The sequence below is a fragment of the Xyrauchen texanus genome, chromosome 10 (genome assembly GCF_025860055.1).
Source record: "Xyrauchen texanus isolate HMW12.3.18 chromosome 10, RBS_HiC_50CHRs, whole genome shotgun sequence".
Lineage (NCBI taxonomy): Eukaryota > Metazoa > Chordata > Actinopteri > Cypriniformes > Catostomidae > Xyrauchen > Xyrauchen texanus.
Window position 1 is genome coordinate 14300197 of NC_068285.1, and position 72089 is coordinate 14372285.

The 72089-nt window shown below is 37.3% G+C and overlaps 1 protein-coding gene across 2 annotated transcripts; it reads right to left on the reverse strand.

The window, feature by feature from the left end:
* Window positions 1–9564: 9564 nt before the first annotated feature.
* On the reverse strand, window positions 9565–34231 carry LOC127650994 (class I histocompatibility antigen, F10 alpha chain-like). 2 transcript variants are annotated; one of them, XM_052136687.1, is made up of 8 exons: window positions 34088–34231; window positions 33494–33754; window positions 12725–13003; window positions 11693–11974; window positions 11340–11439; window positions 11179–11198; window positions 10437–10478; window positions 9565–10354 (listed from the first exon to the last, which is right to left on the reverse strand). In XM_052136687.1, exons 1-7 carry the CDS (start codon window positions 34134–34136, stop codon window positions 10441–10443), a joined length of 1029 nt encoding a protein of 342 aa, XP_051992647.1. In that variant the 5' UTR covers window positions 34137–34231; the 3' UTR covers window positions 9565–10354; window positions 10437–10440. The 2 variants fall into 2 exon arrangements, with proteins under 2 accessions (XP_051992647.1, XP_051992646.1); XM_052136686.1 differs by having other exon boundaries at window positions 9566–10354; window positions 11179–11196; window positions 11335–11439.
* Between the last annotated feature and the right edge of the window lie 37858 nt (window positions 34232–72089).

Here is a 72089-nt window from a genome sequence, read left to right on the forward strand (position 1 = left end):
CTTAGTGCCTCTAGCTCTGAGTTTGGACGCGTAGCTCTCACTTCCCAATCCGTCACGCTGGCTGGCCAGGACCATTCGACTCGGTTACGCAATTAAATTTTACAAGGTCCTCGGCATGTCCCTGTCCCCTCGCGTCTTTACGAAGGTCGCAGAGGCAGCCCTTGCCCCGCTTCGGGAAGCCGGCATCCGCATACTCAACTACCTCGATGACTGGCTCATCCTGGCCCACTCCCAAGAGTTACTATGCGCCCACAGGGACCAGGTACTCAGGCACCTCAGCCGTTTAGGGCTTCAGGTCAACTGGGAAAAGAGCAAGCTTGCCCCGGTTCAGAGCATCTCTTTTTTCGCCATGGAGTTAGACTCAGTCTCAATGTCAGCGCGCCTCACCAACGAGCACATGCAGTCAGTGCTGAAATGCCTTGCAGCCTCTGGGCATATGGCGTCCTCCGTGGTGGTCACGCTGTTGGGGTTGATGCATATGAGACCGCTTCAGAATTGGCTCCAGACTCGAGTCCCGAGATGATCATCACCCCCGCCTGCCACCAAACAATCAAACCCTGGACAGACCTCTGCTTTCTGCGGACAGGAGTCCCCTTGCAGCAGGTGTCCCGACACGTCCTGGTCACTACCGACGCCTCCAAATTGGGTTGTGGTGCCGTGTGCAACATGGGGCGGCTGTGGCTCAGATGGTAGAGCGGGTCGGCTACCAATCGCAGGGTTGGTGGTTCGAATCCCGGCCCACACAGCTCCACATGCCGAAGTGTCCTTGGGCAAGACACTGAACCCCGAGTTGCTCCCAATGGCAGGCTAGCGCCTTGCATGGCAGCTCTGTCGCCATTGGTGTGTGTATGTGAGTGTGGATGGGTGATTGGGACACAGTGTAAAGCGCTTTGGTAACCTCTAAGGTTAATAAAAGCGCTATATAAGTGCAGACCAACAGGCACGCAGCTGCAGGCTGTTGGAAAGGGGCCCTGCTGCGCTGGCACATCAACTGCCTAGAGTTTGTGTTGGCTGTATTTGTTGCCCTGCGGAGGTTTCTCCCGATAGTTCAGGGCAAACACGTCTTGATTCAATCAGACAGCACCACCACGGTAGCATACTTAAATCGCCAAGGCGGCATACGCTCCCGTCACATGTCACAACTCGCCTGTCGTCTCCTCCTTTGGAGCCTCAAGTCACTCCGTGCCACTCACATCCCGGGCAACCTCAATGTGGCAGGTCTGTGATAGCAGAGGTGCTATCACGACAACGCTTGCCCAGTGGAGAGTTGAGGCTTCACGTCCAGCTGATTTGGGAACGGTTCGGCAAGGCTCAGGTAGACCTGTTCGCCTCCCGAAAGAACTCCCACTGCCCGCTCTGGTATGCCCGAACGGAGGCTCCCCTCGGGGCATCAGTCATGAGCAGGAAGAGGGAAAGGGGTACTCAGAATTACAGCTGACCAAGGCAGTGTCTAATTTATTCAGCATTCTAAAAGGAGGACACAAATTTTATCGTTTTTTAAGGAAAATATCATTTAAAGTTTACTTTGTGTATTGTGTTATATCTTACAGATCCCCACCTTTCATTTGATATTTATATTTATTAATTTGTTCCATTTTAAACCTTTTGTTTGGCAGTTAAACATTGTGACCTCTTGTTGTGGACAGGTTAAGTTACATGTGCTTCCAAGAGCACATAATTATAATGAAATTGTTTAAAAATATAAGTAATAAATGCCCTGAGTATACACATTTCTTTAGATTTAACTTTTCCTGTATTTTTATTATTATGAATTTCTTGATTTTTAACATAAATATGACTGTTGAATGGAAGACATGTTTTGCCCCTTATCTCACGAATAAGTTTAACATTATATTTTGTAAAACATATTCATTGTACGGAGATGATAGTAAGGTATTGACTGTTGGAGTAGTAAAATCACGTGTTTATATCTCATATATGTTTTCATCTCACCCTGCATTGTCTCAGCTCATAACATTAGAGTTTGGCATGAACAGTAACATTTCCCTTTAGGGATCATCCTGTTATCTAGCATATACTGTAGACAAAGTTTTAAATGCTTTTCAGATAACATAATGACCAATTTTTTAACTTCTGCCAACTTCAGGCGCAGACGAACATGCCTAGCAACAAGAGCATTTCCAGTAAGTCACATGGTTTCACTTTACCAAACTGCACCGTCACAAATCTGAGGTGGTATCTTCATAAGTTGTTTAACTGTTTGTGTAATGGTTGTTTGGTTGGAGTGGAGAAGGGGGAAGCCAAGCGTGAAACAAGCTATTACTGGTGTGTCAAATTTAGTGATATGTGGCGAAATAATATACAGTGATTTAGTGATATGTGTCGAAATAATATACAGACACACAAAGTGACATCAGGCTTGATACAGGCTGTGTCTTCTCTCCAGCCAAATGTACACAACCAGGTAACAATGACGTGGGGAAAAAAAGAAAGACAGGAGCCTTGGAGGACCCCACAGATGTTTAACTTGTGTATATTTTTTATGCAATCATCAGTTGTCACAATGAAAATGCAAAAAGTCATTCTGAGTTGGTGGCACTGGCTCTAACATAAAAGGGCAGCCAGATCTTTGCTTTTTCTTTTTCTGCTGGTGTCTTTTTCACTGTAGTTGGTGGTTAAGTACATTCTGGTACATTTCCATTAATCTGGGAACACTGGGAAGCCCAGTGTTAGTTTTTCATTTTCACTCATTAATATTTCTCAAATACATATATTATATTAAATATAAGTCAGTTTCTATATAGGCACACCTTTAGGTCTTGGTTTCAAAAAAAGCTATTGAACATTCCCAACATTAGTGCCAGGGATAAAGATTTGGCAACAAGGGCATTTCCAGTAAGTCACATGGTTTCACATGACCAAACAGCATGATCACAAAACTGAACAGGCTTTTTCCCTGTTACTAAACAATACAGATTATGGATATGTATTGGTCACAAATGGTATCCACTAGAAATGCCACCAGTGGATATTACCAGTAGAGGCCCATAGTTTCCATTTAAACCAATATAATTCCCATAATAACCATTAAAACCATTCAAATTTCTGAGATGTTTTTTTTTTCTTCAGCAGGGTTGTGCAGGGCATCTTCCATACACAGGATTGGGGAGTAACGGAATACATGGAGCGGGATTACGTATTTAAAATACAAAAATATGTAACTGTATTCCACTACAGTTACAATTTAAATAATTGGTAATTATAATACAGTTACATTCAAAAAGTATTTTGATTAATGAAGAGATTACTTTGCATTTTATTGTCATTTGTTTCATTTAAACATTTAGTCCATTCAGATGGAAAACATGTATACATATAAATGATGTGATCCAAAGTGTATTTGACCTGGAGTGAAACACTTTCTTATGATGTGTTACATTCATACGAGGAAGTTGAGTAAAACAAGTAAGTTTTAAGTAAATTCAAGCACAAGACATATAAATAAACTTTGTGTACATTGTCAGCTTTATGCTAAGCTAAAATGTTATTTCTAGCCATTTTACATGAACACGTTAACAGGCACAATCATATATTTTTATCAAGAAAATTCATGTTAGATCATAATTTCTTTTTTTCAAGTAAAACCTTTGATATTAGGGCAAAAATCATATTCTTGATAATAATGTTTTTATTTCCCCGTCTGTCACTCACTTCGACATTGTGTCGAAGAAGCGACACTAGGGGTCTCTCTTGAGCACCTCTTGATGCCTCTTATGCATGAAAAAAGGCCAATGAGAAGTTGCCAGACAGTTTTTGCATACCCCGCCACGGATACACCGCCCTCCTCCTCAGTCACGAACCCACCCTCTGCCGGGTGTGTGGAGCAAGGTAAGTGCTTTTAGTCTTTTCTCAGCACCAGAGCCTCCCGACGCCGTGATATCTGCTCCGCCCCGCTGCGAAGCCCCACCGGGTATGTCAAAAATAATTGTCCTCTTAGTGCCCCTAGCACGGAGCTTGGATGCGTGGCTCTCACTTCCCAATTCGTCACGCTGGCTGGCCCGGACCATCCGACTCGGTTACGCAATTCAGTTTACCAGGCCTCCACCCCTTCACGGGCGTCCGCTTTACCACAGTGCACGGTGAGCATGCCAAATCCCTGCGTGCGGAAATCGCTACCCTTTTACTCAAAGACACGATAGAGCCTGTCCCTCCAAACGAGATGAAGAAGGGTTTCTACAGCCCTTACTTCATCGTACCCAAGAAAGGCGGCGGCTTACGACCGATCTTGGACTTGCGAGTTTTCAACCAGGCTTTGCACAAACTCCTGTTAAAAATGCTCACGCAAAAACACATCCTAACTTGCATCCAGAATCTAGATTGGTTCGCAGCGGTAGACCTGAAGGGCGCGTACTTCCACATCTCAATATTGCCTGGACTCCGACCCTTCCTTCAGTTTGCGTTCGAAAGCCAGGCGTATCAGTACAAAGTCCTCCCCTTCGGCATGTGTCTGTCCCCTCGCGTCTTCACCAAGATCGCAGAGGCAGCCCTTTCCCCACTCCGAGAAGCCGGCATTCGCATACTCAACTACCTCGATGACTAGCTCTTCCTGGCCCGCTCCCGAGAGTTACTATGTGCCCACAGGGACCAGGTGCTCAGGCACCTCAGCCGTTTGGGGCTTCAGGTCAACTGGGAAAAGAGCAAGCTCACCCCGGTTCAGAGCATCTCTTTTCTCGGCATGGAGTTAGACTCGGTCTCAATGTCAGCACGACTCACCAACAAGCGTGCTCAGTCAGCGTTGAAATGCCTCGCCTCCTTCAGGCCGGGCACAGCGGTTCCTTTAAAACTTTTCTAGAGGCTCCTGGGGCATATGGCATCTTCCGCGGCGGTTGCACCGCTGGGGTTGATGCATATGAGACCGCTTCAGCACTGGCTTCAGACTCGAGTCACGAGACGAGCATGGCGCCACGGCACGCACCGTGAGAGGGTCACCCCCTCCTTCCGCCGAACTTTCAAACCCTGGACAGACCTCTGCTTTCTGCGGGCAGGAGTACCCTTGCAGCAGGTGTCCCGACGCGTCCTGGTCACGACCGATGCCTCCAGATTGGGTGTGCAATGGGCATGCAGCCGCGGGCCATTGGAAAGGGGTCCCGCTGCCCTGGCACATCCATTGCCTAGAGTTGTTGACTATTTTCTTTGCCATGTGGAAGTTTCTCCCGTTAGTTCGAGTCAAACATGTCTTAATCAGGTCAGACAGCACCACCGTGGTAGTGTACATAAACATGTACGCTCCCGCCACATATCACGACTCGCCCGTCATCTCCTCCTTTGGAGCCAGCAGCACTCAAGTCGCTGCGCGCCACTCACATCCCCGGCAACATCAATGTGGTAGCGGACGCGCTGTCACGACAACGCTTGCCTGGTGGAGAGTGGAAGCTTCACCCCCAGGCGATCCAGCTTATTTGGGATCGATTCAGGGAGGACGAGGAACAAGTCACTCTATTGGCCTACCCGGGCCTGGTTCTCGGACCTCGTACTCCTTGTGACAGCCCCTCCCTGGCGAATTCCCCTGAGGAAGGACCTTCTTTCTCAGGGACGGGGCACGCTCTGGAATATCTAGCTGGTCTACCACCTACCATTGTAGACACGATCAACCAAGCCAGGGCCCCCTCTACCAGGCAACTTTACGCCCTGAAATGGTGCTTGTTTGCAAATTGGTGTTGTTCCCGGGCTAAAGACCCATAGAGGTGCGCAGTTAGGTCAGTGCTCTTATTTCTGCAGGAGAAGCTGGAAGGGAGGCTGTCCCCTTCCACCTTGAAGGTGTATGTTGCCGCTATCGTGGCCCACCACTACGCAGTAGACGGCAAGTCTTTGGGTAAGCACAACTTAATCATCAGGTTTTTCCCTCCCGGCCAAGCCTGTTCCCCTCCTGGGGTCTCTCGGTGGCCTCGCCGGCCTTCAGAGATCCCCCTTCGAGCTGCTAGAATCAGCCGAACTCAGGGCCCTCTCTCTAAAGACGGCCCTGCTGATCGTGCTCGCCTCCATCAAGAGGGTCGGGGACCTGCAAGCGTTCTCTGTGACACTTGCCTGGATTTCGGTCCGGCAGACACACATGTGATCCTAAGACCGCGACCGGGCTACAGCCCCTTCGTTGCTGTGCCCGGTACGTGCCTTATGCATCGTGCGCTTTTTCCCTCCCAGGAGATCCCACTCTCTCGGCTCCCTGGATGACTCCTCCCTAGCCCTGTGGGTCCGCAATTCAGCAGAGGAATTTGCCGACCCAATCCACTGTGGGTACTCAAATCTACCCTGCACTGGGAAAGGTGCTCCATAGGTCAGGCCTCCTACACAGACACCTCCTGTGTGTATTTTCCACGGCACAGTCCTCTTATGAGTGGACCCGCGTCTCCCTTAGGCAGTTCCAGCTGACCTCCAGTCGCCATGTTATAGCAACTCCCCCCTCTTTGAGGCTGGATCTACCACCACGCCATTTTTTCACACATGTGACCGAAGAGGCCCATGTGTTGTATTTCACCAATTTTACCTCCCCCTTCCTGGGCAGGTGTGGTCTCTGCAGGGTCTTTTCCCCCTGAAAGAATAGGAAACTGGGTAAGACCTCCTTCCCACGATGCGTGTAAGGGCCCCAGCCATTTGGGTCTATGTGAGAAACATAGAGAGAAAAGAGGCCCGGCTAGGCTCGGCCCATTCCCAGGTTGGCAAGCATCGCCTTGTTCCCCTGCTTAGGGTAACAAGAAGGATCCTGACGACTTTTTGGAGGCATTGGGGAAGGGTACGTGCAGTCTGACACAGCTGGTCGTCTTCGCACGTGAAAAAACCTGCCCGCTCCTGTGTCAGCAGTACATGTACACGGGTCAGTGCATGTCGTGATTTGAATTGGACCCCTAGTGTCGCTTCTTCGACACAACGTCGAAGTGAGCGACAGACGGGGAACGTCTAGGTTACGTATGTAACCTCCATTTCCTGATGGAGGGAACGAGACGTTGTGTCCTCCCGGCCACGTCGCTGAGGCGAGCCACTGTGGTGGTCGGACCATTTCCAGCTCCTCAGAAAAATCCTGAATGAACTCAAAGTATTTCTCCACTTTTATGCCCATATGTCTGGGGCGGGGTATGCAAATACTGTCTGCCAACTTCTCATTGGCCTTTTTTCATGCATCAGAGGCATATTCGGCGCTCAAGAGAGACCCCTAGTGTCGCTTCTTCGACACAACGTCTTGTTCCCTCCATCAGGGAACGGAGGTTACATACGTAACCTAGACATATTTTCCTGTAAAAATATCTAAACATCCTTAAATCAAGATCAATTTGATTAATCTTGTTTTAGAAACAACACTGCAAAAGATGTTTGTGTTTTTCAGAGAATGTATTTTTAACATGTGTATTTTGCCTTACTGTACTGGCAGAGTTTTTATAATCAAAACAAGTGAAAAAATCTACCAGTGCTGAAGAAGTAATCCAAAGTATTTAGAATACATTACTGACCTTGAGTAACTTAATGGAATGTTACAAATTACATTTTACAGCATGTATTTTGTAATCAGTAGTGGAATACATTTCAAAAGTAACCTGAGAGTAACATTTCTGGGGAGAATCACCCTAGCCCTCACCCTCCGATACAACAGGTCCCAGATGTGCTCAATGGGAGTGAGAACACGGACATTCCTGTCTTGCAGGAAATCATGCACAGAATGAGCAGTATGGCTGGTGGCATTGTCATGCTGGAGGGTCATGTCAGGATGAGCCTGCAGGAAGGGTACCACATGAGGGAGGAGGATGTCTTCCCTGTAACGCACAGCGTTGAGATTGCCTGCAATGACAACAAGCTCAGTCCGATAACACCCCTGGTGAGACAAAACCAGGACTCGTCAGTGAAGAGCACTTTTTGCCAGTCCTGTCTTGTCCAGCGAAGGTGGGTTTGTGCCCATAGGCGATGTTGTTGCCATTGATGTCTGGTCAGGACCTGCCTTACAACAGGCCTACAAGCCCTCAGTCCAGCCTCACTCAGCCTGAGTCTGAGCACTGATGGAGTGATTGTGCGTTCCTGGTGTAACTCAGGCAGTTGTTGATGCCATCCTGTACCTGTCCCGCAGGTGTGATATTCGGATGTACCAATCCTGTGCAGGTGTTGTTACACGTGCTCTGCCACTGCGAGGATGATCAGCTGCACTTCATGTTTCCCTGTAGGACTGTCTTAGTCATCTCACAGTACATACATTGCAATTTATTGCCCTGGCCACAGCAGTCCTCATGCCTATGAGTAATTTAAATAATTTAGGGGTCACAATTCTTCCATGTGTTTTACATTTAGGCTACAAGTGTGGTATCATCTTCTCTCCCTAAACACACTCACACATGATATGCTTTTGAGAAGATCACAACCAGAAAGGAAGAAGCAAGTAATGATACAAATTAATGATGGGTCTATGTATTGGAACACAATATGTCAATAGAAAAGTAGTAAATTACTGATTTTAGTTTTCAACCATCCAGATATCTGTAGGAGTGTCATAATGAGTTATATGTGTAACCCAAACATCTTTGTTCTGCATGTTTAATATAAAGTGTGTGTGTATTCGGTAAATAGCAGTTTGAATTTTGAAAAAATTTTGAAAATTAAATTTATCATGTTTTTAATCACATTTGTTTTCAATATATGCTTTGATGAATCATCATAAAAACATGAAGCAAACTACTGATCCACTGTTTCACACACAGTGATAGCCACACAACAACTTTCTATTTCAGTAAATTTTTAACTATGAAGCAGTTTATATTCCACACTCAAGCATTTGTGTTCAGTTTTACTGTACGTGGATTAATAAACATGGATGTAAGCATGATTCCTCTTCTTCATGTTGAAATTTAACAAAAATCAAGTTTGTAATAGCTCTTAATGAACAACTCAGAAAGTACCTTGAAACATTTGTGAAATACTGAAATGCTCTCCTTGTAAAAGCTCTTTGTTACGATGTGCGTCTGCTTTTGCAATTTACCACTTATGTGTTTGGTGTGAACATTACCACTTGCACATGTACATACTCCATTCTATGTTATATGTCCTATTATTTGTATGTCTATTTATACTTTTACCTCGTTTTATATTCTGTGTCTCATTGTAATGTTCTGTGTGCACTTGTTTCTTTCACACAAACAATAAAAATTCCTTTTGTTTGCGAGAACACTTGGCAATAAGCTCATTCTGATTCTGATTATTTGAGTCTAAAACAATATTCTTGTAGAGAATGAATCTGAAACAACCTCAATCCCTGTATCATCTATAGATTTCTATTTGGAAATTTGCAATGACAAAATATCAAGTTCATGTCAGTGATTCTAACATTTTATGAACACTTTTAAGTAATCGAGTCGAAGAGAAGCATTTTAAAGTTACAAAAAATGCATTGATTAGATTTATTGTATAAAATGAAAATCTGTTGTAAAGTGAAAATGTATTTTGCACAATATAAAGTTAAAATATGCAATTCAAATATTTATGTTATGTGTCATATTTTCATAGTAGATTATAAAACCGGTTTCATGAACTCTAGATTTGTGTTTGGAAATAAAAAATACTTTATTACAGAAAGACATTCAACAATTTCTCCTTTCTGAGGTCGTTTATTTTCAAAGAATCAAAATTACATTTAAACTTTCAGACGATCAATAAAACATTCATGTTCACTGAATTTAGATTTTGTAACCTCAAATAAAGGAAAATATTTGTTGTTCTGTTATTAATAGGAACAGATATTCATGTTTAACAGAGTAACATTGTTAAAATTAAAATGATCAATTATTATTCTGCAGAACAGTTTATCAACTAACTCATTTAAAACAAAAAGAAGGAAATTTACAGACAGAAAAATACGATGAACCCCATAAAACATGAAGATTACATGATGGCACATAATCCATAAATCCAGATTAACTTGTATTAAATAAACAATTAAATCTTCTTAGATTAAAAAACAGAATATTTTATTGGGGTGTTTCTAATTTAATAAACTAATCAGATTTCTAATGATTTATTTTTTCAGGGTCAGAACTGACCTGACACCTAATCAAACCTGCAGATTAATCATTTGTATTGTTTTTAATGTGAATAAAGACAAATATTTACATTTCCCATTTAAGTCTTAAGATCAATGTGCCATATTTATACATCTCAAATGTTCATAAAATAAATGCCAGATGAATAAAACATTTAATGAAGTATTTACGTAATGAAGAATCATAAACAGATCAATCCCACCACAAACTAATAAAAACATTTAATTGTATTTAATTTATCCATAAATCTGATCCTGTGCGTGAGACATTTTATAGATAAGACTGACAGCAGGTTAACTTCATCCCTCTCACGCATCTGGTGTCTCCTAAAATGACAGTAAAATATCAATTAAATTCAGTTCATTTCACATGACTGAGACATTTGCACTTATGAATGATTACACTTACATCTTTATGCAGGAGCTGAACTGTTTGAACCATCATCAGATCCTAGAACAGAAAATAAACAAGAGATCGTTTAGATGATCACATCACATATTTATACATGCATAATAATATATTCAAGTCATCAGATGAATATGAGCAACCTGGAAAGTGTTTGACACATTATAAAAAGTATCAGTTTGGTTCATGAATATTAAGTAGGTGATGTAATATCCTCTGTCATGTAAATATATATTGTCTTATTGAGTTCAATTTGCTCTTTGTGTCATATGTGTGAATGTCTGTTAAATGTTGTCCTGTAATTTCCTGAAGGAACTTTTGGTTTTTGTTCTTTGTTGTTCTGTGAAAATTACAATAAAACTTTGATTTGTTCATTCAGGGGGTCTTTGGTGAAAGCAGCGGGCACTGCCATATAGCGGCCGGTTATTAGAGGCTGCTGAGGCCTAAAGTCATTGTATTATGCAGCCGACTACAATATTATACAAAATAAACAACACAATATAAAGTATATTTTACTAAAAAAGTGTGTGTCTGTGTGAGTGTGTGCGGTGAATGTAGTCGGGTTGATTTAGTGATATTAAATGTTTTAGACTGGAAACAAACCAGTAAATCTACAAATATTACCACATTAATATTTAGTTAAAATGTTTCAGTGTAGATATATGAACATATTAATATCCTGTAAATCACATCAGTGCCATCTTTATATATTTACATCTAATAGAGGTTATGATGAGAAACTTACCGCTGACAGGTTTGAAGTCTGAAAACAAACAGAGGAGCTCATTAATTTCACACATCAACAAAATATGAACTATCAAAACTAAAACTGCCATCAGAACAACAAATATGTGAAACATACTGAAGTCAGTGAAATACAATCATACGTGTCTGTCCTCACCTTTCTTCTTCTTCTGATAGATCTTATAACCAATGCCAGCCATGCCAACCAACAGAACGACAGCAGCAACAACGCCAACAATGATGCCAATGGGAAGAGAATTTCCTGTTTGTTCAGAAGAAAACATCAAATTATTCAAAGATCTTGACATTGTTTGTAACTCTATGGAAAGATCATTTCAACAGACACAAAAACAAGTTTGTGATTGTGATGTTTGTGTGCGGTGTGTTCAGAAAGTGTATTTTATATGTGCAACCTCAATTATAATATATCTAAACATATACAGATTGTATGAGCAAAACACATAATGTTTTTAATAATTCATAGTTTTATAGTCCACACATGTAATAACTCTTACCATAGTTTGTCCTGATCTCGCTCTCTTCTTTGTTGATGCCCTTGTGCTCCACCAAACAGCTGAACTTGTTGTTCTTCCACTCATCAGGTGAAACTGTGAGCGTGCTCGTCTTCTGGAAGGTTCCGTCCTCATTGGGAAGAAGTTCACCCAGTTCAACATCCTCATGATGCTCCTCTCCGTTTTTCATCCAGGTGATTGTTACTCCACTGGGGTAAAAACCTGTAGCATGACACGTGACTGAAGAAGAGGAATCCTTCTGCAACAGAGACACCCGAGGAGAGACTGAAGAGAGAGAGAGAGAGAGAGAGAGAGAGAGAGAGAGAGATGGGGAAAGAGGATTCATTTGAAAATTGCCCAAATAGGAGCTCTGAAAATCATAATTGCATTGATAGTCGTCCTTCCTGAAGCTAGAAATGAGAGAAAGACAATGAGAGAGAGAGAGAGAGAGAGAGAGAGATGAAGAATAATACAGAGAGGAAGGAAAGAGACATACATTTATATAGACTGATATACAGAGAAAAAGAAAGCAAAGATTACATAGATTCTGTTTTCCAATAAAGAAAACAATAACGTCAAGATAAATTCTCTTAATAACTATGAAGTACACTTCAGTACAGAATTGAGTGTTAATAATTTAAACACTTTTATTTGTTAAGCCGCTGCTGCTCAATTCAAGTCACACTTCAATTTCGTGCTCTTTAAGAGTCACCGGCGCTTTAATTTTACAGAAACAATCAGGAGGTTTAATTCTATTAATCTGTATTTTCTGATTCAGTCTCAATCTGTAGTAAATCCAATGAGGAGTAATTATTACTTACATAAAACACATCTAATATAATGTACATTTCTCCATAAACACACAAAACTGCAGAATTTCTAGGGCAAATTAAGAAAAATCTGATTGAACTGTGTTCTGGATAAAAGAGTGATTTATTCTAGATACTGATATAAAATATTCGACAAGGTCATTTTAAAATGTTTAGTTTTTAAGGAAATATGTACATGATCAATGCTGGATAAGAAATTATGCACCTGTTTTCTCCAGGCTGCTCTTCCCAAACTGCAGGTATTTCTTCAGCCACTCGATGCACTCAGTGTTGAAGTAATGTTTCTGATTCTCAATCTTGGCTTTGTCATTGTTCCACTTCACTGTGGTGATGACTCCTTGCTGCACTGGTGAAATATATCTCAGATCCTTAAAATCCAGATTCAGAAAGTCTTCTCCATCATATCCAAACTGACTAAACCCATTTGTTGTTCCAGTCTCATCATCCCATTCACAGCCGTACATTTTCTGGAATGTGTGCACACCTGTGGAGAGTCACATAGAGAGATTAATGTACTGTGTCTGTATCAGTAATCAATTCATTATATTTATCAAATATGATTTTGAACAAATGTTCATTTGAATCTTAATCTCTATCATTAAATTTACTCTCATCTGTGTCAGCACAGGTCACAGATCTTATATCAAACACACGATGAGCCAGAAAATGAAACATACAGAATCTGATGTGCATGAACTTATACAGAGTCTATACGTCCAGTTATCTACTGATGTATGAATGTATACGTCCAGTTATCTACTGATTTATGAACGTATACGTCCAGTTATCTACTGATGTATGAATGTATACGTCCAGTTATCTACTGATGTATGAATGTACACGTCCAGTTATCTACTGATTTATGAATGTACACGTCCAGTTATCTACTGATTTATGAATGTACACGTCCAGTTATCTACTGATTTATGAATGTATACGTCCAGTTATCTACTGATTTATGAATGTATACGTCCAGTTATCTACTGATTTATGAATGTATACGTCCAGTTATCTACTGATTTATGAATGTATACGTCCAGTTATCTACTGATTTATGAATGTATACGTCCAGTTATCTACTGATTTATGAATGTATACGTCCAGTTATCTACTGATTTATGAATGTATACGTCCAGTTATCTACTGATTTATGAATGTATACGTCCAGTTATCTACTGATGTATGAATGTATACGTCCAGTTATCTACTGATTTATGAATGTATACGTCCAGTTATCTACTGATTTATGAATGTATACGTCCAGTTATCTACTGATTTATAAATGTATACGTCCAGTTATCTACTGATTTATGAATGTATACGTCCAGTTATCTACTGATTTATGAATGTATACGTCCAGTTATCTACTGATTTATGAATGTATACGTCCAGTTATCTACTGATTTATAAATGTATACGTCCAGTTATCTACTGATTTATGAATGTATACGTCCAGTTATCTACTGATGTATGAATGTATACGTCCAGTTATCTACTGATGTATGAATGTATACGTCCAGTTATCTACTGATTTATGAATGTATACGTCCAGTTATCTACTGATTTATGAATGTATACGTCCAGTTATCTACTGATTTATAAATGTATACGTCCAGTTATCTACTGATTTATGAATGTATACGTCCAGTTATCTACTGATTTATGAATGTATACGTCCAGTTATCTACTGATGTATGAATGTATACGTCCAGTTATCTACTGATTTATGAATGTATACGTCCAGTTATCTACTGATGTATGAATGTATACGTCCAGTTATCTACTGATGTATGAATGTATACGTCCAGTTATCTACTGATGTATGAATGTATACGTCCAGTTATCTACTGATGTATGAATGTATACGTCCAGTTATCTACTGATTTATGAATGTATACGTCCAGTTATCTACTGATTTATGAATGTATACGTCCAGTTATCTACTGATTTATAAATGTATACGTCCAGTTATCTACTGATTTATGAATGTATACGTCCAGTTATCTACTGATTTATGAATGTATACGTCCAGTTATCTACTGATGTATGAATGTATACGTCCAGTTATCTACTGATTTATGAATGTATACGTCCAGTTATCTACTGATGTATGAATGTATACGTCCAGTTATCTACTGATTTATGAATGTATACGTCCAGTTATCTACTGATGTATGAATGTATACGTCCAGTTATCTACTGATTTATAAATGTATACGTCCAGTTATCTACTGATTTATAAATGTATACGTCCAGTTATCTACTGATGTATGAATGTATACGTCCAGTTATCTACTGATTTATAAATGTATACGTCCAGTTATCTACTGATTTATGAATGTATACGTCCAGTTATCTACTGATTTATGAATGTACACGTCCAGTTATCTACTGATTTATGAATGTATACGTCCAGTTATCTACTGATTTATGAATGTATACGTCCAGTTATCTACTGATTTATGAATGTATACGTCCAGTTATCTACTGATGTATGAATGTACACGTCCAGTTATCTACTGATGTATGAATGTACACGTCCAGTTATCTACTGATGTATGAATGTACACGTCCAGTTATCTACTGATTTATGAATGTACACGTCCAGTTATCTACTGATGTATGAATGTACACGTCCAGTTATCTACTGATTTATGAATGTATACGTCCAGTTATCTACTGATTTATGAATGTACACGTCCAGTTATCTACTGATTTATGAATGTATACGTCCAGTTATCTACTGATTTATGAATGTATACGTCCAGTTATTTACTGATGTATGAATGTACACGTCCAGTTATCTACTGATGTATGAATGTACACGTCCAGTTATCTACTGATTTATGAATGTATACGTCCAGTTATCTACTGATGTATGAATGTACACGTCCAGTTATCTACTGATGTATGAATGTACACGTCCAGTTATCTACTGATGTATGAATGTATACGTCCAGTTATCTACTGATGTATGAATGTATACGTCCAGTTATCTACTGATTTATAAATGTATACGTCCAGTTATCTACTGATTTATAAATGTATACGTCCAGTTATCTACTGATTTATGAATGTACACGTCCAGTTATCTACTGATTTATGAATGTACACGTCCAGTTATCTACTGATTTATGAATGTACACGTCCAGTTATCTACTGATTTATAAATGTATACGTCCAGTTATCTACTGATTTATGAATGTATACGTCCAGTTATCTACTGATGTATGAATGTATACGTCCAGTTATCTACTGATGTATGAATGTATACGTCCAGTTATCTACTGATTTATGAATGTATACGTCCAGTTATCTACTGATTTATGAATGTATACGTCCAGTTATCTACTGATTTATGAATGTACACGTCCAGTTATCTACTGATTTATGAATGTACACGTCCAGTTATCTACTGATGTATGAATGTACACGTCCAGTTATCTACTGATTTATGAATGTATACGTCCAGTTATCTACTGATGTATGAATGTATACGTCCAGTTATCTACTGATTTATGAATGTACACGTCCAGTTATCTACTGATGTATGAATGTACACGTCCAGTTATCTACTGATTTATGAATGTATACGTCCAGTTATCTACTGATTTATGAATGTATACGTCCAGTTATCTACTGATTTATGAATGTATACGTCCAGTTATCTACTGATTGATGAATGTATACGTCCAGTTATCTACTGATTTATGAATGTATACGTCCAGTTATCTACTGATTTATGAATGTATACGTCCAGTTATCTACTGATTTATGAATGTATACGTCCAGTTATCTACTGATTTATGAATGTATACGTCCAGTTATCTACTGATTTATGAATGTACACGTCCAGTTATCTACTGATGTATGAATGTATACGTCCAGTTATCTACTGATTTATGAATGTATACGTCCAGTTATCTACTGATGTATGAATGTATACGTCCAGTTATCTACTGATGTATGAATGTATACGTCCAGTTACCTACTGATTTATGAATGTATACGTCCAGTTATCTACTGATGTATGAATGTATAAAGCTCAAGCGCTTAAGAAAAAGGAAGAATGCAACTGACTTACTAATGTTAAACATTTTGTTGAACTTTGAGTTTGTTTTTATTATTGCAGTAATAAACCCACTTGAGAATGTTTCACCTCCTTTCAGTTATCCAGATATTTCATGTTAAGCGAGACTAATTTAATGTAAAGAATGTATAGGTGCATAAATGTTGATAAACAACATTCAGCAAAATGTTAAAACTGGATTTAGTATCAAAGTTAGTTGTATGAGCATGTGTTTATTTACTCTGGGACAGTGCTTGAAGTGTTGGGAACACCCTTGATGAAGGGAGTAATGAAAGACAAACGTCACTTCCACTTTATCTTCACCTGAAACGTTACCATGACGACGCAGCAGCTGTTCTAACAATAACAATCTCTTATTTATCGCTGTTAATTTGTTGTTGTAAATAAATATACTTCTTATTTTCAAACACTGACATTTGTGTCTTATTTAAAATCGCTTACTGTTGCTGTTTTAATAACAACAACAGTAATAGTTTATCTATACATAAATGTATATAAAATACACAAATGAATGTTTACCGCTGAAAGTAACTAGTGACGGCTTAATAATAAATAAATAGTAATAAACCAAAGGGTTTAGAATAGCCTATAGGATAAAAAGGGACCCTGTTTTTAGAGTTTCTCGCGGTTTACAGCTGTCTGTTATCGTTTGCATGAGGACAAATGTAAACTGTGGAGGAGGAGAAAGGAGAAGTATCTGTTATAAAAGGTCTATAAGCGCTTGCCGGAGAGTTTGAACATGTAATATGTTCTTGATTGACAATCTGTATCGCGAGGACACGCCTCCCGCAGTCACGTGACCATCAATGATTAAATTACTGGCTGGAAGTGACCATCAGATAATGGCCTTGTGGAAGGGCCCTTCGGAGGGCTCGAGTTGCCCACTTTCACCTGGAACACCCCTTCCCGCAGTGCCCTTCAAGGGCGCAAAAACGCAGTTTGGAAATCGCACACTTTTATCTGACCTTTCAATGAGTTTGATAAAATCGCTGTAAACATCTGAGCGCTCTCTGCGCAAAACTCAGCGGTGAATTTAACAACACTCGACGTGCAGCAGCATTAGCGCTCTCAAGATATCCGTGGTCCAGTTCCGGACTGTTTTGATATCTTGAGAGCACTAATGCTGCTGCACGTCGAGTGTTGTTAAACTCACTGCTGAGTTTTGCGCAGAGAGCGCTCATTTGTTTACAGCCCAGTTCCGGACTGTTGCGCGCGTTTAAGTGTCTGTGCATAGTTCAGTTTCACTCTTCTCCAAAACATGAACCAACAGCTGTTATGTGTTTAAAATATACGTTTTAATGCTTGTTATTTGTTGTATGAAACCACATTCTAATAAGTTAAGCAGTCTTTGGTCGTCTTATATAAATGACAAGTCAAAGCACATCATTTAAATCGTTTTTATTAGTAGCTATTAATAGAAGTTTTGTTCAGTGTATTGAGAAACAAAGTAAAAAGAAATTGCTTACATTTCATATTTTACAGCAGTTATGGACGAAGCAATTTTACAGTTATATGTATTAATAAATGAAAATATGTGTAAAGTGTTCAGTTATTTATTATATTAAGTAGGCTATAACAGTCACTGCTGTTAAACAATCGGTCTTCTGCTGAAAAGACAAAAACAGCTGTCGCGACCAGCACCAACATCTCCAAGTCGACAAGTGTCCCAACAGCAAAGGAGCAAAGAAAAGACTTTTGCACATTATAAAAAAAATGTGTACACTGAAATAAGGTCTATGGGGAGATTGTGCAAAGATTCAGTTCGTATTTCCTACATGATTCATTTATATTTCTCATCTAAACTTATTTTAGTCGTGCATCGTTAATTTATTGTTGAAGGACGTCCGATCTTTTAGAATAAGTCATGTTGAAATGTAAGAAAGTATTCATGTTTTCTCCCTAAACTCCGCCCCATGGGAATACACATACGTAAAACTGGGAATCCATTTAAAAAAGAATCGATTCTTTTCGGCTTCGGGGGGAAAACGTTGATATTTTCGGACTGTTTGTTTCCTCAATCACTGAACTACTACACATTATAGAAAGCGTTAACAGCACTAATACAATTTACAAAATGATTATAAAATTACTGCATCTTAACGAGCATCAATGTGACTCAGAGTCAAATCCGCATCTGTATCAAATCTGTATGAATGAATCCCACAAAGCCGTTCAACACATCTGCTTTTCAAGAGTCGATTCCAGAAATGTGGGAATCGATTCCGAGTCCTGGTTTTGGAATCGTTAGAATCGATTCCAAGAGTCGAATCCAATTTGAATCCAATTGCCCATTAATCGATTCTTTTTTCCGATTTCGAAAAAAACGGGAGGCAAAGTTAAATCTCATAAACAGCTCACTACAAAGCGTTCTTTGCACTGTTTATAACATCATGAATGACATTTACTATTAATAGGTCCATTCTAAGATTAAATCAGGGCCTGTATGCGCACACAAAAGCGGGATGCTGCAGTCCAATGAGATACACATGAGGGAAGTTTGAGTAGATGCGCCTGTATTCCCAAGAAATACCGAGAATAATCTTAAAAGCACCATTGAAATAGTCTGTTATCACTCATGAGTCCTGGTTTAGAAAGAGGTTTATATTATAATGTACAGTAATTGTACCTTATGTACACAGAATAAAATGTCCAAACAATACATTTTAGTTTTATTTAAAACCCATTGTTGTACTGGTTTATACAATATAACATATATAGAGAGAGAAGCGTTAGATTCTCGCTTTAATAAGTGCAGCACATTTATTTTAGGATTACTTCATACAGATGAACAAACGGAGCGGATTTGACTCTGAGTCAGATTGATGCTCGTTAAGATGCAGTAATTTAATAATCATTTTGTAAATTGTATTAGTGCTGTAAGGCTTCTCAAATGTGTAGTAGTTCAGTGGTCGAGGAAATAAACACAATCCGAAAATATCAACCGGTTTCCCATCAAGGAATCGACTCTAGCTTTGGAGTCGATTCCAACGTTTCGAATCGATTCCCAGAACTTCACGAGCGCTTTGCGAGGGAAAACTGCACCACAGTCCGCCATTTGGTCTCTCGCTTTGTAAAAGTTATCGTGGGATCGGAGATCTACACTGTGAAGGTAATTAAAACTTCAAACTAAAATGCCTCTTTGTAGCATCTTTGAATGAGTACATTTTCACGGAGGTAATATTTTTATGTACTGCTTATATCGAGCAACATGATGGAAAGGCAAAATTAGTGCTAATGCTCAAGTTAGGTAAAGATGACACTAGCTTTAGCCGCCGTTGAGTATTATGATATGGATAAAAAAAATGTTAAATTATGTGCAACCCCTCAGGCATGTTTATTTAGTGTATGTCGACTAATTAGAACAAATTAGCGCCAATAAGTGAGAGACTAACGTCAACTGGTGTCGCAACAGTGTGTCCATGCGGGAGCGTATGTGACGTCACGTTGAAACGTGCCGAAAAACAAAAAATCAGGGGCAGACTGGGCTGTATAGCTTTGAATCTGAACCAAAACATTACTGATGTTGATCTATAGACTTGTATTTATTGTCAATTACAATGTTGAAAAGGGTGGCTTGTTATTAAATGTCTTATATCTTTTTATATGTAAAAGTAACATTTAATTGAGTTGCTGTACAGATATCTAGTGTTCCTCCTGTCAAGACACCTTGTTCCTCCAGACTGTTTCTGCTTTGCTTTGAATGCTGTTTGGTTGTAGCAGTGAGTATTATTCAGATGTTTTAATTACATTATTTTATTGTAGTTGTTTCAGTGAACATTTGTATGTGCTATCTCTGATATGCTCTACAGAAGTAGGGAAATACATTTTATTTAAAGTTTAGTAAATGTTTTTAAAAGTACAGTCTATGTAATTATAAGTATTACTTAAAGGCAATATATAATTCAGTTTTATTTAGGTGGATGCATTCACGTGTATGTCTCTGATGTTTCTCTAGTCAAAGCTTTCAATGACTGCTTGATTTGGTGAACACAACCCAAAAGTCTTAATTATACTAATTTTTAAAGTCATTTCTAACTTAGTATTTGGTTGTTAAATTGACATTTTGATGAGCTGTCTCAGATATTATATACACAGGAAATAATAGTATTTCTCTAAAGTATATATATATATTATACATATGATGTTTAAATGCACAGGTGTCTATATTTCTGGTGGTTGAAATGCCATGTGGAGTAGCTGTCTCAGATTAACACATGTAGGAAATCACCTTATTTCTCTAATAATTCACCAACCAGTTGGAAAAATAAAATAAATGTAAAATTAATTAATTTTTATCAGTTTATTTTTTAAATTAAGAAGGAAATATGCTGAATACTCTGAAGCTTTACCTACCTCTGTGAAAAAATGAATTACTTTAAAACGAAAGTTAGCTACTGCTTTATGCCATTCCTCTCTGGATGAGTCCTCATCCCTGTCTAGTGGGTGTGCTCACACGGACATACTGTCTTCAACAGAGTCGGAGTTATCCAGCTCTAGGCATTTTTGGCCCAGCATCTTTCGTGTTCCTCAGTTTTGCTTTGATGCAGAGCTGAAACTTGAGCGAGGCAATGCAGCACACAAAGAGAAGGGTACATTGCTTACTCCGGATCCTAAACTCAAGTCAAACATTCTTGAAATCCAGGTTCAAGAAATTGTCCGATACAAAATGTATGTCACTGATAAAGAGTTTAACACAGTTGGAGAGGCCCTCATCTCTAAACATCCTTGTCTCACTGAGAAAGGCTCCATGACAGGATATGCTGGTTGGAAAACTATCTTAAAGAATAAACTCGTATTTTACCACACTCACTTGAGAAAACTGGGATGTCCTGCCATGATTGTAAACTCTGTTACGGACAAACCGGAGGGCAAATCAAGTGCTGCTTCTGCCATCAAAAGACCACTAGTAAACTACTGCCCCCCATCCCACCGGAGACTCTGATGAGAGCCTTGAGTGTCTGAGAGTGGCACTTCATTCAGATGTGAAGAATAGCAACAACAGGGAGGTGGTTAGGATGAAAATGGAAAAGACATTTGCTTATAGGAGATATGAAGTGGATTGTGACACCCCCATGATCCAAGACTTCAGGACAAGATGGCCAGCACGCTTTGACGCAAGCGAGGTATGTCGTTCATGACGTGTTTTGTAGGTCATTGTTTCAATGCAGGTATTTTGGAATTGAATATGTTAACTGTGTAGCGGCGGCTTTGAGGAAACTGTCAAAACTCATTGTGAATTGTTTACAATTATTTTGGTTTGGATGTTTTGTTTTTTATCACCTCCTGGGGCTTGTCTAATAACCCAAGTTTAACTTGATCATTTGACTAGTTTATCTTTTTGGAAATTCCTGAATTGTTTTTTCACAGGAAGCTTGTATAAGCCGGACCGGTTGACACAGGATTTTCAATCTGTTTTACATGAACGCTGACTGGAAACAAGCTAGTTGTAGCAGCAAAACAAAATGCAGGGTTCGATAAATTATATTAAAAACTAGGACAATCGTAAAATTACGAGAAAAGTTTTACAACAAAAACATTCTCGGTTTTAAATTTAATTTACTAATTTAATGTTAATAGTTTTTAACCCTTTTTGAATGTGTGCCTTTCAGAATCGACAGTATTTTTATCACGGGATCACTCTGGATTTCAGATAAATGCCGAATATAAGTGCATTTCCACCATGCCCCTACAGTCCAGATTTCGTCACGAGATAGATGTGCTGTCTGACATATTTCTAAAGCTATTTCAGAAGCGAGGAGGACCGATAGGAGGAAGACTGCAGACCATCATGGGACCCATGGCTCAAGCAAGACAGAATTTTGTTTTTGGTGTACACATTTGATTAGGGAACATTTTATTCTTAAAATAATACTTGCTCTGCTTGTCACCCTTAGCCAGGATGATGATGTTGATAGTGGACGAGAATGTATTATCAAGGGGCTCTGCGTGTACCTCAACGAGGACCGGGACAGTTTAGTGAGAGAGTATGTGGCGAGTACAATTATAAAGGTTCAGTACTTTCAAACTTCATCTTTCTCATTCTCCTTATTTACAAGTTTATGTTTCTCGTGATATCTGCATTATTAAATGATTGAAATTACATTTGGTATAATATTCCCAGGGCAGTGCCCGGTGTTCTGTTGAATCGAATTTTGTAAATGTGCGTTCTCCAGGCTGCAGACGAAGCCTTCGTCCAAGGATCCATTGAGGAGGCCACAGTGGGAATCTACGTTCTCAAACACAGACATGCCCATGACAGACCAGAGGACGTTGGGATTGTCCTTGAGGGCCAGATGGTCTTACAAGATTTGGATAACTTTGCATCAGCTGCTGCGATGTTATTTGGACTAATGTACACTTTGAACCTCAACTACGCACCTGAATTGAAGGATCGCATTGAGGTACTGCAGAAATTGGTCATGGAGCGGGAAGGCAGCACACTTTCAAAGAAAGCACAAATCCTCTGGAACAGACTCTATGAGTGAGCGCTCCATGTTATGGCAGGCGGGCACAAAGTAGTTTCCTGTGTTTCCCTCCTGGAATTTATTTATTATTTAATTAATGTTAATGACCAAATTCAAGATGGCCCTTTTATGGTTTACGGGTAATTTTGTGTTATTAATATTTACTTTATACTGTCAAAGTTCTTATTGTGCAATACTGTGATGTTATGAGCAAACAAGTACGAACTCTTAAACTTTGAGCCTGTTAATGATGTTACTGGAGGATTCATTGTTCAATTTTTTGAGGTGAACAATTCGTTTTTCTTTTGGTCTGTTCATTGTGCTCTCATGTGGGGTTTGGGTCCTGCTATAGGAGGTGTGGCTTATTTAAATCAAACCAGCATTAGTCTCATTAGCAATATTAATAGCCACACCTCCTACTGCTTTACTTTGTGTTATTTTACTAATTGCACGTCCTGTTGCCACAGTGCCTTATTTTCCTAATGGCTCTTAAAATGACAAAAATGTAAGTTTATTTTTTGACGTAAAGATGATATTTTAAGGGCTTACGGTGTTGCATTGGAGGCCCAGCAGCATGTTTTTGAGGCACTGTGTTGAGGAATTATATTATATTTTAACCGATGCATTTCAAACAGGTGATCTGTGTGTGTCACATGTTTCTCTATCTTATGGATCGGATGTCCAGTGTTACAGTTGTGCACTGTTGAAAAACAAATGCAGTCATTTGGTTCAAGAAATGTTTTTGCTTATTGCCTTACTGCTTTTAAAATGTACAGTATTAATGTTGTAGATAGGACTACATCAAGTAGAGGAATGTACAAAATGCATTTATTTATTGACAAAAGTCATCTTATAGTATGCCAAAGCTTTATAATTATAGTGTGAGATTATTTATTTTATCAGGTTTAATTTTATCTGAACACCACTGCACATATTTGACATATTGGTTTAGCAGATATTAAATATACCAATTTTTATATTCATATAAAATAACTATGTTGGTTTAACACATGGTAATTCAACACACTCAACATAAAAAAACATTCACTAAATCATAATTCATGTTAAATTAAAGGGAGGTAACTATAAATACTTGACATGAATGAAAAGCATAAAACAACAAAAATCATGTTTGATTAACAAACATAAATTAAGACAAATTGGAAAATAGATCATTTTGAGTAAATATAATAATTTGTGCAACCGATGGACATATTATTTTATGTTAATCCAACAGATTTTTTTCCCAGTGTATCATTATTAAACCGAGTTGTTTAATCGAGGTCTGTCCTAATGAATTTGACTGTTTCACAGGGTAACATCTGGTTGCCCATGTTAACGTGGGACATTGGTTTGAATGGGAATTGGCGATTACACTATTTGCAACACTAAAGTATATGTAATGTGGTCACATGTGTTTTTTGTGATCTGATTACAAAACGTTTTGGACCCTGTTTTGTACCTGTATTAGCGCTGACCAAAAACACATCTTAATACCAGGTGCAGACAGAGTCATTGTGTTTAAGTTTACACCACACTTAGTTGCACAGAATGAACTCACACTCGGTTTACTGTGAGCTTTACAGATGTTCAGCTGATAATCGGACGTTACCATGACAACGTGATCTATAGGTGTAGCAATTATGTTTAAACTTCCGTATCAGGAATCTTTGACGATTGTCCTCATTGTTCATCGGTCAGTTCTCACGATAAACCTGCTGATATGAAGGCAACACGAGGAATCGTGTGTTATAATGTTACTTCTGAAATGTAATCTTTCAAAGATGAAAAATGACGCAACAAAAATGGTCATCTATAACATCATCGTTTAGATTCCCGTTGATGTATTTTATTTGTTAGGGGTCACATGAGGTGAACAGAGGAGTCATTGTTTTCTCTCTTCAAGAGTGCTGCACTAATGCTCCATTACGGGCAAAACACCTGTTAACAGACCATAATGCACCACGTGTTAAACACTGTTGGCATGAAGATGTGATTTCTGATATAAGAATAAACTAATTTAAAATCTCGCAGCACTTGGAAATGTTTGAAGGTCACTTTCTGTTTTCACGCTCCTATTATTGAGTGAATCTTGCGGTAAAGCTTGACTTGTGTTTCATCTCTTTATTCTTACGTCATCTGGCATATAGTGAACTTTAATGAGGAGAACACGAGTGGGGGGGTGATTGCCAAGATCAGATGTTTGTTGTGAAATCCTAAAAAATGTGTCCAAAACACACGATGATAATCCGTCCACATGTGGAGAGACAATCTAAAGTTAGTAATACAGATATCCCATATTAAACACTTTTAATCATCGTATCAACATTAAATAGAATTAAACTTTTAATGATGTAAAACACCAACATGTTAATATTGTGTAGTTAATATTGCCATCTAAATGTATTTTAGAGCCGTAGGATCATTTAGGCGTTATATTTGCTGATGAAGAAGCTCAGCAAATGGGAATAGAGGAATTGTAAACGCTAGTATTTAACAAATGTATCTTTGCATTAGACACGTAGTTTTGACAGTCTGATCTAGTTTTGATAAAGTGTAGGACATTCAGAGAATGTATTTTTATTTCATTCACAGAATTATAGGGCAATGTTAATTAAATTAACTGCAATAATAGGAAATATAATAATAAAGTTTTTTTTTTTTTTTTGGTAATTTATTAATTTGATTTAATTTAAGGTTTTATTTTTGTTCTGGTAATTTATATAATATTTTTCGTTTGCTAATTAATATTTTTATTTTAAGGTTTTGTTTTCGTTCTGGTAATTTATATAATATTTTTTCGTTTGGTAATTAATATTTTTAATTTAAGGTTTGTTTTCGTTCTGGTAATTTATATAATATTTTTCGTTTGGTAATTAATATTTTTAATTTAATGTTTTGTTTTCGTTCTGGTAATTTATATAATATTTTTCGTTTGGTAATTAATATTTTTAATTTAACGTTTTGTTTTCGTTCTGGTAATTTCTATAATATTTTTCGTTTGTTAATTAATATTTTTAATTTAACGCTTTGTTTTCGTTCTGGTAATTTATATAATATTTTTCGTTTGGTAATTAATATTTTTAATTTAACGCTTTTGTTTTCGTTCTGGTAATTTATATAATATTTTTCGTTTGGTAATTAATATTTTTAATTTAACGCTTTGTTTTCGTTCTGGTAATTTATATAATATTTTTCGTTTGGTAATTAATATTTTTAATTTAACGCTTTTGTTTTCGTTCTGGTAATTTATATAATATTTTTCGTTTGTTAATTAATATTTTTAATTTAACGCTTTGTTTTCGTTCTGGTAATTTATATAATATTTTTCGTTTGGTAATTAATATTTTTAATTTAACGCTTTGTTTTCGTTCTGGTAATTTATATAATATTTTTCGTTTGGTAATTAATATTTTTAATTTAACGCTTTTGTTTTCGTTCTGGTAATTTTTATAATATTTTTCGTTTGGTAATTAATATTTTTCATTTAACGTTTTGTTTTCGTTCTGGTAATTTTTATAATATTTTTCGTTTGGTAATTAATATTTTTCATTTAATGTTTTGTTTTCGTTCTGGTAATTTTTATAATATTTTTCGTTTGGTAATTAATATTTTTAATTTAATGTTTTGTTTTTGTTCTGGTAATTTTTATAATATTTTTCGTTTGGCAATTAATATTTTTAATTTAATGTTTTGTTTTTGTTCTGGTAATTTTATAATATTTTTCGTTTGGCAATTAATATTTTTAATTTAATGTTTTGTTTTTGTTCTGGTAATTTTTATAATATTTTTCGTTTGGCAATTAATATTTTTAATTTAATGTTTTGTTTTTGTTCTGGTAATTTTTATAATATTTTTCGTTTGGTAATTAATATTTTTAATTTAATGTTTTGTTTTTGTTCTGGTAATTTATATAATATTTTTCGTTTGGTAATTTATTATTTTAATTTAATGTTTTGTTTTTGTTCTGGTAATTTATATAATATTTTTCGTTTGGTAATTAACATTTTTAATTTAATGTTTTGTTTTTGTTCTGGTAATTTTTATAATATTTTTCGTTTGGTAATTAATATTTTTAATTTAATGTTTTGTTTTTGTTCTGGTAATTTATATAATATTTTTCGTTTGGTAATTAACATTTTTATTTAATGTTTTGTTTTTGTTCTGGTAATTTATATAATATTTTTCGTTTGGTAACAATTTAAAATATTAATTACCAAACGAAAAATATTATATAAATTACCAGAACGAAAACAAAACATTAAATTAAAAATATTAATTACCAAACGAAAAATATTATTTAAATTACCAGAACAAAAACAAAACATTAAATTAAATCAACTTACTAAATGACCAAAACAAAAAAAAACATTAAATTAAAAATATTATATAAATTACCAAAACAGAAAAACATACAATTTAAAATATTAAATTGTTTTTGTTCTGGTAATTTATATAATTTTTTCGTCTGGCAAGTTATATTTTTAATTTAATGTTTTTTTGTTTGTTTTTTGCATCTAGCAATTTATTTAATTGATCAAACCAAGAGAATGCTGCAGATATGTTTCAAAGTTAAGCTATAAAATATATTTAATTTATTCTTGGGCTAATGTTTGTGTTATAATAAAGCACATTGTAGCTTTTCATCTAGTCCTGTGTATTTATTTTTATTTAATACAGCTTCTGCATGGAAGGTTGTGATGTTAAAAAGCACACTGATATAACTTTACAGTGGAGAGGAAGTGAGGTGCTCTTTTGGCATGGAGTGAACAGGGAGGGGGTTTCTCTAATCCAGGAGTGGAGTGAGCCAGGAGCGGGAAATGGAAAACCCGGAGTGGAGCTGGAGTGATGGCCAACAACATGATTAGCACTTCCTATAACAGTAATAACCCTCTCAGTGGGCGAATGATTCAGTATTATTCTGTCCAGCAGACATCAATGAAGGTAAAGTTTAAATCAATAAAGAAGGAAGGGATAGTCAATGAATGTCAGAAAAGCTTGAATGAATTTCCAACTGTCAGGCAGTTCAACCTTCTGTGAATAAAGTGACAGGTCACTTCTGGTGACATAGAAGAGAAGTGATCATAGTATCTAAAGTGTGACTCGGGCATACAGGTCTTAACGCTACATTGTGAACACAACAGAGAGGGCTGTTTGGGTATAAGGACATCTAAAGATCAATATTGGAGGGTACACTTGGTGTACCCACTTGTGTTGCTGCATCAGAAGTCCATAATCTACTGTCATGTTAGTTTCCCTTTAACTGTATTCAATGCTGTTTTGTGACACTGGAGATTCTTTGATTCATTGGTGCATTATCACTGAATTATACTATTTCCCATCACTGACAACCATCAGTGAGTGGACAGAGAGAGAGAGACATAGATAGATATCTATGGAGAGAGAGAGAGAGAGAGAGAGACATAGATATCTATGGAGAGAGAGAGAGAGAGAGAGACATCCTCACGACATGGCATTACATTTTATTGTATACTATTTCCATGTTAATCCTTTCTCTTGTCTTCCTGGTTGTTTTATTAATGCGTTTTTATTTTAAGTTTAGTAGGGGACGTTCACACTGAACGCGTTATTTCCGTCCATCTGTGCTGTTTTCCAATGTGAAGGAGCGCCTGTATAAAATGGGTCATTTCACAATTCTGTGTCATTTAAGTCCCCAGTTCAAGTGTTTGTGGTATTTATATAGTTTAATTATCACTGATTATATTCTAATAAGCTTGTTATAAAGAATCAAGGCTATTTATAATGTTACACACTTCTGTGGGCTTATAAGCTCAATGTGAATTGAAATCTTTTCAACTGTTGCGCAACATTTCCTCATGTCCCCAAAACTGCACCTCATAAATCTTTGACAAAAATAAATGCTAAATGGTTAATACAGTTAAGAGTATTCTCTCACTAACATGTATTCATTTGTGGTAAATGTGTCATTTTAACACTGATAGTGAGGCGTTGTGTGTCCTTTCACTTATTGTCCGCCCTGTTATGTCATGATATGAACTTTCATTGAAGATATTTGTTATGACATCACACACTGGAGGGGGACGTCAGCCACTCTGCAATAGTTTTTAGTTATTTGAAGTTTGTAACTCTTTAGTTTTATTTATGTTGTTCTATATTTTGTGGTGTTATTCATGTTATCAAGCATAATATTGGGATGCTATGTGGGGAATTAATGTCATTTTAAACTTCAATATACAGTATTTATGCCAACAGAAATAAAATCATCAGTATTAGTTTACAGATAAGTTTGCTAGATATCAATCACAGACCATGTAGTGGCTCATTTATCCACTGAACGTCCACCCTGACTGCCCATTTAACTGGATGTATAGTTTAAGTCATTTAGCTTGACCAGTTTGACTAATACAATCTTTAACATGTGCCTGTAATGATGAAACATTAAGATACTTATATATATATATATATATATATATTTATTTTCAAAGCCGGAATGTCTCAGAATTGTTGGAATGAGCTATAGATGATATTTACAGAGTTGCAGTTTCGCCGCTGCTTATACACAGATTGTTTATGCCAGTGTAAACATACAGTATATAAACTGCTGTTAACTTCACTGATGAGACAATTCCTCCAGTGTCCCTTCTCCAGCCCAACTGCACCTTCTGTCTATTTATTACTAAACTCTAATAAAGTCCAGGGGGGTGATTAGAGCTCGGGTCGAGTCTCAAGCCCTCCAAATTAGACAGTGAGCCAAATCTGTTTACCTCTATTCAAGGATTACATTCACATGTGAACTACTGACATCACTGGAGGAGAGCGATTGCTGGTCAGTGAGGGGATGCAGTTTTCCTCTTCATGAATCAGTCAATGAATCTTGTGGGGTAAAGTTACAGATCTGAATATCTTTTAGAGGATTTTGCAGATTTAAACATTATTCAGAAGATAAATTAAACTAAATTCGCTCTACAGTGTGACATAGGAAAGGCATGAACATCGATCTGTTTTCTTATTTTATCTGATGTTTTTGTCATGTTTGTCACTGATGGACAATTGAATCTGGACTGTATTGCTAGATATTGATGTGCAGAGGATCATTTATCTAACAGGAGTGTAGCCCATTTGAAGAATGCTTCAGGATGCATATTGTGTAAATGGCAACATACATGGATTGTAAATTTGAATGTGCACATCTAATTTATTTTTAAAGGCTCATGCAGCCACTGATTCTGAGATTTATTTTTAGTTTTTTTCTCATGTGTATCATTTTAGCTGGTGTTTTCTGTCTGAAGATGGGCCAAATGCACTGTGTAATTCCCTCTCTTTTAACAGACTTTTAACATGGATCTGATTGCATGAGTTGTGTGCTTTTTGGTTGAGTCTTTGTCTTTGTTTATATCCAGGTGTCTGTTTAGAAGCAGGTTTTACACACTTTAGCCAGTTCAGATGGGAGTTCAGATGTTTTTGAGATTTAATGTAATTTTATGGAGTTGCTGCATTAATGTAATATTTTTTTTTAATTCAGTTCATGTCTCAGTCTGTTTACCACTGTGGGGAAAGTGCAGCATTATATCTAAATATATTCTGTAGCGTTTCCTCCATAAATCAGGGGGTGATACAGTTGATTAGTGCAACTGTGAATTCATTAGCTAAAAATAATCTTGTACTATTTTGAGGAAAACAGCAATAAAATATATTGCTTAAACTAAATCTCTATCAAAAACACAAATTATGTATTTATTTCATGTGTGAGCCACTATTTTTAAGTGCATTAAGGGTCAATAAACACTAAAAGTTTGCTAGTTAACTAGTAAATTAGAGTGTGGATATTAGATGCATTAAGCATAAATTCATTTACTATATTATTTTTGGAAGGCAAAGATTGCATATCACACTGATATTGTCCCATGTCTCATATTTCTATATGTGGTGAAATAAGGCTGTTCAATGTTTTATATTCAGTTTGATAGCAGTACATGACTGAGATCAGGACTTCTTTTATTAATTAGGGGCAGATAGTAAATTATAAAATTATTTTTAAAATAATTTCCTGAGAGGTGATGTAATCAATAGGTAACTTTAATCCATTCAAATGTTACTAATCTGATTAATATTTCTTTATAATGTAATGTAGTCTAATTACAAAAACTTGACTTTTGTAATCTGATTATGTAATTCAGACTACATGTAGTCCATTACTAAATGCTGTTGAAACTTCATGAAAGTGCAGAATTTTAGATGAATCGGAGACTAAGTGAGTATCTGAATATGGTTGTCAGTTCTGTTTTAAAGGCCAAAATACAGTGAATTCAAACACAAGATTAACAAAAGTGACAACCACATTAAAACTGACAAAAAATTAGACATTCAAATGTATATTTGTTTATATGTATGGATATAGTGGCACCCCATTCACCCATGCAGACTCAATCTACTCAAAATATCTGCTCGCATTAACTATACCTCAATGGGTGAATGACATGAAAAGATGGGACAGAGGTGACGTGGAAAGATATTTTTAATGACTTTGTGTTTTCTCTTGGAGTTTCATGAGCACAGATGCACATCAGTAGGTCCACACCTTGAAGGTAAGATCTTGTGTATTTATGAATGAAGTATTCCTGTTTTAAAATCTCCCCCCTCTGCTTCTGGTTTTTATGACACCCCCTGAACGCTTTCAAATACTCATGATAATTTTGACAACTCAACAACCTGTTTATCCACTTGGTTAGCTAATAACATTTTGACATCAATGCCATAGATATCAATATAGGAAACGTTAGACAACAAAGTTCAGACAACATTTTCAAGATGGCTGCATTTACATTTCACGTGTGCTCTGTGTGTGTATTATTGACAAAGAGATGAGCACTTTATTCACCATGAAGCATGTAACACAGACTGTATATTTATATAATTAAATCAAAGCCTTTAGTGGGTTAATAAGCACACTAGCCATATAGTGAACAGCATATCCAGAGATGAGAAGTGAAGTCATCATCAACATCCGGTTTTCCAAAACGTCAAAATAAAAGCTACATTTAACTAGACGCATGAAATTGAAAAAATGCGACAGAAATATTTGACTTCTGTATATTGTAAAACGTAATTTTCAATATAGTATAGAAGTAGTTGTAATAATAATAATAATAATGATGAAACTTATCTTCCGTCAAGGTTTTTAATCAAACCTGATATCATACAGAGAGATTAGCTAGAAAGAAGAGCAGTCTCTCTTTGTTTACTGTCAGAGTTGCAGAATTATTAAATTATGAATTGTTATAGAGCAGTTAGGATAAAATTATTCCTCAGAGTATTTACTAATGCAGAAAGTGACAGTACACAACTATTGTACGATAATAGTTTCATGAATGTGCCACAATCAGCTACTGCTGCTCTGTAAATTACACCAATCAGCAGGGCTGCACCATTTGAACATATTGTGATTATTTAAAAATATATATATAATATGTAATTTGATATGCTATATGATAAAGAAAAAACTGAGAAAAAGTCATTCCTTTTGACCAAAATGTGGTAATGTTTTGCCCATGTTCTACTGCCAATAAAATTACTTTTCTTTAAGAGTTAAAGAAAAGCTACTATTTTTAAGGCTACTCTTTAAAGGAATAGTTCACCGTTATGCTATCCCAGATGTTTCTGATATTCTTTCATCTGCTGAAAACAAATTAAGATTTTTTAGCTCTTTTGGTCCATACAATACAAGTGAATGGGTGCCAACATTTTGAAGCTCCAAAAATCACACAAGTCAGCATAAAAGTTATCCATAAGACTAAATAAATATCGTCAGAAGCGATATGATAGGTCTTCTTGAGTTTTTGGTTATTCACATTCTTCATGCATATCGCCCCCTACTGGGCAGGGAGAAGAATTTAAAGCAAATAATTACTTAAATATTGTTATGTTTCTCAACCACACCTTTCATATCACTTCTGAAGACATTTATTAAAACACTTGAGTCTGGAGCATCAACATTTTGACACCTATTCACTTGTATGACCTACAGAGCTGAAAAATTATTCTAAAAATCATAATTTTGTGTTCTGCTAAAGAGAGAATTGATACACTTCTTGGATGGCATGAGGGTGAGTAAATGATGAGAGAATTTTCATTTTGGGGTGAACGATCCCTTTAAGTCCTCTTAAAAAGAACCAATTTCGGACATTTTCACTTCAGCCACAAATAAATAAATAAAACAGCGAAACAAAGAGCAGAATTTTGGTGTGTAGTTGAATCCACAACAGCTGCATGATGTGCTTCATATTTTAACATCATCTCATCTGTCCACAAATCCTGCTATTGGGTATATTGTTTGTGTTTGTATATTAACATGAAGCGGAACTGAAATATTAACTACAGGAGCAACAGTCTAACAAAATATATTGTTCCACGAATAATATCACTGTGCTTCTGTACCTACCATCGGTTTGGTTGAAGCGTTGTTTTGCCACTTCAATGTTGTTTTTGTAGACTTGATGAGCGCCAATAGCAATTTGTGCGTTCCTATTCCAGAAGTCAGCATCCACAGCTCCACTCACCCAGTCGGTCCTGGGGATCATCTTCATTATTTGAGTGTCAAAGTAATTAACCTGCTGTCCATCCACCATCCCAACAGACACAAACTCTGGAAAGCCTGGAATGCCTTTTGTTTCAGTGTAGATATACCCATGAGAGTGGATTTCTGAAAAGTAAAATAATAACGATTATGATCATATTCATAATAAATAAATAAATTCCAATGATATAATGGAACAACAATAGCGATTAAATCCTTTTTTACTTACAAATGTAGTAGCGCATAATGTCACATTTACAAACTAAATGTTCTGCAATTATATAATGTTGATCGTGTATGATTTTAAAACGTAAATAAAATTAAAAAATACAAATTCAATCATTGAAATAAATTAATTGTTTAATTTACCACTTAGGGAAGAAGCGCAATCCACAGAGAACAAATGTGTTCATTTTAAACTAATTCAAAAGTAATGAGAAATAATCGTTGCCTACTTACCAGCCACGGTCAGCTTAAGTCCCAAAATAAAGAGCAGAACAGCTCTCATGTTTTTCTTATTTTGAAAGATCCTTACGTTTGACAACGTTCACAGAATTCTTCACAGAGTCTGCACTCAGCTCCACAGCACAAGACTTCTCTTGAGCAACTGAAAGATTCGCGTTGATGTTCGAGCATGAAGTGAGGTTTACTGACCAATAAGAATTTAGATCTGTTGATGCGTCACTTGTCGCCACCATGGACTTGATACAAGAGGTTTATATCAAAACTGAAAGTCAGTATTGGGGTTGAGTTATAACTCAAATGAGATGTTTCGTATTAAACCATTATTACAAAGATTATTAATATTTTTAAACAATAGACAATTACAACGTTCTTATTTCAACATTTGAAATGTCTTAATATTAGGCCTATTATTATTATTATTATTAACTATCCTTATTATTCTGGTTGCTGTTGCTGATTTTGTTGATGTTATTATTAGTAGTAGTGGTGGTAGTGGTAGTTTTTATTCGTTGGTTTTGTTTTTGTCCACTGTTGTCAATGTGGGCCTAAATTGAGACAGCCCATAGCTTCACTTTTCTGGTGAAAGTATTTAGCACATGTGTCAAAACTATTTTGCCAAACAAACCTGAAAATGTCTTAAGTTTTATTTATTGTTCTGTGTTTATGGAAGAAAAAAAGATGACTATGCTCTCAGTACTGGTGCTGAATTACATTTTGTACTGTATACAAAATGTATATAATTCATTTTGTAATGAATTACATATTGTACTGCTCTCCAGGGCCGGACCTAGGGTTTTGGGGGCCCTAAACAAAAATAGTGTATGGGCCCTACAGGTTTCTAGAAAATTCTAGTTAATTTAGAAAAAATATACGAAATGAAACATACTACGTTTCATTGATACGGTTGTGTGTTTTGTTGATTAGAGTAATTGATGGGCAAAAAATTAAATAAATTGGGGTGGTGGGTGGGGCCCCGAACCAATCACGGGGCCCTAAACAAATGTTTCGTTTGTTTATTGGGTCGGGCCGGCCCTGCTGCCCTCTATGGATTTAATGGAAACAAGGAAAGAAATGTATTATTTCATCTTATTTGGCTGTGAATAAAATAACTTTAATGTATGGTTACTATATAAGTCTGGGCACTAGAACTATGGGAAATTGACACATCTTTAGAGTTTGTGATGAGGTGGATGATGCTAAACTATTTCAGACAAAAGCATTTCAGAGACTTATTATTTTATTTATTGTCCTTGGGGTATTACAGAAATGCTTAATTTGCCCAAGCATTAAACCTTAACACTAATCCTAAATTGATAAAACCAAAACAGCTTATTCTGGGTTATTGGTTCCAGAAAAACAGAAGTCGTCCTGAGAGTAAAGATGCAGAATATCTAATTTTTTACATCAATATCACATATAATGTACGTAGCTGATGATGTTTTAAATATTCGTATAACATTTAACCTTACTGAATAGTTTATAGTGATGAAAAATAAAATCTCAAAACAACATTTTATAATGTCAAAATAACAAAAATAATATTTTCAATTACTAAAGTGATCCATGTGACCCCTGACCAGCTTCACAGCACTGAACTACTGCTACATACTGTCCAAAAGTCTTAGGCACATTAGATGTTTTACAAAATCATTTGCCTTAAGATGTTTATTTATATCTTCAGCTTCAGTGTATCAATAGGAAAAACACATGTTGACTCACAAACATTATTTTGCCAATAGAAAATATTAGAATATAAGAACAGGGAGCCCTGCAACAGATATCATGGCCCCCACAAAGCCCCCCTGAACATCGTGTGAGTCTGAGATTACATAAAGAGACAGAAGCAATCGAGTCAGCCTAAATAGATAGAAGAACTGTGGCGAGTTCTCCAAGAAGCTTGGAACATCCTATCTGCCAACAACCAAGAAAAACTGTGTCCAGGTGTATCTAGGAAAATTGGGGCTGTTTTAAAGGCAAAGGTGGTCACACCAAATACTGATTTAGCTTTTTTATGTTTACTGGACTTTGTATGACATTAAGTGATAAATTAAAACTATTTATGGCTATGCAACATTTTTCACAAGTGCCTAAAACTTTTGCACAAATGTATTTATATATATATATATATCAGTGCATTGAACACACCATTCAAAGTTTGCTCTCTTAAAATAAAGGCATGGGTTAACTATCATATGACAGCAGATTTTTCCCGAAAGGTTTAAATGTGTTCTTAGGACAAAGCTATTTTTCTGGTTTGAAAGCTATGAACGTCAGGTTGTTGTCACATTTTTATCAGGGAATCTGTTTTAAATTTCATAAATGTATACAGTTAATTAATTATAATATTTGTTGTCTAAAATAATGTTTTGTCATTTTGCATGTTACCTTTTCCATTTTTGTTGTATAATAAATTATAATTCTTTTACATCTTAAATTTTGCTTAAAAGCCTCAAATAGGTTGTTTAATGCAGTCATGGTTTGTTTTGTGGTAGTGATGGTGGGGCCATATTCCTCCAATCCCCCATCACCTCCAAAAGTTCACATGAAACCTACGCCACTGGTTTTAGCTTTGAGGGATGCACACTTTCTTGTTTTATCAAGAACTATATTAATTACTTTTTATGTTAATGAAAGGTGGGGATCTTTCAAAAATATTTTTATTTATATTTATTTATATTTTTTCGTCGCATTTTGAAATATTTGTTGCACATACAATATGTGACTTTTTATATCAGGGACAACCATTCATATCAGATTACTCTATGTATAAATGTGAAATTAAATATAAATTCACATTTAGAAAAAAAATAATAATCCTGAGTGGGTACACTGCCTCCTCATTTCAAGTCACCATACACCACTGTGCAGATCATACTAAAGTTGAACCTTTTTACTAGTGAGTGACATTAATCAAGTGGCTAATAAGTAGAAATGTAATGGTGCAGACAAACCCAAAAACAAACGTGGCCCAGTAAATTCTGACCATTATGGCCTGTTAAAACCAAACCTGTTTTTTTCAGTGTGATTGTTTTCATAAATTCTTGCAATCAAGTTGGCCTTTTTCTGGAGCATAAAATTAACAACAAGAATTGCAAAGTGATTACTGTACCTTGTTCATTATGAGGTGCTGTAGTTTGTTCTTATATGTAGAAGTAAATACACCAAGTCACAAACAGGACACTTTTATCTGTGAATGTTTGTGATGCAGCTATTTACAGTTTTTGAAAATTAAAATATGGATTATCTTCAAAACATTTTAATGTTAATTATGCTTGATGAACATTTGGGACAGTTATGGTTGAAGATGTTCTGTTTTTATGTAGAGTAAAATTATTATACCGTGAATATGAAAAGTAATAGAACTGAAAACCTTAATGTTAAACAAGACAAGGTTTGTTGTTCAGTTACCCAAAGTTTCACAGTTTAAGTAGGTAAACACTTCAATGTGACACCAACTAATCTGCATGCTTTTTGACATTTATGTACAAATCATACAAGTGTATTAATACGATTTAGTTGTTCAAACTTCGCCACTTGAAACCAAGTCAACACATAATGACAACTCCAAACAGTGTGCAAATAAACAATGCATAAAAAGCTACAATGGCGAGACACGTTTGGTAAGTATTGTTACATGAGAGAAAATCACAGCTGGTATTTCCCTGTGTCCTTGATTGCACTCTGTTCCGAGAAACCACGTGACACCATGGCAAAGCCCTTCAGTTAATGCAGTATCACGCTCAACCACAAGCAACATGCCCAGAGTTTGACAAATTTGCAAGACTTTCGTTGTCTTGGAGCGCCATCAAGTGGAAACTAAATCCGTGTATTACAGAAATGCGTATGAACGCGCTTATAGTATATGTTGTAAATTCTGAGAAGTGTAAAGACATTTAAATGTTATATTAATAACTTCAAACAAGAGAACAGGGTATTACGTTTCCAAATAGCACAAAGATGGTCCTGAAGAAGCATAAAACTAGACGCCCAGTGAACATAGAAAGTGAAAGCGTGTAAGCTGCACCGATGTGTTGACACCAGAGATGGGACCAAGTCACACATGTGCAAGTCTCAAGTAAGTCTCAAGTCTTAACCTTCAAGTCTCAAGTAAGTCCCAAGTATTTTTTTTCTTGGGCAAGTCAAGTCAAGTCACAGGCTATGTCAAGTCAAGTCCCAGTCAAGTCACAGGCTATGTCAAGTCAAGTCCAAGTCAAGTCACCTTATTATTGTAATTTTACCTGCAGAATCTGATCATAATAAAGTGAAAAGACAAGATATAAGTAACTGTCAGTAAATTACAATACTCATGTTCAGTAAAATACATCATGGAATCAAACAAAATTGTAACTTCATAAAATTATTTATTTTTCACTTCTGCCAACAGTGTTTGAAATGTTTTAAATTTTCAACATTGAGTCCATAAAACAAATAACAACTTAACATCCAACAGACTCCTCTCTGAACTATGAGGTGCCCCTAGGGACATTATTCAGAATTACCATGCACATACATGTACTTTTCCTCTCACATACACATATGAAACCAAATTCATTCACATACTATAGTGAAATGCTCACACACATACAAGTGAAATGCTTTTACAAACACAACTGAAACGCTCTCATACATACAACTGAAAATATTACGCTCACACACACAACTGAAATGCTCACACACACGCAACTGAAATGCTCTCACACACACAACTGAAATGCTCTCACACACACAACTGAAATGCTCTCACACACACACAACTGAAATGCTCTCACACACACAACTGAAATGCTCTCACACACACACAACTGAAATGCTCTCACACACACAACTGAAATGCTCTCACACACGCAACTGAAATGCACTCACACACGCAACTGAAATGCTCTCACACACGCAACTGAAACGCTCTCACACACGCAACTGAAACGCTCTCACACACGCAACTGAAACGCTCTCACACACGCAACTGAAATGCACTCACACACGCAACTGAAATGCTCTCACACACGCAACTGAAATGCTCTCACACACGCAACTGAAATGCTCTCACACACGCAACTGAAATGCACTCACACACACAACTGAAATGCACTCACACACGCAACTGAAACGCTCTCACACACGCAACTGAAATGCACTCACACACACAACTGAAATGCACTCACACACACAACTGAAATGCACTCACACACACAACTGAAATGCACTCACACACGCAACTGAAATGCACTCACACACACAACTGAAATGCACTCACACACACAACTGAAATGCACTCACACACACAACTGAAATGCTCTCACACACGCAACTGAAATGCACTCACACACACAACTGAAATGCACTCACACACAACTGAAATGCACTCACACACGCAACTGAAACGCTCTCACACTGCACTGAACGCACACACCTGAAATGCACTCACACACACAACTGAAACGCACTCACACACGCAACTGAAACGCACTCACACACGCAACTGAAACGCACTCACACACACAACTGAAACGCTCTCACACACGCAACTGAAACGCACTCACACACACAACTGAAACGCGCTCTCACACACACAAGTGAAATGCTCTCATACATACAACTAAAATGATTACACTCTCACACACACAACTGAAAAGCATTTCAGTATGTTGTATGAAAGCATTTCAGTTGTGTGTGTGAGAGCATTTCAGTTGTGTGTGTGTGTGAGCATTTCAGTATGTTGTATGAAAGCATTTCAGTTGTGTGTGTGAGAGCATTTCAGTATGTTGTATGAAAGCATTTCAGTTGTGTGTGTGTGTGTGAGCATTTCAGTATGTTGTATGAAAGCATTTCAGCTGTGTGTGTGAGAGCATTTCAGTATGTTGTATGAAAGCATTTCAGTTGTGTGTGTGTGTGAGCATTTCAGTATGTTGTATGAAAGCATTTCAGTTGTGTGTGTGAGAGCATTTCAGTTGTGTGTGTGAGAGCATTTCAGTTGTGTGTGTGAGAGCATTTCAGTTGTGTGTGTGAGAGCATTTCAGTTGTGTGTGTGTGTGAGAGCATTTCAGTATGTTGTATGAAAGCATTTCAGCTGTGTGTGTGAGAGCATTTCAGTATGTTGTATGAAAGCATTTCAGTTGTGTGTGTGTGTGAGCATTTCAGTATGTTGTATGAAAGCATTTCAGTTGTGTGTGTGAGAGCATTTCAGTTGTGTGTGTGAGAGCATTTCAGTTGTGTGTGTGAGAGCATTTCAGTTGTGTGTGTGAGAGCATTTCAGTTGTGTGTGTGTGTGAGCATTTCAGTTGTGTGTGTGAGCGTAATATTTTCAGTTGTATGTATGAGAGCGTTTCAGTTGTGTTTGTAAAAGCATTTCACTTGTATGTGTGTGAGCATTTCACTATAGTATGTGAATGAATTTGGTTTCATATGTGTATGTGAGAGGAAAAGTACATGTATGTGCATGGTAATTCTGAATAATGTCCCTAGGGGCACCTCATACTGAACACCTCCCTCTCTCTCTCTCTCAAACACAGTTATGTACATTAAACTTTGTTACATTTCTCCTCTCTCTCTCTCACACACTCTCTCTCACACACACACACACACACACACACACACACACACACACACACACACACTCTCTCACACACACACACTCTCTCTCTCCCACACTCCCACACCCACACTCACTCACTCACTCTCGCGCTCTCACACTCCCACACCCACTCACTCACACAGAGTATATCCATAAGCCTATTTTTGCAATGTCTGTGAGTGGGAAACGTTGAGGTACCAGCGCGCGTGAACGTCATGGCAACGTACAAAACAAAGTACCTCGCGCGGGAAACACTTAACGTAAATGCGCGTAACTAACGTAAATCAAGCAGGCTAGTATGCAGCATAAGCCACGAAGTGTTGGCGAAATAAAAAATTAATGGACAGATTTTTTTTCCCAGAAAACTTCTTGCACAAAATAAATTCAAGCACTTTCAAGGACCTGTATCTATGTATGTTTATTTTCAAGAACTTTCCAGGGCCTTGAATTTTATTTTTCAGATTCACAAACTTTCAATGATTTCAAGGACCCATGGGAACCCTGCTATTATTACATTAGCTAACTACCAACTAACCAGATAAAATTAACAAATTGACAAGCACTTACTGGGCAGAATGGCTCTTCAAATGGCGGACGAAATTGGAGGTTGTCGGCTGTCCGCGATCTTAACGTTGCATGTCTTGCAAAGCGCTGTTCGTCTTTTGCCATCTTGATAATAATTTTTGAAGCCGAAAGCGATGACCCTCGGTAACGTTACCCCTCCGGCTGACATGTTGATGTGTTATCTGATCTAAGTGGGCGTGGTGTGCGTAAGGTACGAGAGGGCATGGCTGATGATAGCCTATAGTGTCGTGATCCAGTCATGACAAAACTATTCTCAGCCTGCGCTCCAGCTGGATCAACTTTTTTTTTTTAAATAATTTATATTCAAACTGAAACATGATGTGATTAACACTCAAGTCATTCAAGTCTTCGTGTCTCAAGTCAAGTCAAGTCCCGAGTCTTTAACTTCCAAGTCCGAGTCAAGTCTCAAGTATTTTATTTTTTGTCAAGTCAAGTCACAAGTCATAAAAATAGCGACTCGAGTCGACTCGAGTCCAAGTCACCAAGTCACAAGTCCCCATGTCTGGTTGACACACCATGGAGTTATTATTTTAACATACAGAGAAACGATGTATAACATTTCCATCATATAAAAGATATCTATCATCGCATTTGCATTGTTTTTGTCGTAAAGTTTTTCTGCAATTTTATAATCAAAACTATGTATGCACTGTAATACAAATGCTTAATTTAGTGTCGTGAAAGTGCATTCATTGAATTGATGGACGGACGATATGTAACCAATGAGCGTAATTCTCTTAATCTGTTTAATCTTGTAGGTTCTGGATGACTGAACAAACCTAAATTTGAAATAAACCCATTTATGCCTCATGCGTCTATGGTCAGTTGGGCAGCTGCTCTCTCTGACTCCGCCCAGAGTCCCATCTACCTGAAAGCTGATTGGTTCTCAGTGGCAGCACAAGAACTTGATGAGCATCTGACGCTGTCCAAATATTATGAGAGCGTCTTCAACTACTAAAGCGCCAGATGGTAAATTGTTTAACTTTCTCATTTAATGTTGTTAAAAAAAACAGAAGGCTAAATAGCTCTCTTAATCTGCGTTAACACTGCCAGCTACTTGGTCGCTGCATGTCGCCATGGCTGGCGTTTAGATCTTTTTTTTTTTTTTTTTTTTTTTTAAGTGTTCAGAGAGTTTATTGGATGTTTTTTTTTTTTTTTTTTTTTTTGACTTATATCACTCTTTTTTTTTTTTTTTTATTAACTAAGATTCAAACAAAGTCACTGTACAGTCAAAACTACAATAAAACATACATAAAGAGAAAAACAATACAGCCAGGGGAAGGCTAAATATCATGTAAATACAAAGAAGGACTCACATATAGAAATAGTTTTAATTGCTTTCTTATTATTTGAATTAAAAATAGTCTTGATATATATTTGAATTTCTTTTTCAAGAACCAAAAACAAAGGTTGGGATTTACTATACTTACATTTATGTATATGAAATTTAGCAAAAATTACAATTAAATTTATAATATAGTATTCTTTCCTTTTATTTGAGGGGATATTAGTAAAACCAAATATAACATTATCTAAACATAAAGAAAAAGTGGGATCAATGTTATCAATAATAAATCTGGTCAAATCTTTCCAAAATTTCCTTACATGAGCACAATGCCAAAATAAATGAAACAAGGTCTCAGGCAATGTATTGCACAAAGAACAGTTCGAATCAATATCCTTTTAAATTTAACAAGAAAAACATTAACTGGGTAGTATCGGTGTAAGATTTTGAAAGTTACTTCCTTAACTTTATTTACTAATAAATATTTGTTTGGTAAAGCCCATATGGCCTTCCATATTAAACCTTCCACCAGTCTATTCCAATAAACAGTGCAGTTTGGTATAGTGACATTGTCTTTTTGAAGTAAGGAACGAATAGTTTTATTAATATTTAAAACTCCAGGGGCAAAACAAAGTTTCCCAATTGCAGTATCAAATAAATCATAAGCAGGAGGGGGCGCAATACTGTTTTGAGTATTAGCTCTAAATAGTGCCAGGACCCCTGTGGGAATTGCATCCATGACAATAGCAAACTCCCTTGGAGTCACTGGGATTTTATGGATAACTAGAAACTCAGAATAAGTGAGCAACATGCCTTCTTGATTTAATAACTGATAGACGTGTGTTATGCCTGCTAAAAGCCATCTTTCAAAAAATAAAGATTTATTTTTAAATAATATATTGTAATTGTTCCAAATTAAATATCTATGGGGTGAAAAGTTATGTTTATATAACAGGGACCAAGCCAGCAACATTTGTTTATGAAAGGAAGATAAAATCAGAGGGATTTTTTCAATTTTGTAATTGCAAATCAAGAGAAACTCAAGACCACCTATTTTGGAGAAAACAAAATTGGGTATAAAATTCCAGAGAGAATTTGGATTTAGAATGAAATGTCTAATCCAATTAATTTTAAAAATATTATTTAGAGTACAAAAATCAAGGAAGTTTAATCCACCTGATTCATAAGTATTCATTATTATAGATTTCCTAATATAATGTGTTTTGTTTCTCCAAAGAAAATTAAATAAAGCAGTATCAATAACTTTACACATCTCTTTAGAGACATCGAGTGAAGTGGCAGCATACACTAATCTAGACAGTCCCTCAGCTTTACACAACAAAACTCGCCCTTTTAGAGATAAATCCCTCAAAAGCCAGTGATTCAACTTTGCTTTAGTTTTCTGAAGAATGGGATCAAAATTTATCTTACATCTAGATTTTTGATCTTTTGAGATAACAATCCCCAAATATGTAATTGATTCCTTCACTGGGATATTAGCAATCTGTTGTAACTGGCAGTCTTTAATAGATAATAGTTCACATTTACTGATGTTTAAACTAAGGCCAGAAGCTTTAGAAAAGGCATCTACTACTTTAAGAGCGGCTGAGACCTGATGCTGATCTTTTAGGAACAGTGCAGTATCGTCTGCTAACTGGGATATGATAACATCCCTGCCTGGCTGGCGTTTAGATCGCTAGTTCTTCTTCTTCTTCTTCTTCTTCTTCTTCTTCTTCTGTTGTTTTATGGCGGTTGGCAATCCAATTTAAATTGCGCATTCCCGCCACCTACTGGATTGGAGTATGGTTTGGGAAACACACACACACACACACACACACACACACACACACACACACACACACACACAACTATCTAATATTCTATTGATCAATCTTGTATCTTTTAATAAATTAAATAATTATTGATAAATTCTTGATTGCTTTTGGACATTTCCTAACAAAAACTGAGGTAACAAATAATTTACTCCCAGATATCTTAAAGCTTGAGTTAGATGAAATCTTGCTCTTTCATATCATCACATTTTATAATTACATTCTTCTAGACCACATTTATCACATTCTCATGTTTCTCTATTCTGTACAAACGCTTTTTTAATGCACAATGTCCAATACACATTCTAGAAATTAAAACATCCTGTTTCAAAATGTTCTTACATTTACATTTATGCATTTGGCAGACGCTTTTATCCAAAGCGACTTACAGTGCAATTATTACAGGGACAATCCCCCCGGAGCAATCTGGAGTTAAGTGTCTTACTCAGGGACACAGTGGTGGTGGCTGTGGGGTTAGAACCTGTGACCTTCTGATTAACAGCCCTGTGCTTTAGCCACTACGCCACCACCACTCCTTCTTCTTTCTAGACCAACTTTTTCTACCTTTAATTCCACTGTCGCACTCTTTCTGCCATATCTTTCTTATTTCACTCGCTATTGTCGTGGAAAATCTTTGAAGAATCTCTCTAAGATGCAAGAAATCTCTCAGAGTCCAGGGTTTCAGATGCCAAAGTTAAAGTTTATTGTGTCACCAACGAACTTGAGACCGGTCAGCTGTCCATTCTGACTCTCTTAGTCCAAAACCTCCTCTTCTATACAGTTTGTTATCTGGCATTACCTCATTTCTATGCCCCTTTGTTATTTTGTAACCAATGGATACTATTCACCACCATTATCTCACAGTGCCTTTTTATATATTTTTACTGGTAGAAACCTGACTTTAGTCTATCTTTTTAATTACTTTGACCACTGGTTGTTTTTACTCTTTATCTTCTGCTGTGTTTCAAGCCTCATTATTTTGTTACAGCTGGGTGCTCTTTGTGGTTTTTGCAGCATCAACACTTTTAGTATCCTCGAATGCTCTCCTGGGTCACACAAAGGCCAGGAAACTCATATAAGTACTTTGATATAAAAACATACTATAATACTGAAAAATATACTATATATACTCTCCTTTGAGACTTTGAGAAAAGTCTCACCTCTATTGCCCTTACCCAGAGTGCAACCTCACAAGCCAGTCTCCTTCCTTTCTACCAAGTGACCAATACAAGTCACACATTCGTTTAATAATGACTGCTCTCATGGAACTTCACTCCGGAGGAGACTAAGACCAAAAATCTTCCCCCAATTTTGACTAGGAGAAAGTAAAAAGATCTTATCTCCCTAGTTAAGTTCTTTCTGGAGTGTAACAGTAATCAAAACAAATCAACTTCTTGTATAAATCATGTGCATGCTGATTTAGCCATGCATTATGTAAAGTACATCAGTGATTAGACTTATTTCAGTAGATTAACAAACTTCCGTGATTAAACAATATCAGCAAGTTACTCAGCATATGATACATCCCACGGTGCCAGAGGAACTCACAGACATTTCCGGTAGGCTGGAGTGCTATCTGGTGGTGTGTAGGAGCAGGCAGCTGGTTTTTAAACCACCAGTAGAGTCTTGCTCTTGCTGCTAAGCACAGAGGTGCTCTTCGATCCTTTTCTTTATTTTGTAATGTCTTATTCTCTGGCCCTCCAGTGGTACTTCCAGTGTTTTAAAAGTTTATAAATGCATACTATATTTCATTCTACATCAATTTACTCAGTTAATAGTACCTTCAGAGATGATTCAAACAAAAATTATAATTCTAGAACATTTAAAATGTTCATGTTTTCAAAATAAACATTCTTAGCATTCCCTTTTAATTCTGGTCACATTACCTTGTAACATGGATAATGATCTGCTTCAGACCCTCATCATCCCTTTTCATTATCATTGCTTGATTAGACAACAAACATAATTTTAAAAGGAATTATAACTTCAGGAAGGGGTATATAGCAAAATAATAAACATAACATCTTCCTGCCTACTCTATCCAATCTAAAATACTACCTAATTTTGTTATAAAAGAAAATACAATGAGTATGCTGACTCCCTTGCTATCCAAAAACAATAGAAAAGAGAAAATAAAGAGTCAAAATAAAAGGCTCCCCTTCCCTACCACTCTTGTGTAATTCCAGGTTTTTTTCTAGAATTCGTCCAGCTCATCCAGTCCAGGGCATGTGGGGATTACAGTGGCCCCAATGTCACTTCCAGATGGTTTTACAGATACATTGATCATCTGTTTAGCTGCAGCATTGGCCAGCATTGATCTGAGAAGAGGCACAACACAACAAAACAACAACACAAATAATAACAACAGCTATGGCTATTATTACTCCCACTTTAGTAAGCCATTCTCTCCAGGATCCAAATGGTTTGTAAAACCAATTCCTAACCAAGCCATTTTACTTGTAGATTCTAGTTGGCCTGTAGGCTTTCAATGAGTCATCAATGTAATTAATGAATCTTTGCTGACTGTAGTGAATGCAATTAATCCATCCTGTATTCTTATTAACTTTTTTTTTTTAGTTTTTTTTTTTTTTAATCCATACAAATATATATTCAAAGCCTGATTTAACTTCATCTCTGTCCTTAAATTAATGTGGTATTCCTCTTGGTTGACCAATTGCAACTATTATTACATTAGGGTCTGGCTGGTATGCTCTGTTCACTCTGTTTGTTTTGCAAATTTTTTCTAGATGCAGTCTGAATTTCAGATTCTTCATGGGTCCCATGTCAACATAGTTATTTCTTGAACCTGTCTTACTCTGGTATATATTCCTTTCTAATTAATTGTTATTGTAGGCTGCAATTGTTTTCCACCTTCTCTCTTTCAGCTGGTCATCCTGACCCAACTTGCTTCAATGATGGCAATAGCATGACTATTTCATTTTATATGCATAAAAATGTTTTAACAATCATTACTTTCTGCATTCATTTGATTAGTATATTAAATAATTTTCCTTATTACAGTCATTGGCTACACACATTCTTGTAAGCTAGTAAATGTGTTCACGCCCACATACATTTGTTGCATCTTGTTTGTAACACTATATAACACATGCCCCTCCAGGCAGGTCCCAGGCAGAGCCTGGCTTTGTTCCAATTAAAAACATTAGATCATCCCTTTAGTATCTTGTAAAGGGATCAATGGAAAGGAGGAGGCGAGAACCGGCTTGACAATATAAACAATAGTTTTAATGATAAACTCAAAAGACAACATAAACACACACATGACGGACATGTCAGTAAACGCTCTCTCTCTCCCGCATGATCCTCTGCAGTCGACCCTTATCCCTCTCGAAGGCTTGATTAGCCTAATATGGGACCGGGTGTGTAGGATCACAATCCGGCCCTGCCCTCCGCCCTGCCACATTCCTCCCTCGTTCTCTCAGGCTGGGGAGCCCCCAGCATGACGTACATCCACCCCCCTCTTTCCCTGGGGGAGGGCGTGCCCTAAGCCCCGTCTGCCGGCAGGTCATCCCCGTCTTCCTGGACGAGGGAGGGGACAAGGGGAGGGAAACAGAAATAATTAAACTGGGGGGGTACTTCCTGTAACAGTGTAGTACCCCCCCCCCCCAAAAAAACACTGTAAAATTTAAAAGAGAGGGAAAAGGCCAACGCAGAGCGGCAGTGAGAGAGAGAGGAGAGAGAGATGAAAAAAAATAAATAATTTACTTGCCAGTTCTCCGATACGCTGCAGCTTGTTCCTCGGCCACTCCTCCACCCTCTATCGGACGACAGCCGCGCCTCTCCAGGCGGATCAGAGGCAGACCTCCAGCCCCTGGCGGATGGAATGCCCCGCCGCGTTCTCGGGGAACAGAAGGGGTCTGCCCCGTCCCTGGCAGCGGTTCTCCCGCTCCAGGCGGTCGGCAGCGAGCCTCTCCCCGCTCGCGGTCGGCGGTCTCAAACCCTGCCGCGTTTCTCCTGGGCGACATCTGCGCCCCTGGCAGTGGCCCTGACAGCGGCCCTGACAGCTCCAGGCGGTCGGCTAGAAGCCTCTTCTCCCCTCGCGGTCAGCGGCCATCGTCCTCTTCCAGGCGGCTGGGCTCCTCGTCCCCGGCAGACGGCTGCGGCTGCTCCGTTGGGGTGGACGGTAGTGGCGAGAACTCTACTATGGCGTATCCCTCCTCCTTCCCGGGTTTCGGCACCACTGTAAAGGGATCAATGGAAAGGAGGAGGTGAGAACCGGCTTGACAATATAAATAATAGTTTTAATGATAAACTTAAAAGACAACATAAACACACACGACGGACATGTCCGTAAACAAAGTCTCTCTCCCGCACGATCCTCTGCAGTCAACCCTTATCCCTCTCGAAGGCTTGATTAGCCTAATACGGGACTGGGTGTGTAGGATCACGACCCCGCCCCCCCCTCCGCCCTGCCACATATCTATACACACATTTTTTCAGGGTCATTCACAGAAAGGCTATAATTCTCCTCAGAGGAGGTAAACTACCACAGGTGTTCCTTATCTTAAAACACCCTACTCATTCACTACATTCCATTTCCTCCTGTTTCCCAAGGTCTCTCAATGTCTGTATCACATTAATTACATTTCCTTTAACACAGAAAGACTTTACATAAGGAAACTGCAAGCTAAGGTGTTTTTCATAGTTTCAGACTGCATCAGAGTAATTCAGAGTATTAAATCAATAAAAGAATGATCAAATATATAACATATCATTCATCTCCTCATACATATCTTCATTGGAGGAATCAATTTACTCCCAGTTTTGGTCTTTCTGTTGCATTGGACCATTCACATTGATCAGTGTCATCTGCTTAGTTATAGCTTGGATAAATAATTATTTCATCAATGGTAACACACAATAAAATATTATTCCCCTCACAGGAATTGCTGTTTCAATCATTATACCAATTTTAGCCAAGCCTGCACCCTATTTCTTAAACTATTCCATTTATATTGTTACTGTTACGATCCCTGATTGTCTGCCCCGTGTTTTCCATGTCACCGTCACCATGTTACATTCGGTCATTGTGCGCACCTGATTCTCGTTTGTATCCTCATGTGTCTGTGTATTTAAACCCTGCCTGTTCCTCCATTACCTTGTCGTTCGTTGTTCTGACTGTGTTGATGTTTCCCGTGTTCCGATGTTCGCTCTGCTGCCTGTCCTGCCATGTTTATCCTATCATGTTTATCCAGTCCGTGTTCCTTTGATGTCTTCATGTTTTAGTTTCAGTTTCTCCCCGTGGATGTTTCATTTGTTCCTGTCTGTTTATTTTCACCTTGTTCAATAAACCCGCACGTAGATCCAAACTCCTTGTCTGCCTCCTCCTGCTCTTCATTACAGTTACAAACAAACAAGACAAGACAAGCAATCTTAATCTTTAGTCACCAACATGTATCTTTTCCATTCTTCATTACTTTTAAAATGTACATGAGTTCAATTAAAGCATAAGTAACAAATCATCTTCCAGTCTAAATTAATTATCATACAAACATTCCCATGTTTGTTTAATACTTCTATAATAAGTCAGGCACTCCTTTGTCTGCAACGGTTCTCAAAACTTTACCCCCAAAACCAATCTATAAACAATCCTCTACACAGGGTATGATCCCTGATAACACAGTGACAGAATGCTTGTTATTTAACACTGTGATAATTTATTTTAGTAAAGCGGTTATTAAAATGCAGTCGGGTTCAGTGGAACTTAAAATTTTTGGGCAGGTCTCTTCTAGACCTCCCTTTTGATGCTTCTGATCTAAGAGCATTCATCCACTTCCTTAAACACCTTTCAAACCTTCTTGGGCAGGTTTCCAGGGCGGTGGTGCCCTGCCTTAGGTCGCTCAAACGTTTTTGCCATTGTAGAGTCTTACCCATCATTGGGTCGTCACCTCTTGCCACTGGTCTTGATACTGCTCTGTCCTCAATCCTTAATAAATTGGTAAACAGATATTTTCTTTTTCAGGGAGAGCTATCAGCTATCTCCACTGTCCCTCCCTGAGAGCCCTCCAAAATAGGCATTATTTGCCCCATTTCTACACAGAGGTCTAAACTCCCCAGTCTTCTGGATGCCCCTTCCTCAAAAGCTGCCAACCTGGCAATCTCCGAACACCACTCCTGAAATAGGGGTGCTCCAGATGACTTTGGTATCTGCAGAGAACCGACACAGCCAATGGAACATCTACAAATGCTTAAATATGGAGACAATTCAAAACATGGTTAAATTGTATTTAAGTTGTATTTCTGCTACTTTAGCAAACTTCACAAAAGATCATGTATCATGATGGGGACTAAGATCAGAACAAAGCCCTGTCAAGCTTCTAGGAAGCTTAATTTAAAAACATCACCTTAATTCAATAATATTCTTTAGATAGTTTAAATTTACATTTCAGATGAATTTTCAACTTAATCTCTTGTCTTTTGTATAAACCCTTAACTTTAGATTGCCCTCTGAATATATAAAATCATTGATGAGGAGAGCTGTTTGAACATCTCCTTCATATCACTATATCTAACATTATTGTCAAGGCACATCATTTTATATATAAAAATACAATAAACAAATATAAAATAAAATAAAACAACTTAGAGATGTTCCTTCAAAATCTGCTCTTGTGTTTCTGTTTCAAGCAGACACTTATCCATTTTAGACCGAGGCATTCCTCTCCCTCACACTGTTTCTAATCTCATTACAGCTATTTCATCTTTTTTCATTTTAGAATCTCACAATAATATATTTAATTTATTCTTCAACAGTAAAAATAGTTTTTATTTATAATAATTGATTATATTAACAGCTTTCAAACTTTCCCATCCCACACCATTTAAAAACAAAAAATCTACTCTCAACCTACTTTCTTTTGTCGATTCAAACGACATACAAAACATACATTAATAAAACAGAAGCTTTACATTCTCTATATAATCAATACAACTTACTTGTAGCCTTCTGTTCAAGCAGAGCTTTACATTTACAACACCTATCTTATTATTAATATATTATAATTTTTTTTTATTATTATTAAGTATTAATTTATTATTACTACTTTCTCAATTTTTTACCTTTTCTCATGTGAAAGAACTTCCATTCTATCTAATAAAATAATATAAATCACGTTTTTAAACTAACAGAAAAGTAAGTAAAAGTTTAAACAGAATAAAGTATTAAAGAATGGAAATTCAAACAAATCTCTTGTGTTTTGAAATAATTGCTCAGTAAAATACACTACGTACTTTTAATTTCTCATGACTCTTAAATGTATTTATTTTTTATCCAAATGTAGGCCACGTACGCGCTCTCACTCACATCCTCGCGAACGGATGGGTTAGGGGCCGTTCACACCGAATGTGTTTTTGCCTGCGTCTGCTCTGTTTTTCCATTGTTTTCCTGTGTAAACACGCGCTGGATGAACGTCCATACCTGCTGTGCTGCGTCTCGCTGTTTCTTCAGTGTCTCACGGAGAACAGGTGTTCTGACAATCTGTCCTACCCGCTCAGGATGTGCTACCGGTAGTTCAAGCTGTCATATTGTCTGACAAAATGTGCTTCTTTCTCAGAATGAGCTACTATTTATATTAAAAACCGCCTTAATGAATGATGTAAAAACAGGGGTAGCACATCCTGTCAGCTTGAGACACCCCATCAGAATGAACTACCGCCTTAATAAATGATGTAAAAACAGGGGTAGCACATCCTGTCAGCTTGAGACACCCCATCAGAATGAACTACCGCCTTAATAAATGATGTAAAAACAGGGGTAGCACATCCTGTCAGCTTGGAAGTCATCTGGAGCACCCCTATTTCAGGAGTGGTGTTCGGAGATTGCCAGGTTGGCAGCTTTTGAGGAAGGGGCTTCCAGAAGACTGGGGAGTTTAGACCTCTGTGTAGAAATGGGGCAAATAATGCCTATTTTGGAGGGCTCTCAGGGAGGGACAGTGGAGAGAGAGGGGTGTAGTGGATGTGTGTGATTATATATATATGTATTTTTTTGTGTCTATAATTATGTGACCAAATATGGTTAAATATTGATTCTGTTTATTAATGTTCTTGTTTAATAGATTAAATCAATAAAAATATGGTTAAATATTGATTCTGTTTATTAATGTTCTTGTTTAATAGATTAAATCAATAAAAACATGTTAATCTCAAAAAACAAACAAACGTCCAGGGATGTAACAAAGAGCAACCCAATAATAAAGTAGTGAAACAACAGATAAAACGCTATAATTTGCAATGGGTGCAATTATATTCTGTCGGCAGCTCCTCTGCAGTCGTGACATCAGGGATGCAAGTTAAGTGTTCCCACCTTGAACACAAATTGCACTGCACCTATAAAGAGTCAAGTGAATTAAATCAACAATACACCAAATCAAGTTTATACTGTGAACATGGTGAATCTATGTGTCATTTACCATGCTAAAGCGGTCAGAGATGCCTTTGCATGGGCTTATGTTGTTACAGGCTGTGCAGAGGGCATTAACGTTACCTTGTGGGATAAAGAGATGGGTATTTACCAAAAATACTTAATACGATCCACTTTATCAATACATTGTGCTTGGTTATGGAACCTTGATAAAAAAAGAAACATTAGCAATGCCAAGTATATGCTGATAAACAATGCAAAAAGGAATTTTACAGACCATCATACCAGTCTTCACAAATTACTTTAAAAGGCGATTGTGAATTTAACTGCAAATAAACTTACCGCTATGCTCAATTAATGTGCATGCTATAGAATTTCTGTCCATTTCCACAGATTTTGGATCCGTCTGAACACTGAGAGCTGTTCCTGTTTTTAGGTAATCCTCTGCAAACTAACAAAAAAAAGTTAATCAAGAACATTATACATAATGTAAAACAAACCTTTGCTGATTTTTAAATAATTTGTTTCCCTACTTTTAAAACTAAGACTCCACAGCTGCTCCGATCCATCTGTTGCTCATGTTGTAAACTATGTGTAGTCCAATTCGCAACCATCAGATTGTGACTTCGCATGTTTAGGAAATTTCTTTAAAAAAAAAAGAAAAACACCTTTGAAAGCAAATATTTTATATTTGATAGCACAGGTAAATTATGATAGACACCTATAAATGATTTTACTGCTTATGAAAAGTAAATCTTAAAGATGCAATAATATTTCTGCCTCAGTAACTGTTCGGTTTCACTGACCAATATGAAAGTGGTCTTGGACGTATACTAACACCTATTATTACATGGCAGTCTGGAATCCTCAATTCTGATTTGTCAATGGCAATCTAGTGGTCTGATATCTCCTTGTAACACCTCCTTGTTCTTGCCTGAGAAAGAATAATCAGACCGGTCACCCGGGTACTGCACGCAATCTTTACTGCTTCTTGGATCTTTGCATTCTCTACAAGCTAATAAAATATTTTCAACACAAATTAATGTGTCATCTGCATTTATTAATTAATCAATATTTCATGAACATGTATTTGTTTATTTGCAAGTAGTCTTGTAAAACGTGGAATAATTAAGAGTCAGACGGCCATTTTTACGAAATAAACACAAACAGAACTCAGACACAAACCTGAGGCAGATATATTTTAAGCTGTTCAGCGATTTATTTCTTCTAACATAATTTCAACGCAAAACAATATTTTCTGTCCATGTATTCATTTATTTGGTTAGTATCTGTGTAATAAGCAGGATTAAGCACAGATAGCAGATTGTTATCACATAATAAACCTCGACGGGCCTGCACATTATCCCTTACAAAGTGTGGGTGGAGCATCAAACAAAAAGATTTTTGGTTGGTTACCAGTGTCACTGTAGAACTGCTCTATTCACCATGATTACTACATTAGTGACTACATTGTTTTTTCACTGCACTGGCCAGTAAAACAACCATAATTATTTGGTGCACTCTTAAATTGATCAAAAGATTAAAATTAAGAAACATTTTAATGTGAGGAATGACCTCCAGTTTCTATGTATCTTCCTTTTGTAAGCATCTTCTTTTCCTTGTGGATCTACAATCATGATCATCTTCTCTGACAACTTGAGAATCTGAAACAAACATTTACGAAACATAAATAAACATAACATATATAGTCGTACAACATATATTGTAATCATGATCAATTATGTACTTAAAAAAAATAGTTGAAGTTAAATAACAGTTTACCATCAACAGCAGTGACATACAGATTACCACAGAAAAGAAAAACCTCCATCCCTTCATAAAACAAAAGTAATTAAAGTAATTTATATTTTGCTCCACAAAATACACAATGAGCTTTACAAATAGTAGTGCCATGCAAACTCCTTATAGGAAGCCAAAGTCAAAAGTGGCATGGACAGAAAAAAAACTGAAGATCTAGACCGGTTGAAGTTAACATGTTAACAAATGCAATTAAATGTTTAACATTTCAATGTTTTAATGCTGTTAATGCGTTCATTCAATTTGACATTACAGTTTTATTCTGTTCTCTGTGATTTCATAAAAACTGATCAGAACCTTCAAGAACAGATTCGAACTGATAAGATTTAAAGTGCAATTCTCTCTCTCCCTGCCTCTCATTTTCTCTCACACACCCACACCCCAGACAGACAGTCCCAAGTGGAGCACACATTCATTACTACATAAAGGAGAAAGACCCTCTATAGATAAAGACCCTGGTTTTTTTGTGTGAGACGAGTAAAGAGCACTATACTTTGTTATCAGTGTTACCCACACAAACTGCCAAATTTAATGATTACACACAGGCTGTTATTTAGTTTTTACTAGCATTACATTTTAAAACTTAATCATATTGAAATATCTTAATCATTTGACAGTCCTAATAAGAAGATGAGTCACTCTTACCACAAGAATCCAATGATCTCCGGTGTTGAATGGACACAACCAAACATCATCATCTGGGATGGCCATCTAAGAAAGATAAGACATTTAACCACTTGTGTCAGCCGATACATTTTAAAGGTACTCAATGTCAGGATTTATAACCTTTTGTACAACTCGAAATCGACCATGAAATAGTGCAGTAGAAACCACAGAGGACAGAAGAAACACTTTGGCCTGTGTAAAACAAACAAAAAAAAATTCTCTCCACAATTTCTTTACATAAACATTTCCCAAGTATTATATTACAGAAATTAAGTATTAAAACAAATGTATACTTATAGTTACCTTCATTTTCTTTTTAAGTGTATATAGGTAACTATCGATTACCTGTTTTAAAAAGCAGAGAATTACTGTCACAACGAAAAGAACAAAAAACTAATATCATGTGCAAAACTATCCTTGTTTAAACTTTTGTTCCTACCTCATCTGATAGCCAGTTACTCCCTTGCAAAGTTTGCAAGGAAGAATCGTACAATTTGTACGGACCCACTACAGCTTCTACTCTACCAACAGCCTTCTTTGACCAGATGAGCTGAACTATTTAAAATAAAAACACATTTGAAACCTCAAAATAATTTGTCATAATATGAAGTTCTTTCATATCTTTTGAATTGATTCAACCACTACATTTTTCACCTCTCTCCTCAAGGTCCTTAGCTATAGCTTCACTTTTGCTTGTCTTAATGCTGCTTCTCTTTCCTCTTCCTTTTTTCCCCATCCAAAAGAATGATGTGGTTCTTGCTGTCAGTTTTCTCCTTTCCTGCTTTCTGAATTTCAGATGTCTCCTTTCCTGCTTTCTGAATTTCAGATGTCTCCTTTCCTGCTTTCTGAATTCCTGTTGTCTCCTTTCCTGCTTTCTGAATTCCTGTTGTCTCCTTTCCTGCTTTCTGAATTTCAGTTGTCTTTTTCTTTACTCTCTCTTTCCATTTCTGAGGTAGACTTTCTTCTCTTCTCTCCCTCCAATTCCACTGTTTTGGACTTATCTTTTACTGTAACCTGGTCAACTTCAAACCCTACGGCTTTCCCTTTCACTGAATTTGACTGACACCTTTCCAATTCACTGTACTTCTCATCCAGTCTCACCTGGTCAACATGCAACTCAAGTTGGCCTTGCACTGCTTGCTGCTGTCCATCTATCATTTCTTTTGTGTCCCCTTTTTTGTGTCCTTCCTTGTATGGTTTTAGAAGGTTTACATTGTATGTGGTTTTTAAAATAAGTCCTTCCTGATTTGTTAGTACAACCTTCTTCCCTGTGATAGTGGAAATGGAGTAGGGCCCAGAAAAGTCTGGCTGAAGTCTACCCCCCTTCCGTCCTTTTTTTCGTGCATTAAACAGTAAAACCTTGTCACCAACATTGAAAGTGATGTTCTTGTATTTTTTTTGCAAGCATTTTACATAGGCCTCCTGTTGCTTTGTCTGGGATTTAACTATATTTTCACTTGCCCTTTCTTTAACAAGTTCTATTTGTTCTGCTCTGTTTTCAACAAATGATTCAGAAGTGTGGTGGAGAACAATGTGTGACAGCTAAAAGGTAAACAAATAAAAAATAAATAAATACATTAGACACACAATAATGTAAACTGCTCTCTAAAGTTTTAGATTCAGGATTATTACAATACTTTAACTATTTTAATGGGTTATATACAACATATTTCCATTTGTTTCTCCCCATGGAAAGTAGTTTATTTTATGTGCATAAAAAACACTGACACTTGTTTAGTTTTTTTGCTGTTGTGCTTCTAAAATGCCTACGTTGACACTCACTTCACATGTGAAGAAACAGGGTTCTGAGCACTAAGCAGCCTTCTCACAAAGCACTAGCTGGTCAAGTTATCTACACACATCATGATCATCATGATTACAACTTAATTTAGACTGAACATAAAAATAAGTCTTACTGGCAATTCTTCTGGTACTTCAGAAGGAAATCTTGCTTCTCTTGCATACATCAAGAAGAAGGGACTGTATTTAGTAGTTGTTTGGATTTTTGAACGCAATGAAAACAGAGTTGCATCAAGAAAAACATCCCAATTATTCTGATGTTTATTAACAAGTTTTCTGAGGGCCCTGAAATGGATTGTGAATACCAGATGAACCATTATTTGTACAATTTATGACATATAATAAAAAATTATGTAAACATTGTATTACAGACTTTAAGCTAGAAAAGTACATTTTCCAAAACCCTTGTCTTAAGTTTAAAGAAGTGTTAAAAAAGCCTTGCAGTTCCATAGAACAGTAGTTCTCAAACTTTTCAGGTACCACCTTTAATCAAATCAGAGTTCCCAAGTACCACCATATCACCATCTCTTTGAGCGCAAGGTTAAGGACATACACCAACACAACATACTCCAGATTTTGATTTAATATCAATATAAACACCACAACTGTTACATTTAGAAGTTTTGTAAACCAATTAATTCACATTATTATGTAAACCATTTAAAATTTTGCAATCCAATTTAAACACTAATATTCAATTAATAAATATTTATAAATTTGGAGCATTTTAGTCAACATGAGGGCATAATCATGAGCCAAAACATTGACCACTATGGTCATAATATTATGGTCATCCAATACCAGCCACATTAAAAGCAGGGTGCGATGCGCTGTGTGTTGTGACACATTCCTCCGGTAACCATCTATAACATTTTCTCTGACTTGTGCCACAGATGATCTTATGTCAGTTTGGACCAGACGGGATAACCTTTGTTGCCCTCACTCATCAATGAGCCTTAGTCACCCAACACCCTGTCACCAGTTTGCGGTTTGTCCCTCCTCGGACCACTGTCGGTAGGTACAAACCACTGCTGAACAGGGTAGGGTTGTACCAGCTCTGCGCAAGTTATCACATAAATTAGGATGTAAAGTTCACACTAAGGGCTTAGTAACTACTAGTTAGTTTGTAACCAAGTCAGTGCTTAATTTGGTTGCACCACCTGTTCTTAAGGCAAGACTTAACTAGTAGGTCATAAACTCTCCATAAAGTGATGCGTAGTCGCATAATATGATGTTTACCTGAATTTATCCAATAAGCAGCCTTTAAATTTGTACACAGAAGTATTAAAAAGCTGTGCATTTAAGTTTTATCACATTACGGTTGATGTTCAAACCTTGTAACCTGTAACTGTCAGCTGTAATAAATTAAATCCCCATTAAAATACGATACATAATAAAAGTACATTTGATTAATAGTATATTTGCCCTGTGTAAATAATAAATAAGAACTGTATCTAAAATAAATAAGGGGTGATAAATAAATACTAATACAACAGGCTGAAAAAATTAATTCAAAATAAATATCTTGTATGTTTCGTATATGTTGAAGGCACGGAGCAACACATCCTGAAAACGGCACTTTTAGAATGGTTTCATGTTGAAGAGCCGCTTAAAAGTGACACACACTTTTCTTTTTTTGTGGCCTTTCATTGTCCCCAGCACAAGGTGCACCTGAGTAATGATCACGCTATTTATAGCTTTTTAGCTTCTTGATATGCCACATCTGTCAGGTGGATGGATTATCTTGGCAAAGAAGATTCTCCCAAATGCTCACTAACAGGGATGTAAACAAATTTGTGCACAAAATTTCAGAGAAATAAGCTTTTTGTCCATATGGAAAATACATTAGAAGTCTGGGATCTTTTATTTCAGCTCATGAAACCTGGAATATTATATTTTTGTTCAGTGTAAATGGCCAGACTTGAAATGCTAGTCTTTCTTAGTTACTTTACCTTTTATGTTGTCATTTGTTTTTTCATCCAACCCATTTGTTTGGGGATGGTATGCAGCCGTCACACTCCTTTTTATTTGCAGCAGGTCACAAAGGCAGCGGTTTATCTGAAAAGAATCTATGAATTCTGACTTTAATCATGTACATTTGCATTTATGCATTTGTCAGATGCTTTAATCAAAAGTGACTTACAATCTATTCAAGGTATACATTTTATCAATTTCATGCAATCCCTGGGACCCAAACCAATGATCCCAGAATTGCAAGCACCCTGCTCTATTTAATGAGCTACAGGAACATATCAGTGACTTACCAATCATGTGTTGATAGGTCACTGATATGCAGAGAGAATTAGGCACTATAATAGTTCTTGTATTTTGACTCACCTCATTAACAAACTCTCTGCCTTGATCAGATAAAATCCTGACTGGGCAACCGTGTCTGTAAATTACAGAACACAGGTGCCTTGAAATTTCCACAGCAGATTTGGATTTCAAAGGGAAAGCTTCTACCCACTTTGAGAAATAATCAGTGATTGTTAATATGTACGCATGGCATGTCCATCAACTGTTTTGGGGAGTGGCCCTGTCAAATCAATTCCTAGCAATTCCCAGACTGAGGAGACCTAAAATAAATTAATGGCAAGCAGAAAATAATATTTATCTTGAAGTTCTCAAATCACAAATCTGTATATTTAAAATAAAGTAAATACATTAGCAACTCAAGGGCATACATACCTGAATACTCTCCAGCTCACTGTCTACTATAAGAGGTTTTCCCACCCTTTGGCATTTGTCACATTCACTCACCTAGAAAATAGACAATTATTGACCATAAAAGAAATTTAGTAAAATCTACAACAATTACCCATATTTATATGTTCAACAATATGACAGACTACAACTTTTGCCCAGATATGATTGGTCAGTAACACTTAGGTGGTCTTAGAAAAAGCTAATTTGCATTTGTGATAGATTAAAACAATAAACCACAAGCTCAGTGATGATACCATGGGTAAGTGACATTCTTAGGCACAATGCTGAGCTTATTGCTTTTATAACACAACAGCAGTATGACAAGACACTGTCTAGTTACATATTTTTAATAATGATCAGAAAAAAAATAATTCTTCTGCTCAGTCTTTCCTTACCCTGTTCCTACATGAGGACCCCCAGCAACTATACATTTTGTATGTGTCCCCCCTCCCCCATGCCTATTTCCCTACATAGCAAGCGAAAAACAGTATGTGAAAAAAGTACTATGCCGAATTCAACGTTTTAAACTTTAAGGAAAATTACTTAGTTCACCTTTAAAATAGAATGTGCAGTCAAATATGTGCATTTATTATATTTAATAGTATTGCACCTTTCTGATTTTTTGCACTTCTGGTTGGATGCAAACTGCATTTCGTTGTCTTTGTACTTTACTCTGCACAATTACAATAAAGTTGAATCTAATCTAATCTATAGTCATTTTCAGATATATAATACATAATCAGATAATACAGTGTGAACTCTTTGTTTTATAATAGGTAATTACCCATTTCTCAATGTCCACTGTCATCCCTGGCCAATAATATCTGGCACACAGTGCATTTCTCGTTTTGAATATTCCACTGTGGCCTCCAATAGGGATGCTGTGGAACTCTTCAAACAACATTCTGCAGTCCTCCTTGCTCTTTACTGCTTTTCTTCTTTCATAGTGTAGCATTCCATCTGCAACCATAAATTAAAATATCTAAATTATATGAGAGATGTACCTAATTTAATCCATTTTTGGTACAAAACTACTGATATACTAACCAGTGACTCTGAACTTTGCTGCAAACCACTTCAAATTTTGCCATTCTGACTTGCTGTACTGTGCAGGGAACTTGTTTAAAGTGAGTAGATTGAGAACTTCTCCATATCTTTCCTCCATGATTACAGTGCTGTAAAGAGTAAAAGATTCAGGAGTAGACGGATGGCAAAGCAGAATTGTCTTACAAGTTATCTTTTCAACAAGTAAAATAAGCATAGCCAAACAAATTAAAGGTGCACCAAGTAACTGGTTCTTCTTCATCCAGTGATCTTAGAAGCCTAACGGTGTGGATGCATCAAGTTTTTTGAAGATTTGATTTAATCTGGCCTGGTAGTGCTCATGGATGTACTTGTGGCACAAAGTAAAATAACAGTATAAATCATTTTAAAACACTCATATGACTAGTCTTAATCTCATGTAAGTGTACACTGACATAATTGTAAACATATTTCAAAAATACCATTAATTTCATCATCTGTAACACTTTAGCAATTAGCAAAAATATTAAATATATATATATATTTTATATACATTTTAAAAGTGCACCTTTAACATAACTCTGTGTTAAATAATATGCAGATTAACCCTATAGATGAGAAACTCAACTAATCATAATAACAATAGATTTACACTGATAGGCTTAATGCACAATTTTTTTGTTGTTGTCCCACTTGTCTACAATTAATCTCATGTTACAATTACTATCTGATAGTCTTAAAACATTGCAAACATCTGACATATGGCTAATTGATATTGGCACTAATAACTTTAAATCACATTTGCAATATATAATACTTAAAATGTATTTTAAGAAAATGGAATGTGTACAATGTGTACTGTGAAAAGCGCAATACAAATACATTTGACTTGACAGACGCATATCCAATTTTTGTCCCACTTGTTTACATTCACTTAAGACATATAACCGTTTGTTATACGGTATTACATTAATATTAATACATTAATACCCCGCAAAAAGATGGATACTAACCTGTCTTTAGCAATTCACTAACCACATACAGAATATTAATGTATATAACGTGCACACAAAGCATGAAAAAGGCGTGCACCTGAGACCCGTAGTGACGGATTAATTGACAGCTGCTGTCAGACTCTAAAATGGAGTGACTGGAGTGACGCAAGTAGCTTTGCCACGGAGCGGTCTTTTGAAGTCGAGGACCTTTCTCCCCCACCTTCACCTGAAGTGGAGAAGGGTGAATTGTCTGTGGACACAGGGCCGGAGCCATATCAATTCGAGCCGCTGGCTCAAACTGCGGTTTTAACTCCCGCATCGCGATCGGCATCCGACGATGCTAGCGAAGCAGCCGCGCAAGGGAGAATGGGGCCATTGTCTGAATGGTAAAACATTAGCATTATGGCTATATTAGGCTAATGCTTGTAGCAAACGGAACTATCTAAAAATTAAAACCCATGCATTTAGGTTAATTTTGGTATGATGTTGTGTTAATAATTAAGCGAAAACCATTTATTTCAAGTCTCCCTCCACAATTACAAATGATTCTGTCTCAACAGGTGCACCTGTGGGCACTGCAGCTCACTTTCCCTGGTAGAGAATGTCTGTTGTAGGGAGATACCCAAGGTATAGCTATGAAATATGACAAGACCAGAGTGTTAAATCCAGTTAATGATGAGTTTTATCGAATTGATGTCAATAGCGCGCGCTCTGTAGGCATATTCATATTTTGCCGCTATGTGAAAAAAATCCAGCAAAATGCGCCGACACGTTTGTCGACCCCAGAGGATTAACTTTAGCCTAACCATAAATTGTGATTCAAATATATATGATCACTCACCTCAAGACGCCGCTGCGGTGGTGGAGTCCATGCAGGAGCAGCAGCGTTTGGCATTGCGTCGCTTTTCAGCACAAGCTGTTTGTAGAAGCCCATTTCCACCTCCATTGCGTTGGAGAAGCAATCCCGCGTAAAATGCAGTTTGCACACTCCTCCAGCTCTAGGCGGGAACCCGCGGTCTTCCAGGCCAAGGACATGCAACCACTGGCGCCTAATTTCCAAGTCTGCTGGAAAGCTATACAGTCCAGCAGTGCTGTTGCAACCAGCAACACTACACCTACATACCATCCTGACCACTGTACTAAATACAGATAATCTACGCTAACTTGAAGCTATCCTAACTGACGCAATACTATGCTACTAACTAACTATGCTTCTAACAATACTACACTAACAAATATGCTAATTAACTACCTAGGCTACACAAAATAATCTAAATAACTATATAAATGCTATGCTAAATAGATGCTAAAATACTCTATCCTGATCGTTCTCAATACTGGCAATTCCAACTCCTGACTCGCTACAGTGGTTTTGACGAAACGAGATGGTTTTTATACTGCCATGGGCGTGGTAGCTCGTACCAAGGGCGTGGTGAGTTGGAACCTGCTTACGTCAGCTCTCACCGCTTACGTCACGAACTACCGCAGACAGCCAATAGGAAAATTCAACTGCAGTAGCCACCGTTCAACCTGAAGAGGGCAGCACTCAGACGTTTTTACACCATATATTGTAGAATTAAAACACTTTATACACAAATGTCAAAAAAATTACTTGAATCAATGACCAGTACTAATAAAGCCCCATTCTTACAGATCATTAACTAAAAAAAGTTGGTTTAGGGTTTAGTTACCCTTTAACCGTTAAATTCCAACCGCGTATATTTTTATCACAGACAATACAGATTCATTGTTGAGAGATTTTTTTTACAATAAAATACTATATATAATTGTATTATTATTCAGCAAGATTTTACTTACATTTTTTCACCCAAACTCGTAATCTTTAAGGCAAAGCTCAAAATTATGGGCGTGTCTTCAGATATGCTAGAAAACGTATTGTGCATGCGCAGTGCATGTTGGTAGCACATTCTGAGAGGTAGGACAGATTGTCAGAACACCGGCGGCGCCAAGACAATCTCGGTTACATTTTGGAAAACACAAACACATGGTTTATTAGTAGGATTAGGCTCTGGTGGAGCCGTTTTTTCACACACATCCTCATTCATTCCTTTGCTTAATTCATTCATCATTTGCTTTCGTTCTCTTCTGTCGGCTTCCAACAATCTATAGTCTGCTCACATTCTTTACACACATGATGAAAACAACCGCAACAACACTGTTGCTTTTCACTGACCCTTTTTTTTTTTAACAACATTCGGTCTTATTTTGCTGAGTGTTCCTCCTTCAGGAAAATCATGATATTTGATCAACTTTTCTATATCCAGCATACATTTATGTCCGTAATTCTTTTTTTTCTTCGTTTGACCTAAAACTGGTGTGTAAAAATTATACGGTTTACTGTTAGATGACCCCATATTGGCTGATATCTATCTCGCCTGGATTTTCCCTTCGACGCGCGTCTAATAATCTGTCAAACGTCTTCAACAGATCCGATTTTGTCACCTCAAATCGGCAAGGGTAGCAAATATGCTCTGTAATTACGGTTTACTCAAAAAAAAATCTTTCCGTGAGCGCATTCCGCTGCTCGATTGATTCTGGTTTACCTAATTAAACAGATGTGGCTCTTCGTCCACTTTTACGAGCTAGTTTTTCGGCATAAAATTGACCGACTTCCTCAGGTTACAATTTACCCCTCGAAAAACCTTCTCTGCCCGTACCAAAGAGATAGTTCCAGCCACTATGGTTCACTCACAGTCATATAAAATTACACCACCCAAAATAAAATAATTTTACTGTCTCTTACCGAGATGCTTTTACTGCCACCGGGTTCTTTCTGATCTCAGTCGAGTCACTCCTGGCCCTGAAAGCAGTTTGGCTCTTCTCTCTCAATTTTCAAGGTAAGACCAGAAGCCTGGTGCTTCTGGGATGATCAGTCGTCAAATCCGCTGTCTTCAGGACCAGAAGAAACTGCTGTGAGATCCCAACTTCTGACACCAATTGTTGTGGCAAAAACAATAATTAAACAAATATGCATTACAGGATAAGAGACACCAAGATCCAAATTATATTTTAAAAGATAGTTTATTCTTTTAAAAGAGGTTTGTTCACAAAAATACCGCGACAGCTACCTCGCAATAGGAACAAAAACCTAACTCACACAGAAAACACATGGCCTATTTATACCCCCCTGTCCTCAAAGTCCCTTCTTCCGTAATTTTCCATTCATCCCAGTAAAACCAGATTTAGCTGGTTTTAGAAATACAAATGGCTCTTCTAAGCCCCCTGGGTTTTACTGTCCTTACATCTGTGAGGTCATCAAAAGGTTATATAAACGCTATCTTGTCCTGAATACAGTGGCCCCCCTGGGCTTTACTGAGTTTCACACCTGTGAAACTCAACAAAAAGCTTTATTTATGGCTAAATAATCCCTCTGTCTTTCCCGTACTCATATTAAGGAGTTCAAAGGCTTTTTCCTGACCATCTGTTTTACTGTGTGTGTGTGTCTCTGTGCCTGCCAGGTGAAAAGGAGAATGTCAGAGGAGAGAAACACATGATTGAATCGAAAGAAAATCCACATAATGTCTTAAGATATAAATAAGAAAGAAAGTAAAATATACATTTTCCACAACAATCTTGTTAAAACTTGAGTGGCTGCAAGTGTTTATATGTAATGGCGATATCTTTTGGTTTGCAGTTCCTTCAACTTTGTTTCAAAAATTGGGTGGAATTCATTTTCTTCTCAAGTGTGACTTTGATTTATCCAAACTCCCAATGAAACTATCCGCTTTCCATCAACAAGTCTTATTATTTAGAAATTGGCACACACACACACAATTTTACACCCCACAATAATCCTATCTGGAATCACAAGTATATTTTATATAGAAACAAACCTCTATTTTATGCAGATTGGTTAAGAAGAAATATCTGGTCTGTGATGGACTTAATGGATGATAATGGCTACACTTTAGATTACAATGTTTCCACTTTAAAACACAGATTTGCTTGTCATCCAAAACAATTCTTCATTGTTATTAATGCAATACCTTCTGGGATAAAAATGATAATGAGATGTTCCTTTCTTATTCAAAAGTTACTGCAGTTCTTCCCTCTTTATATGTTGGTGCATATTGAATTTAAGAAAAAATACTGCACAAAAAAATACATAAGACAGGTTATAATAAAAATTTGCTATCCTTATCACATGTAAAACAAATAAATTAGATCATATATTTGATAGAAAATACGGTAAAATATTTTAGACTATTTAAGATTCCCTCTTCCCCGAAAGTCACACACTTCAAAATATGAAATGAAAAATATCCTTCTAATAAATTCCTAAATCTAAAATTGAATCTTGAAAATATGCCTTTTCATTTCTGTAATTGCTCTTATGACGACACAGATTTATTAATTTTTTTTGCATTTTCTTTAGTGCCTTTTGGAGAGCATTACAGAATTGGTTGATAGGAAAAGATGTGGTTGCTGATGGTTTCACTTTCACCTTACAAAATGTAATGTATGGGATAACCTGTCACATTCTGCATCCCTCCTGTTTCCGTGGGCTCTTATTTTGAAATTTCCTCCTGGACTCCATTTCCAATAGAGCACTGCCCTTATCACTAACAGCTGTTCTTCATCATCCTCACCTGTCTTTCATCCTCTCATTAGTTTCTTTGTGTATAAATACCTTCCAGTTTTATACGTTTTTTGTCAGTTCTTGTCCGTGTAAAGCTTGTGATAGTTTGTTTATTAGTTTATGGCATTCTGTGTTATTCTATATCTCCTTCATCCTTAAGCCTGCAATTAAATCCATCGCATCTTCACTTCCACAACTTGTGACAGAAAAATTGGCCGAACAAGATGGATCTACCAGCAGTTCTCCGCCACCTCACCCATCAGTCTCCACTGATCCCATTCAGTCTCCTCGTCTCTGACGGTCCCGCCAATCCTCTCACTCCCTCCTCCTCTGCCAAGGCCATCCAATCCCTCGTCCCCGCCTCCACAGGCTCCCTTCAGCCCCTAACGGCTCCTCCCTTGACACCTTCCTTGGCTTCTCCTCCCTCTGATCAGCCAGTTCCCCTCAAGTCACCGGCTCGACCATTGGCCCTGGTGACTCCACAGACAAGGGGATCTGCCTACCCTCCACCTTCGCCCTTTGAACCCTGGACTCTGCCTACGTCCCCTCATATCCACCGTGGGCTGTCGGCATCACCGAGGTCCTTTTGTCCCTCCTTTCCTCTGGCTCTGCCTTGGTCCTCAGCCTCTCAGGCTCCGCCTCTGTCCTCAGATTACCCCAGCTCCACCATGGTCCTCTGAGCCTTCGGCGCTGCCTCGGTTCTCCTGCTCCACCCTGGCCCTTCGAGCCTTTGGCTATGCTCCAGGCATTAGGATCCACAGTTCCGCCTCCAGCAGCTCCGCCCCAGAGTCTTCCACAACTCCACCTCATCCACGAATCCTGCTCTGTGGCCTCCTCCTGACTCCACCCCTGTCCTTTGGTCACCTGTTTCCTCCTGCCCCTCCATATTTAGGCACCAGCAGTTGCCTTGTAAGGAAGGGAGGGGACTATGAAAATGGACTATTTATGCCATTTTGTTGTTATCATACTTTGTATTAAATATATATATATATTTTTTTTAAGACTTCAAATTTGTACACAGAACTGTTAAGCCATTTATTCATTTTAATATCCTATATTTGAATGTGTTGAAATTTGACACTGGGCGATGAATCCTGAAAATTGCATCGTTCGCTCTGTTTCATAATGCATGTTGAAGGATTGAAGCCCGTCAACCAAAACATGAGCTCATTGATGTCAAAATATCATTCTGCTTTTTTATTCCATCTGTTACTCCTGGTCGGAGTTTATATGTAGGGTTACGTTCTACTTAAGTTTAATGGTACAATGCTCAAATATTTAGTGACTTGGTGGCCATTTATGCCACAACTAGGCTAAGTTGTAACTTAAGTATAGCTGGTGCAACTGGCCCCATGGTCCATAGGCTAAAAGTATTATCAAACCAGTAGTTCCTACGCCATAGTGAGTGGTGCAAGTGCTACACTTATACTCATCCAACCAACTCCAACCTGTGCATCTAGTTGTTAGCAATGAAGCACACCATTTAGATTTTTTATATTTGTAAAAATAATTTGTCAAGTAAGAAATAATTTATTAGTAATAATATCACTACTGTATGGGCTAACATACACAACACAAAAGAACTTAAATCTCAATAGTATTTGATTGGAATGATTTACACTCATACAACCAATTCCAAAGTGTTCATCTATGTGTCAATAATGCACACCTATTAGATTTTTTATATAATAAAAAGTACAATTATATGGAAGCATTTCTACATCCACCTATATTGTAATAGGCCTTGGTGTCAGCACTAGATTTTATTTCAGTCAACTGTCAATTTTGTAATTGAAAGCAATAACTTCCCCATTGTTCAGTAAGTGTGTTTACAGTATAAAAAGTAAATATACATTGGTGTAAATTTAATAGGCTACTCTTGTTTGGGTGAGGGACCAGAGCCTGCAAAGCAACATACAAACAAATGTTTCCTGACTCATTATAAGAAGTATGTTTATTGATGTATGATATTCAATCTTGGTTTATTAAAATATAAAGATATATTAGGGCAGAGTAAGATGCACACTTCGACTTAGTCATAAAACCAACTTCGTTCTAATCAAATGCTATTGAGCTTTAAGTTATGGTATGTTTAGTATGTGAGCCTACTCAAGAGTGACAGACAGAAATGTTTTCATGTAATTTGACAAAATATTTTCACAAATATAAAAAAAAATAATAGGTGTGCATCATTGCTAACACTTGCATGTTTTGCAGTTGGTTGTATGACTGTAAGTCATTCTAATCAAATGCTATTGAAATTAGAAATGTAAACACTTATGGCGCATGTATCTTTCGAGACGGTCCCTGGTTTTGCAACTGCTTGTGAATATCGAACGTCCAGGTCAACTTTATTGCAGTGACCTACTGATGGTTCGGACCAGACAGGATAGCCTTCGTTGCCCTCACGCATTGATGAGCGTTGACACCCTGTCGCCGGTTTGTGGTTTGTCCCTCCTCGGACCACTGTCTGTAGGTACTCACCACTGCTGACCGGGTCTCAGCACCCCACAAGCCTTGTCATTTCAGAGATGCTCTGACCCAGTGATCTGGGCAAAACAATTTGGCCCTTGTCAAAGTCGCTCAGGTCTTTATTCCTGCACATTTATCCTGCATTCAACACACTGAATATAAGAACTGATTGATCACTTACCTTCTAATCTACCCAGACCGTGACATATGGCCTTGTTAGGAGATGCTCAACTTTGTTTGCTTCACATGTGAGTGGTCATAATGATTTGGCATAATGGCTTAACATTTTCTAACAGTGGATTAGTAGTTTGCTTCGTGTTTTTATGTTGCTTCTTTAAAAGCCTTTATTGAAAAAATTAGTGTTGATAAATTTGAATAATTGCATTTTCACAATTTTGTTGACAGCTGTTTGAAGTTGTGCCACAGTTTATGTGTGCAGTATGAAACGGGCAACCAACTATGTCTAAAAGTGTAAAAGTCAAACTGCTATTTACAGAATACACACACTTTATATTAAACATGCAGAACAAAGATGTTTGTGCTACACATAAAGACACAAATAAAATATATTTAGTTTCTTTTCTCTTTTGTGCCATCATTATGGCACAACTCCTACAGATATCTGGATGATTGAAAACTAAAAGCCGTCATTTCTGTTTCTATTGACATATAGTGTTCCAATATAAAGGCCCGTCGTTCATTTATATCACTACTTGCTTCTTCCTTTTTGGTTGTGATCTTCTCAAAAGCACATAATATGTGAGTGTGTTTAGGGTGAGAAGATGATACCACACTTGTAGCCTAAATGTAAAACACATGTAAGAATTGTGACCCTGAATTATATTCGGTCAATTGACAACATTAACACAACACTGATAACAACAACAACAACAACAACAACCTTGAGCTGAAAGAACAGAGATAAATTGACATATTATATCACCCATTGACAATCATGAATGAAGTTAAAATCATGATATCACAACAATTCACCAATGATAATACAATGGGTTGCCAGTTGCTTGGTAGAATTCACAGTTGCAGGTTTTCTTTATTTTGAGATTGGAGGAAAAGTTTTTAAGCCATTTAATTGGAGCCTTTTTACAATCTGAAGTGGATGGCAGATGTATTGGAGGATTGTAGCCTACTCTTCTCATTTGCCAATCAATTTGGGATTTCCTTCGTATTTTGTAAACATGAATGATTGTTGTGCAACAAGAAGGATGGATATGTGCCCTTTTCACACTTTAGAATTTCAGGGTTTTTAGGTACTATAAGATTTTAGAATGTGGAAGTAAATGATTGCATTGCATTAAACCTACACATGTATTATAGGCGATATTACTGTGAGTCACAGGTTGGTAGGCGTATAACAGGTTTATCACACTACATTTGCTATATTTTGTGATTTTAATCAGGCAACATATAATGAAATAAGCCCCATTATTGTGTCACTTACCCCTCTGAAAACAGGAAACTATGCAAGACTAATATATGTTTCTATATATTAATGACTATTTGAGTCTAAAACAATATTCTTGTAGAGAATGAAGCTGAAACAACCTCAATCCCTGTATCATCTATAGATTTCTATTTGGAAATTTGCAATGACAAAATATAAATTCATGTCAGTGATTCTAACATGTTACTGAACACTTTTAAGTAATCGAGTCGAAGAGAAGCATTTTAATTATACAAATTATGTTTTAAATAATGTGCCATTTATATGACCGAAAAATGTCTCAGGTTATGACTGTAACCCTAGTTCCCTGAGAGGGAACAAGGCGATGCGTCGATGACGCTTTGGGAACGCCTTTGCATGATTACCTCTGAAGCACGTATGTCAACTAGTCAATGGAATGAATGAGCGCCACGCGGCGGTGGCGTCATTACCAGGAAAGGATATAAGCACATCCGGTGCGTTACTCGCGTTAGCTTTTAGAGCCGAAGCAAAGTCGATCGCAGGGATGCAGGAAGTATGGCAGGGCGACGCATCGTCTCGTTCCTTCTCAGGGAACTATGGTTACAGTCGTAACCTGAGGCGTTCCCTTACGAGGGAACTTCGCGATGCGTCGATGATGCTTTGGGAGCGATAATACCCAATCCGCCATAATTACAAAATGCCAGATGATAAAAACTGTCGGCAAATTAAGTAAAAAGCACCTGGGATCCTGGGGCAGCTTCCAGGTCCAGGCTATAAAACCTCACAAAAGTTAGCGCGAGGACCAACCTGCGCATCACAAACCTCCTGGATGGAAACTCCTGATAAGAGGGCTTTAGAGGCCGCCATACTTCGAGTAGAGTGAGCTCTGACCCCCAAAGGGCACGGCTGGCCAGAGGACTCATATACAAGAGAAATAGCCTCAACTATCCACTTACTGATTGTCTGTTTAGAAGCAGTGAGACCTTTCTTAGGTGAACCAAAACAGACAAACAACTGATCAGATCTTCTCCACGGGGCAGCCCTGTGGACATAAGTGTCCAGTGCGAGCATCTTACTCAGTGGATTAGGGCAGAGTAAGATGCACACTTCGACTTACAGTCATAAAACCAACTTCGTTCTAATCAAATGCTATTGAGCTTTAAGTTATGGTATGTTTAGTATGTGAGCCTACTCAAGAGTGACAGACAGAAATGTTTTCATGTAATTTGACAAAATATTTTCACAAATATAAAAAAAAATAATAGGTGTGCATCATTGCTAACACTTGCATGTTTTGCAGTTGGTTGTATGACTGTAAGTCATTCTAATCAAATGCAATGGAAATTAGAAATGTAAACACTTATGGCGCATGTATCTTTCGAGACGGTCCCTGGTTTTGCAACTGCTTGTGAATATCGAACGTCCAGGTCAACTTTATTGCAGTGACCTACTGATGGTTCGGACCAGACAGGATAGCCTCGTTGCCCTCACGCATTGATGGCGTTGACACCCTGTCGCCGGTTTGTGGTTTGTCCCTCCTCGGACCACTGTCTGTAGGTACTCACCACTGCTGACCGGGTCTCAGCACCCCACAAGCCTTGTCATTTCAGAGATGCTCTGACCCAGTGATCTGGGCAAAACAATTTGGCCCTTGTCAAAGTCAGCTCAGGTCTTTATTCCTGCACATTTATCCTGCATTCAACACACTGAATATAAGAACTGATTGATCACTTACCTTCTAATCTACCCAGACCGTGACATATGGCCTTGTTAGGAGATGCTCAACTTTGTTTGCTTCACATGTGAGTGGTCATAATGATTTGGCATAATGGCTTAACAT

Bases quoted from the DNA above. Each gene is read 5' to 3' on its own strand.
- LOC127650994 (XM_052136686.1), bottom strand. From the start codon at position 34,136: ATGAGAGCTGTTCTGCTCTTTATTTTGGGACTTAAGCTGACCGTGGCT. The intron at 11,975-12,724 runs GTGCATAATTTC...CTCTCTCTTCAG, and splicing joins GAGCAGCCTGGAGAAAACAG to TCTCTCCTCGGGTGTCTCTG. The intron at 11,440-11,692 runs GTAAGAGTTATT...CTGAACAAACAG, and splicing joins CGAGATCAGGACAAACTATG to GAAATTCTCTTCCCATTGGC.